This window comes from Enhydra lutris, unplaced genomic scaffold (assembly GCF_002288905.1).
Source record: "Enhydra lutris kenyoni isolate GAN:26980312 unplaced genomic scaffold, ASM228890v2 scaffoldscaffold16, whole genome shotgun sequence".
Lineage (NCBI taxonomy): Eukaryota > Metazoa > Chordata > Mammalia > Carnivora > Mustelidae > Enhydra > Enhydra lutris.
In genome coordinates this window covers 29,811,766-29,883,347 of record NW_019154100.1, presented here as the reverse complement: position 1 = coordinate 29,883,347, position 71,582 = coordinate 29,811,766, and the positions used below count along the sequence as shown (strand labels likewise).

Here is a 71,582-nt window from a genome sequence, read left to right as displayed (position 1 = left end):
GGACACAGTGCAGATGTGGAAGTCTGGGGCCTGAGACAGGATGGGGGGCTGTTCGGAGGTATGGGTCGCACTCTGCCAGATGCTGATCGGATCCCCAGGGAGAGAAGGCCCTTGTGCTCTTCAGTACATTTGTTTTTGTGTGGTTTGTGATACTGGGGCCCTCGAAAACAAGGGTGGGCAAACCTTCTCCGTCTAGGGCCAGAGAGTAAATATTTTTGGCTTTGGTCTTTACTGAGATTACTCAAGTCTGCCATCGCAATACAAAAACAGCCAAAGAGAGTTCCTAAATGAATGAGGGCGACTGTGCTCTAATAAAACGTTTTTGACCCAAACAGGCTGGATTTGGTCCAGTTTGCAGGCCTTTCTAACTAACACACGGGACTCTGAGCAGGGCCTCTCTGGTCTGGATCTAAAGGCAGCCTGACTGGTCCAGTCCCAGAGTCTCAAGAATTTAAGCAGTCCTAAAGCAGGGGATTCCTTTTTTTTTTTTTTTTTTAATTATTTATTTATTTGACAGACAGAGATCACAAGTGGGCAGGCAGAGAGAGAGAGAAGAGGGAAGCAAGTTCCCCGCGGAGCAGAGAGCCCTACGCGGGGCTTGATCCCAGGACCCTGGGATCATGACCTGAGGCGAAGGCAGAGGTTTAACCCACTGAGCCACCCAGGCGCCCCAAGCAGGGGATTCTTAAGAAATATGAAACCTTTGTGATCATCAGCTAAAACCCACCTGGTTTTTTATAGCCCCATGAAAGTGCTGGCCATGTAGCCATGTGACCTTGGGCAGGTCATTAAACCCCTCCCTCTCAGCTTCGTTCCTTCAACCTTAAAGTGATCAACTTGCACCATTCACTCTCTCAGAGCGCCATTGAGAAGAAGGTCAAAACAACAGGGATGAGTAACACTTGGCAAAGTGTGTTGCAGTTTCCCAACTTTTTTTGACCCTTATAAGACTCTTAGGAGGTAGTCAGTCCCAACCCCATTTTTACACGTGTGGAAACTATGCGGCAAAGAGTATGTAAGTAACTTGCTAACGGACCCTTGAATAGAACCAGCAGAAACCAGGTCTCAAAACCAAACATCTTCATTCCCAAGGTAGGGCCACTTTTGCCCCAACTCTGTGGGATCTCCATGTAAATATTCAGTGCTATGTGAAACCAGTGCTGTTGGAAATATTTTTTTTTCATCTTAGACCATTGACCCTCTGGATTATAATTCTCCTAATATTTAAAACTTATTATAGACACTAGATGCTCTGTCACAATGTCCATGACACAGTTGAGTTATTACTGAACAAACACCATTTATACCTATATCTTGGGTTGTGCCAATAGGAACAGAAAACATGCCAATTTTATTTTCTCCCCATATGGGCTTTTTCACTGGGCTGCCAATGAGCGAGCTCATTGCCAATTCAGTGGTGATTATATAAGCCTTGCTTCCTCTATTAGCTTCCCCCCAAATGACTCTCACCTGCACAGGTGTCGTATGCCTGCAAGGACATTCACGAAGCTCCTCCCCCAAATGGGGTTCTCCATTAGGCCTGATGCTGCCTCATTTACTCACCGGGGCTGCTTCCTGAGTGGTACACGTTTTGGGATTCTTCATTCCAAGTTAAAGTCCAATCTCTTTCATTGGAATTACTGTTTGTCACATAGCTCTTGAAACTGGGCTGTTTGACTTCCGATGTCTGCAGATGTTTCATAGTTTACCTGTTTTTGTGCTAAGGGGCCATAATAAGATTTATGCCCATTCCTTATTAAACATTTACATTTAAATGTAATTTAAATTCTATTAAACAGAAACATTCTTTCTGACATTTTCAATCCCACGAGCTCTATGCTTCCTCGTACTCACATTTAACTGTTCCCTCACAATGGCTGCCCTTTCTCCTACAGACTTGACAATTTTCATCTTATGGAGCTCCGCTCCACAGTAGCCACAGATCACATATGGTCATGAAAGTTTAAATTAGTTCAATTTGAAAATTTACTTTCTCTAGCCAAATTTCATTGTGCCAATGGCTATACTATCCTGGGCAGCACAGATATAGGCCTTTTTAATTATTGTAGAATGTTCTACTGCAGAATGTTCTACTGAATGTTCTAGTGCTATATGATGGATTTAGAAACTAATTTGGACAAACTTCATAACTGGTACAGATTCATTTGAAAACTTCTCTTGACCCACCTACTTTCTTCTTTTAAACTGCCCAGACTAACACTAAGACCAAGACTCCGGGAATGTCAGGGACCGACTGCTGATGACATATCATGTACCGTGCGTTGATCAAAGCCCTCACTGTATTCTCTCTCATTGAATCTTTATAATACGTTCATGGTGTTATCAAGATTTATTAGGAACCTAAGGCCCAGGGCCACATAGTAAGAGGCAGATTGGAGAGCTGACCGATGTCTCTCTGGCTTTAGAGCTTGAGTTCTCAAATGCTCAGTGATATCAACTCCTCACCCTCATCTTCCTCTGCCCTCTACCCTGATGTGGACCTGGCTAGGCAACCCAGGGATGGGGCCAAGGCCAAACGTCATGCTGGAGGGGTGCCCCGCCAAAATCGAGGGCAGAGCAGGACATCAGCAGGCAGCATGGGGGTATCTGGTCTGGGGAGATGAGCCCAGGCTAATTTTATGCCAAAACGGAAGTAGTGTCTTTATGACACAAAGTACCGAGGCTTTTTACAACCTGGATACCTTTCCACTGGAGACACTCAAATAAGAAAAATCCCTAGTGGATCTTCTAGGATCAGTGAGTAAAATTTGACATTAACCAAAAGAACCGAATGAGTGGGGTGCTTCTTCTCATTACTCTTTTTCATTTTTTTCTTTAGGAAAACACTTATTTTCTTGCACGGGCCCCGGGTGCCAGCTATCACCACAGTCTGTGTTTCACACACTTTCTCTGGGCCAGCGCTAGGAGACGACTGGCCACGGCCACCCGTTCCAAACAGTCCATATGTCTGCCCTGAATGCTGACTTCCTACTTTGAGGCTTACATTTCATTTTGGTTTTAATGCAAACCAATATGCAGATTAGAGAGCCAGAAATTGTGTCTCTGGGAGGCAGCCTGGAGGTTTTCTTGAGCTCACTGTGAAAACCGTGTTTCACAACAGTCATGAATTTCTTATTAGCCTTTCTTTCCCAGCATTCCTTTCTTCCCTTATACTTTTTCTTTCTTTCACATGATTCTTTGAAATTTGGCAGGCTAGCTATCAGGATTACTTATGCTATTACTTTTTTTTTTTAATAGGTCATAACTTTGCCGGAGTGAGCAAATCCAAATTGGGATAAGTTACAAAGAGTGTCCTCCCAAATAAGGCCCAGGATGCAAAGCACTTTTTCTTACAATCAGTGTTACATGATCTCCAGGATTGGATGTGGCCTCCTCAAGCCTACTCTAGAAGGAAGGGTCCTAGATGACAGAATGGAGAACTGCAGAAACCTGCCTCCCAGAACCGTGGTCTCTTGGACCTAAATATGGTGTTCCAGCTCCAGTAATGAGACCATTCATTAAGCATCCACCTGGCAAATCAGACACATTGGGTAATTAGCAGTAATGAGTAAGAACACAAGAGCAGACCAGTTTAAAAACCCTCTGCCTATTAGTCACATTTGCAAGTTACCAATTACCAAATGCCAGCCAAATTTTGTCCATATTCAAGAATTCAAAAAAGATCTATTGAGAAGGCAGACTTTTGAGATCATGATGTCAGAGCTGGGCTGAACTGCATGAGTGAGTCAGAATGGAAATTAGTCACTAGGTCAACAGACAGAGTGAATAATATAAGATAATAAGACTTGGAAGAGTCAGAACCAATGGGCTGAGACATAGAAGAGTCATATGGCCAAAGCTAAATTTCAAGATTTCAAGACTTGGACAAAATGGTTACTAGACTTAATAATGCTGAGTGAGCTGTAGGTTCTGAGAATCACGGACCATGCCTCTTTCTACTTCCTGCTGTATCCCCAGCACCAAATAGGACCCAGCATATTCAGTAAGTTTTTGTAAATGAATGAAGCAATCAATCAATCAAGTGAGATTTGTCTTCTATCTTTTGTCACCGTACACCTCTCTTGGTCAAATATCTCCAGGGTATCCTGAGAAGTTGGTAGCATCCCAGGTACCCCAGATAGGCAGACCTCAGTAAACTGTGGTCTATTCTTCAAGCATTCCTGTTTTTTGTCTCATCTTTCTGCTCGCCCTCAAACCTCAAAGTATGTTGGAACCCTCCCTCTCAGAGCTAGTTCATTTCATTAACTCCTTTGTACTGGGTCAATGAGTGAAAATAAATATATGGCAATAAGTGTGCCCATCCCCTCCTTATAGCACATTTTAATTTTAATGTTATGGTGAAGAGTGAGGACTTTGGAATCACACCTGGACTGGAATCGTCCACTCAATAGCTTTAAGACCTTGAGCAAGTTATTTAGATTCTCTAAGCCTTCATTTCCTCATCTATAAATAGGGGTTATAAATAGCACAATCCCTACCTCACAGCCTACTTAGGAGCGGGAAGTAAAACTACGCAAGTAAAGTGCCTAGCACAGTGCCTGTCCCATGGAAAGTGCACATGAAATCAGTGGGTTCTCCAAGCGTTGTCCCCAGATTCCAGCATCAGCATCCCTAGGAGCTGGTCACAACTGCAAATTCTCAGTCCCACCCCAAAACAACGGAGTCAGAAACTCTGGGTGTGGGGCCCAATAACCTCTGTTTTAACAAGATTTCCAGGTGATTCTGACACAAGCTGACGTTTGAGAACCACTGTGGTAAATGTCAGCAATAAATAATAATAATAATGTATTATATAACATTTAGCATTTATATTATAATGCATTGACATGATTAGTACTTTGACAGGGGCCATGTAAAATACTGCAGAGCAGTCATTTTCAAACCAAGTCCCGGAAAGCTTAGGGAGATATGTGGGAGGCCGCCTCCGAGTCTCCAGGGACAGGTCACGGGCAAAGATCTAGGCTGTCCCCAGCCCTGCTCTGGCAAGGAACTCCACTTAATCAGCTTCATATACTTCGGTTCCATCCCACATTAAGTTTGCCAGACAAAAGGGTTCTGTTCTGAAATAAATCTGGAAAATCACCACCTCGCCCCAAGTACCAATGGAAATCTGGCCAGCTATGGGGGAGATTGAGGGGACTAGGAGATTTTCCCCAGGCCTGTCACCCCATGGGGCTGAGACATTAAGCAAACACGTCCGAGGTCACCCAGCTAGTGCGGCTGGGACTAGAAGCCAGATCACCTGATACTGAGATTTATTCTCAATCTCCAAGAATGGCTGCTGGTCACGCTTGAGCAGATGACCTCACCATGCAGGGCAATCACCCACGGGGGTGCCGGGTAACCTCTGCAGGGACATTCAGATGAGTTTCGGGCTCCCCAGCAGAAGGCAGCTCGCCTGTACTCCACCACATGCTGAGCACCAAGCCTAGGCCAACTGATCCGTTTCTTTCTAAATGAGTCACAGTCACAACAAATCAGAAAGTCCCCATTCAGAGGGGCTTTTCCCTTTTTGCTAAATCAGACAGGCAGGGAAGATGAAGTCAGCATACCTGGCATGCAGGAGTGGTGAGCTGAGAGTTTGAAGCTGAGTCCCAGTCTACTCCTTTAGACCTTGGTCAGCTGCCTAAGTGGCCATACTTGCTACTTATTCTCCAAGGCGGACTTTGAAACTGAACTGGACGATATTGAGAGATCTTCGTGCTCCCTGGAAGGGTAAACTAGATAAATATTTTGTCCCTAACTGCAGTATTACTTACTCATTTATTACCCCATCCTACAAACGTTTAAGAAGCCCTTACTAGGTGCCAGGTATCCTGCTAGGTATTGAGGCCACAGCTGTAAAGACAACAGACCTGGTTCCCACCATCACGGAGCCTACAGTTGGGTGGGGACGGGAAGTTGCTGCTCATGGTACTGCACTGATCCCACAGAAGTACTTTTGTTAAGTATTTATGAGGTGCTCGGCACAGTACTAAGTGCTACACACCAATTATCTCACTGAATTCTCCCAACAGTCCTACGAGGTAAGAAGAATGATCTCCACATTACCAAAGAGGAAACTGGGGCTCAGAAATTTAAGGAGCTTGCCAAAGTGGAGGCCATGGCCACTGAGTGGCAGGATCTGATTTATAAGCCACACCCTTAGCCTCTATATCATAGGTATGCGTGTATGTATGTCCACATACAAAGAATATCTTTTGTTCGAGTGCCTGGAAGAATATCCATGTATAGTGAGTTCTTTTTCTTTCTTTCCTTTTTTTTTTTTTTTTTTTTTAAAGTGCTCTCTATGCCCAACATGTGGCTCAGACTCATGACTCCAAGATCAAGAGCTACATGCTCTCCCCACCAGGCCAGCCAGGAGTGAGTTCTTATAAAAGAACTTAGAGCCTTATAGTGAGTTCTTAATAAAGTGTTATTAATTAAATATACCCATCTAGGTCAAACTAGAGACAGATGGTCCCAGATGAGGAGATGAATAGGGGTGGTGGAAACCAAGTGACCCATTCTAGGGGGCGGCGGCAATGGCGAGAGAGCCCCACCCAGCAGCAGCTTTAGAAGTAGGTGTGGGAGCAGAGGAGTGTGTGACTGTCATACCGGCTGCCAAGGAGCCACTGTGCTGCACACTGTCCCTGTTGGAAGTTTTCAGGGAAATACGGTATTGGTGGGGGAGCTGGGCAGAGAGGGCAGACACTAACCATCTCTCTCAGCTGTCACCACTGAGACCATGCTTGTCCTTTGGGGGCTGGCTCATCACCCAGACCGAAACCTGTGTGCACCAAGTGGCTTGGAAGAAGACGGCTCACAGAGAAGGCTGAGGATACAGGGCATACAGAGATTGTTTACCAGTGGTCTGCGGGTTCAGGACTGGTTTGGAAGGGACCAACAGTTGGATCAGCTGTCTTTATAAGAGGGCACCACGTGCTCCTCTCTGCACGCCTTAAGCTACTCAGCTTTAAATTACACTTGGTTTCCGATAAGTATATTGATTTGAAACTCCCATTTCTCACTTGTTAAAATCAGGTTACGCAGTATCACTGGCTGAGAGTTTCTAGTTGATGGAGTCACATGCGCAAAGGGATGTTAGCATGACCTTTTTGTTCAGACCATAGCAGGGAACAACCGTGAGGATCCAGGCGTGAGAGGAAGAAGAACTCAAACATTGGGGGTTCACAGATCTGAGCTGCAACCTCAGGTGCTACTTCCTGTGGCGGCCTGACTCACATGTTCCCCAGCGATCCCCTTCCTGCCATGCTCCCTCCCCTTGGGTGTGGGCTGGCCTAGCAACTTTCTTCTTGGCAAGAGAAGAGAGCAAAGGCGATGGGATGCCACTTCTGAGGAGAGGTTAGAAGAGATGACAGGCTCTGTCCTGCTAGCAGCTTCATCGTGCCTGATGAAGGAAGCAGCCACATCGTACAGGCTCCCACCATAAGGAGCAGACTAGCCTCCAGCCCACAGCCAGCAAGGAGGCCCTCAGACCAACAGCTTTAAGGGAACTGAATTCTGTCAACAACCACTGAGGATCTTGGAAGCAGATGCTTGCCCCCTCGAGCTTTCGGGTAGAACCCCAGCCCTGGCTGATACTGATTGTAGCACAGGAGACCCCCTGAAGCAGAGGACCCCATGAGGACGCACCCAGGTTCTGGAAGCACGGGAACTGTGAAATAGTCCACATATGCTGTTTAAGTTGCTAAGTCTGTGGCAATTTGTCACACAGCAATAGAATGTTAAGACACTTCTCTGGGTGGATTTGGACAGGTTATTTCCCCTCTTTAAACTTCAAATTTTTTTTTCTCATCTGTCAAGATGGCTGGGATAATAATAATAAAATGATGATGATGATGATGATATGGCTGCCTTGATGATATGGCTGCCTTTGGGGAATTAAAGGAGAAACTGCAAAAAAAAAAAGTGCAAATCAATGTTGACATCTGAGAGGGAAAAGTGTCTGGGCTCTGCCTCAGCTGGATCTGGAGGACAGAGGTAAGAGCTGCGGGGGGAGTTTCTCAGTGGGAAGAGTGGGTGGGAAGGGCTTCCCTGCGCTATGAAGCTTGGAGCTTGGGGAGCTAGAGCAGGATGTCAAGCGAAGGCAAAGTTGGAGACTCCAGAGACCAGCAAAAGAGTTCAGCCAGACAGAGCCGGAGGTTTGAAGGAAAAGCAGGAAGCAGGGCTAACTTTAAGACAGAGGGAGCCTTTCATAAGATGCCCATGATGCCAGTGAGTGGGAAGAAGTAGTTAAGACATGGCAAGTGTTTAAATGCATAGCTGAAGTCAACTTGTGCCAAGGACACTGGACTCCAGGGCTTGGGTGCCCATTACCGTTGGGTCTGAGTGCCACCCCCTTATTGATGGAACTCCTCTTCACACCGCCCATAAATGCCAGGGGACTCCTCCTCGAATGTGATTCCCAAGCCCCACATCAGACTCCTCTAGCTGACTGCCTGCTCAGCGTCTCCCCTGGGATACGCTCAAATGAGGGCATCTGAGATTTCCCGTGCCCAGATCTGAACTCCTGATTTCCAGCTCTTCCTCAGAGCTCTGCTACACTGCTGCACGCCCATTTCAGTCCTGCTCTCACCACTCTCTAGTGAACAGCGATGACCTCACATTGCATATTATAAAAGAGGCAAAAATCTAGATTTAACTAAAAAAAGTGAAAATTGGACATCTTCCTCCCTCCATCCTGCTGTCCTCGCTCCTCTCTCACCACATACATTCAAACTCTTTCTGGATCAGAACCTACAGGGCAACCTGTGGTCCCCTGCCCGTGGCTTACTACCTTTCTGCGGCTGCCCAGCTAGACCATTTCCTTCCCTTTTTAAAAAGAGAACATTGCAAGCAAACCATCGTGAACATCTATATCCACGCGCACAAGTATTTCCTCAGGACAGATTTCTTGAAGTGGGACTGCAAAGTCAAAGGGTTTGCACAGAGAACATTTGGTGGAGACTGACAAACGATCCTTTAATGTGGTTGACATTCCCGCCACTGGTGAATGACAGGGACTCTGTGTCCAATGCTGGACATTATCAACCATTCGAAGACTTTCCAAGAAGGAGCTCTTGTCTTAACTTACAGTTTCCTGATAACCAGAGCCTGAATACATTTTCACGTGTTTATTGGCCATTTGTATTCATTCTTCGGGGCATGGCCTCTCTACCATCCTCGGCTTGTTTTTCTATGGATTATTTATCCCAAATTACTAATGAAAGACCCGAGGACTGGAGAAAGTAAGTAGGTCGGCTTTAAGTCTCACAACTAGTAAGTGGCTGGGCTGGACTTGAGCTTGGCTCTGTCTCTCAAAAGGGCACATTCTCAACCACCAGGTCGGTTAGTCTGCTTCTCGGCTATGGTCAAGGTTAACGGATGAGTGAAAGCCTGAAGGCTGCATGAGGACAGGAGTGTCACTCACTTGCAGACGGGTGGCCCTTCCTGCTTCTGCCCGAAACTGGCCCGCTGTACGTGGCAGCTCCCGGGAGGTCCCCCGGGGAGGCTGTGGGGCTGTCTGGCTGACCACTGTGCCCGCCAGACCAATATGGCCCTAGCCGCCCACTCTGCCACATTTAGCAATTACATTGCCCCTAAAGACACAGGCGGCCAGAAATAACAACCGCTGGCTTACTGCCATTTCCTCACTTAAGCCAACTGGAGCTAGACCATCCTTGGCTTTGGGTGCAATTCATTCTCCAAAACCCAAATCCAAGATGACTCTGGACCTGGCAGGGGCTCAGATGCAAACGCGGAGAGCGAATGCATCAGCAGCTGCTGTCAAGTCCCCTGACACCACGCCAGGGCCACCCGGCCATTGTTTGTGGCAGAACAACGCCTTCCTTTGGCGGAGGAGGTTTGAAGCCCTGCCTTCTGGTATCTCAGCCGACTTCTCAGCGGGCCGGGAGCACCTCGGTGCCAGAGGAATGCCTTCCCTAGAAACAGAAGTCCTCTGCAGGGTTGCCACAGGCTGGCACCCTTAACAGGGTCCACACCATGTTTATCCGTCCTGCACAGGACCAGCTGCAGGCGTGGTGGGAAAGATAAGCTAGGCAGAGGTGGGGCAGAGGACCCCAGAGCCTGTGGCTGTCACCTACCAGAACCCGGGCGACCCCTCCTGAAGTGGGCTGCTATTACTATCACGGGGAAACCAGGCAGCTTAGGAGTTTTTTTGACTGGCCTGTCCGTGAACCGGATTTTTGAATCACTCTAGACTCACTGATTCTCTTAAACTGGGATTCCAGGTGTGTCTTTGCAAACACATTACAGCGACTTTGGTGTTCCTTGGAGTCAACACAGATACTGCTGGACGATAACAACGGGTGGAACCTGGTCCCAATGAGAACTCTGTTCTGCCACCCAGTGGCCGGGCTTTGAGAAAGTGTCAGAGCTCGAATGCAGCCCTCTCAAGGCAAAATCCCCGTTCCCATCTTTGAAAAGAGCAGGGAAACGGACACTCAGTCTTTTGTGGGGTCTGAAGCAGAAGGCTCAGGTCTGTAGCCCGCTTGAAGGGCCCATGAGAGAGCAAGGCAGGCCTGTCATGGAAAGAATGTCAGTGCGGTCATGAGAAGGGAGATGGAAGGAGTAGGAAAGGCACCGGATGGAATTAAGCAATGGGAAAAGAAAAATGGAAGCGAGAAACAAGGTACAAGGACACTGAGTCTCAAAGGCTGTTTGTGCCAATGGCTTTCCTAGAATCAGTGGCCCGGCCCCGGTGGACAGGTCCTGTGAGGCCTTCACGGACCCACCCCATCTCCTTGGCGATTATGAAATTGTGGGGTCTAAGGGACGGTGGTGAGTACTTCTGGAAGATTTTTTTTTTTTTTTTTTTAAAGACAGTGTTGGAAAAAGAAACCCTAGAGTTCCAGGGTTCCTGTGATTCTGAGAACAGGCGATGGGGGGGATTCCACGTGCATTATTCTAGATGCAGAAACGTAGGTGACTTTATTCTATAAACTGAGTGGGCTCTCCTGAGACTCGTATGGAGAGACTTCATCTCTAACGTGATGGTATTTGGAGGTGAGGTCTTTGGAACGGATTAGGTCGTGAGAGCAGAGCCCTCCTGAATGGGATTGGTGTGCTTACAGAAGACTCCAGAGAGCTCCCTCAACGCTTCTGCCATGTGAGGACACAAGAACCCAGAATCAGATCCTCACTAGACACTGAAACTGCTGGTGCCTTGATCTTGGATCTCCAGAACTGTGAGAAAGAAATCTCCATTTTTTATAAGCCGCTTGGTCTATGGTATTCTGTCACAGAAGCCCAAATTCATTAAGACATTATGTTCTTTCCAGATTTTTTCTTCTGATTCATTTCTAGTTTCATACCATTGTGGCTGGAAAAGTTACACGGTATGATTTCAACCTTCTCGAATATGATGATTGAGACTCTTTGGGGCGCCTGGGTGGCTCAGTGCCTTCGGCTCAGGTCATGATCTCAGGATCCTGGGATGGAGTCCCGCATCAGGCTCTCTGCTCAGCAGGGAGCCTGCCTCGCCTCTCTCTCTCTCTCTCTCTCTCTCTCTGCCTGCCTCTCTGCCTACTTGTGATCTCTCTGCCAAATAAATAAATAAAATCTTTTTTAAAAAAAAGTCTCTTTGACAGAGCAATGTCCTACTGATTTCTCACCATAGGAGGTCCATAGGGCATTTTTCTACTCCCAGGTTATCCTGCCGGAATGGGACAGTTTCTGAGTCTTCTTGGAGATGGTGTATAGGCATGCAGCCTTGGAAAGCACCAGAAAGTGGGTATCTTGCATCTTGAGCAGCCTCTATCCTTGGTTAGAAATCGTGCAGAAAGCTTATGTTCTTGCTTTCCCACCAGGATGTGTCTATGGTTGCATCTGCTTTCTGACTTTCCTGTCTACTGATAACACTTCCTTGAAGGTCATCCAGGGATCATGGGGTTAGGGGCTCAGACACCTGAGACATCCACCCACTCCTGTTTCCATTCTCCAGGAAAATGCAGAGGTTTTTGAGATTTACCAACAACATTTCCAACTCTTGAACACAAATTGTTTCCCTGAGATGTAGGGACAAAGGCAGTTCCCCAAGGCTCCTGTCTTGGGGGTTGTGTACCTCCATGCTTGCCACTTAATATATGAACAACTAAGAGCAGGTTAATCTCAGGGCAAAGCAGTCTCCCAATGTTCCTGAAAGGGTAGCATTTCTTTCTTCTCCCCATACCTAATTCATCCATTCATTCATTCATTCCACAAAGGTTTCATGAGAGCTTTCTACATGCCAGGACTGTGCTGAGCACAGGGAATGTAATGGAGAGCAGGACAGACAAGAGCTTTGCCCTCATGTAGCTTATCGCCCAATGGGGCTGATAGGCAATAAATAAGTAAACTAAGAAATGAGAAGATAATGTCATACTTAGACAATGAAGTCTCCTGCCTTCTGTCCTCTCCTGAGAAGGATTACCTTCAGTTGACCAGCCTTATGGTACATTTATATCATGGAAAGTGTAGTTGAACTTCAAGGTGGGGGGCGGGGCTCTGATTCTTAACCATACTTGTCTCTTTACAATACTCCCATTTCTTTGCTGTGGGGCTGACAGCTGTGCGGAGGGCAGTGTAATCGTTTTTATCTGTAATAAAGCACTGTTGCCAAATACAACTTGGCCTCTGCCCATTATTGTTCCCCAAATGCCACAGAAGCAGCATGACGCCTTGTGACAAGAGACGAAGGCTTTGCAATCAGACAGAACTGGCTTCTATTCTTGGCTCCGCCACCACGTGAGCTTAGAGGAGTGGCTTTTTCCTCCAAGTCATGAGATTTTAATGGAGACAAAACTGTGGCATCTCTGTTCAGATTTTCTCTTTGTAGAATAAGATGTATTAGGACCACGAAAGGATTTTGCCCAGCACCTGGCAGCTAGGAACCGCCTGGTGGATCCTGGCTCCGTCTTCATACAGTGAATGATTCCTAACCTGGAGGCCAGCTCAACCTCAGGGTTTCTCAAAGTGCGGGCCATGGACTCCCTGAGACAGCACCACCTGGAGTATTTGTCAACACACTCCTGTGTGTGTCCATCAGAACCTGCACGTTTCACAGACTTCCCACTTAAGAGCCTGAAGTTGGAAACTGGCTCATCTATAGCTCTGACTGGTGGCCCAGGCTTTTGTTACTTTGAGAGTCAAGAAATCACTTTTTAATGGTCAACTCCAAGCATAATAGCTTTTACAATGTGGAGGCACCTGACACACACGTCTTCAGTGAGGTACTTTCTGGATGGGAAAGGAGACTTCAGATCCCCCAGGACCGTGAGCCTTCCTGCTCTGGCCAAATCACCCCCACTCAGCACCATGCGGGTCACCCCAGGGAGCCACCCACCACATTTCAGGAAGATGGCAAGTTCCAGCCTTTGCCATTTCTGGACAGATGGGTATGACAGGTAGACCCTCCTGAAGCCTGTTCCAGAAGGGGCTGACAAGCCTCTCTGGGCTGAACGCACGGGAAGCATGTCAGGCTCACAAACGGGGTTGGAGGGTGACCTTGGGGAAGACTGGATGAAAGGTTATTCTGAGCCTGTCACACACAGGAACATCTAACTTTTTGGACTCGAGCTCCTCGGGTGAGTGGCTGGATTAAAAGATAAATAAAAACTGAAGGCCAGCTGTCACCAGGGCAGCTCCCCCACACCCTGGCCTCAGCACCTCGTACTGGGAGCCTCAGGGCCAACGGTGGCAGACATGGGCACAAAAATGGCCACCTTCATGGACACCAACTGGGCCTGTCCCCAGGGAGCGGCAACCCAGCAAGTACTTTGGAGCTCTGCAGGCTTAGCAGGAATGGCTGGGAGTTACAGCCAGAAAGGAGAACAGCGGGCGCCACTGAAGACAGGCTCTGGAAACATACAGGAGGCATTCCAAGGAACAGCCCAGAATAAGTGGGAGGAACCTCAGAAGGGCTGGGAATCCCCGAAGTCAGCATCAGCGCCGGAGAAAAGAGAATTTGTCTGTAGTCGTGATTCTCTGCTCAGCCCAGGCTGGTGCAGTTTGGGGAAAATGGGTGACATCAGTACATGTGCAGAGGTTGGGAAACAAGATTAGTCACCCTGCCCAAGAGGATGAATTCCCTCGTTTCTGCCTCCTTGTGACATCACTGCTCCAGAGGGCAGCACACTGTGGTGTCAGATGAAAAGTTCGATTTCGAGCGTGTTCACAAAAGTGCCATTGTCTTAAGACAGACCCAGAGACAGCGGTCATTGTGTTTCCCAGCAGCTGCTCGGCCCCGCTCCACATCTGGAACCCTCTCCCTCAGCCACAGGCAGGACCCTCCGCCCTGGGGCGGGTTGGGGGGGGGCGGAGACGGACTCCCGGCAGCCCCAGCATACCTGATACAGCGTCTGTTTTGTCAAAATCCTACCCGGACTCACCCATCCTAGCTTCCGAACGTGATATTCACAAGCACGTGGCCAATTTTGTGTGTGTTCCTCCAGAGCTGAGGAGGACGGGGTCAGAGCAGGGTTTGAAGGGCAGCTCGGGCAGTAGGCTTTCAGCATCCTGCAGAGGGCTGGCCCCAGCTCTGAAGCCAGCGGACTCTGTGGATGGATTTGACGAGTTCGTTAGCACTGAGTTAGAGGATGTCGTTGGCTTGCATTTGGATGAGATGATTTTTCAAAAGCTTGAAGGCTACTTACGAAGATGCTTCCCACCCACCCTGAGGAGAGCCCTGGTGTTTGTTTCCAGCATGGCGAGGGCTTTACCCCAAACCAGTCCTGTCGTCACCGTTAGCCCTTCTTCTACCCAGTTATGAGAGTGCGTTAGGAGCTGGCTGGAGTCAGAAAGAGTCTTCAAAAGAAGGGGAAATCAAGAGATCAGGACAGTTTAGCTCCATCACAAATTATAGCCCAACTTGTCAGCCAAGGCACCTGTTTGAACAACACCGTACAAGCGAGCAGGTGAATGGCACAGGCTACACAGTGGTCATGTTTCATACACAGGTTGTCCTCTGAGTACAGTTTGAAAGCTAAGGCCACTTGCAAGTACAAAGGACGTGCTTCTGAAGACAGTGTTGCCTAGTAAGAACATGATCATACCCCCATATTAAATGTAGATGGACTGCAAATTACCAAGAGCTCAATGTCAGGCGAGGTGGGGGAGGAGTGAATGGAGGGGGGTGGGTGGGGGCAGAGGCGGACCCCCACACAGCCCTCACTGGGTTGCACCCAATGAAGGGTGCATTCCACTTGAAATCCTATCGCAGTGTGAGATTTGGGGTGCAGCTGTCACTCACATCCTCTCTAGTTATTAGATTTATGTTTCTGATAATAAGGAACACTGGAGTCAGAAACTGGGTTGACTCGGACAGTTCCCAGACCCGTTTTAAAGTTGATTCTCCACAACAGTTTGTATTTTTATCGCCCCTCACAACCCAAGGCTCAAAGTGGCCCCTAACAATTCTGAGCAGAAGAAAGTACAGATTTAAAAGACCAAGGCCATATGGGAAGGAAGAGCCAGATCCAGAAAACCAGCTTGTCTTCATTACCCTGTGACACAGTGCCCCTCTCTTTCCAAACCCGTGCAGCCTCGTGTGCCTTGGTGAATTGATATGTTTTAAGGATTTTTAAAAAATTTATTTATTTGAGTGAGAGGGAGGAGCAAGTACAAACAAGGCAGGGGCAGAGGGAGAGAAAGAGAGAATCTCCAGCAGACTCGACACTGAGCACAGAGCCGGACGCAGGTCTAGATCCCGATCCTGAGATCACGACCTGAGCCAAAACCGAGAGCTGGACACTTAACCAACTGAGCCAACCAGATGTCCCTAAAGAGACCCACCTTTTCTGCTTTCCTTCATCTGTGCATCATCTGGAAAATGCAGAAGCACTCCTCCTGGGGTATAGCATGCTCTTCCTGCAGCCACTCACCCACGAGGCCACACTGGCATGCTAAGACCACAGGGTCCCCATCATGAGGGATCTCTATGATGACACCTGGGATCTCAGAGCCAGGGAAAGCAGAGTTGGGGCACCAGCATTTCTTATGGGTTCTGACCTGGCCGACTCTTCTCTTCCCATGTCAGTGGAGGAAACTATGGCAGAGGTCATCTCAACAAGCCAACGAGCTTCAAAGCAAATTGATTTTGCCTTTGAAACATGTTCTTTGATTGCCAGGCATTCCTTCTGCGCAAAACTGGGCTAAGACAAGCAGCAGTGGCAGGTGTGGAATTGGCGTATGCTGCAGGCTTGGTGCGGAGGCTAGGGCTGGAGGGTGGGCTGGAAGCGTCCTGAGATGGCTTCAGGAGATACACAGAAGCTCGTGTCTCCAGTGCGTGATGGTGACTCGACTGACCAGTGTCAGATAGGAGGGAATGAGAGGAACTTTCTCCCTGCTCTCAGGTCCTGGCCTGACTACGGAGTGAATTGCACTCCTGGCTATTTCAGGGTAAGCTTGGGTGGAAGGCTCTTCATGACCAGGAGTCTGTCATAGCCTCTTTTCTTAGTAGAGAAGTCTGTAATGGCCTCTAAAGGGCTGTTCGGGGGCAAGACCTAGGAAGAAGGGCACGGAAAGGGGGGGCCCACGGGTTGTTTCCACAGCCTTGCCCCTGCCTGGAGACTCTCTCATTTTACCAATCACTAAATGATTCCAACAAACCTGTTGCTCCAGTTCTTCCGATCACCTTCAGATCTTTGCAAGGACATGGATACTGGAAAAAACGTATCAGTTATCATCCGAATCTGCTCGGCGTGCCCAATCAGATCCTGGGCAAGGCAGAGACCTGCTGAACCATTTTCTTGAATCTGTCCCGCGCACAGCAACCAGGCAGACGAATCGCCTTCACTGCACAGAGTTCAAGGGCAGGGCCCTGTTGTGCAGACAAAAAGAGCCAGAGGCTTCACTGAAAGGAAGACCAACTCCGAGGATCCTATTCCCAGCAGAGTCGTTTACAAGGGCTCTGAAGCCAAAGCACTCGGTTCGAATCCCAGCTCCCACACCGACTAGCTGTGGCATCTCCTGAATGCTGCTTAGCTTCTGTGTGCCTCAGTTTCCTCATCTGGAAAGGGGGCTATCAATCGTAACATTCACCTCATGTTGGAAGATGTAAGGAGTTAAAAGGAACTTAGTATCATGCCGGGTACTTAAAAGGGGCTTTACGAAAATTTGTTAAAATAGAGTTTGTAGGTAATGGCATACACCCCGGGACATACTCAGCACAGTGGGCTTCGTGATGAGATGGCTGAAGGAGGAGTCATCAGGCCATTCCACACTTGGACAGAGTATCACCGATCCTGGGGAGCAGGGTCCCTTGGGCCGGGTCCACACCTATCAGGATCAAAAAGTGTCATTTTGAAATCTAATGGTAGGCAGTGAGAAAGCTGTTCCGTGGCTAAGTGTTCAGATGTTCTTCAGGGGAGTCTGGGTTTCCATTGCGCTTGTGACATATGGCTTGCCCTTTCCACCAATGTCCCTTTTCAGCGAGTGGGTCCCAGCTCTGTCAAGTCACCCAGCAAAGTACGGTTGTCAACGCTGTCTGTCAGGTGGCTTAGGCTGAGCTCAATAGACAGGAACGATAAAACCCCTGAGCAGGAGAGACAGAGGGGAGGAAAGGCTTTCCCGTTCCTTGCTAGGCTAAAGAGAAACCCAAGGGCATCTCAGGGAGCCCCTGGCCTGCAGCAGTCGGTGCAGCCTGAGCCGCTGCCGCGGACTCCCACCGCTTCTCACGCACTGGGGCACCCCAGCCCCAGGAGGGTCCCACCAGTTTTTAGGGGCTCCCAACAACCTCAGTTATGGCTGGATCTCCTACATATACTCAAATCCTTCCCTATCCAGCCCTGATCTGGGAGCCTCAGGACATCTGATGTGGGTGCCAAGTAGAAACCTGGGATCCCGGCACCGCCCACGGCATCCTGAAGTTTGATCGGAAGCTGCAGGGCTTGGCAGAGCCTGCTGGCTGGTAATGCGAAAGGCCCAGGCTGCCTGGGAACAGAGGGGCCTCTCCTCTTGCTCGAAGCAAAATGCAACGTGCCGTCCATCTCCTCTCTGGCATCTCCCCAGCCTTTCTCCAGGGAAGCTAAATGCTAGGCTTCATCGATCGGTCAATAAGTTGTGTTTATTGAGCTGACAGTGTGTGCATACTAGGGTGTGGGAGCGGTAGAGAAAGATGGATGAGAAGGGGGGGAACCCAGAAACCCAAGACAAATGTTAGGATTTTCTATAAAGGTTAAGGACCCTACGCCTTCTCTCTCATGCACAGCCGGGCAGCTCACCCTCCTTCCTTCCTTCCTCTTGCTGGAGGCCTGCTGGCCCTCCTCTCCCAAAGGTTGCACCAAGAAATGGGCACTGGGATGACCCAGAACTAGAAAGCCCTTCTTTATGCAGTGCTGACCTCTAGAGGCTTCCAATTAAAAAGCATCCCAAAGGACCAACTTATTTTTACTGCCGGTTTCTCCATCTGTGCAGTTACCACATTTTCCTAGAAAACAAGGAGAAAATGTCTCTGGCTCCCTTAAATGTTACCTAATAGGAAATGCCTATCTCATTCTTAGGCTGCCTAACTACAGCTCGCCCAGATTTTTTAATAAATGTCAATGTTTTCTGATCCCAGAGGGGAAAAAAGGTGGGTCAGAGATAGGCAAAGTATTTCAAAGTTACTTTCCTACTGTGGCTCTAAGAGGAAAAGTACCCTGCCAGCTACTTCGGGAGGCATTTTTTAAGTTTCCAAAGTAACAGATGGCCAGGCCTGCCGCAGGGAAAGAATGTTCGCTCACCCCAATTAGGCAGGGCATCGGGCAAAACTATGTGCCAGTCCCCCAAGACCCCCCTGCATACAGGCACAAACCCACTCGCCCCAGCCCCGGCACAGGGTCCCAGCACTGGGTAGCGGCTTTAATTTCGTTTACTCTGTTTGACTTCAACCCATTCATGCCCACGATGAACACTAGAAACAATGAAGCATCCCGCCTGAACTGACTTTCCTATGGAAACAAAATTCATTTCTAAAGGAGATGAGATTGGTTGTAATATTCCTAAGCAAAACACCCCAGAGCTTCCTATTTTGTTATAGCTCTTTCTTCCGTAACACTGATCACATAGAGAAGTATAGGAAGTACAAAGAGAGGAAACTATGCGGCAAAGAGTATGTAAGTAACTTGCTAACGGACCCTTGAATAGAACCAGCAGAAACCAGGTCTCAAAACCAAACATCTTCATTCCCAAGGTAGGGCCACTTTTGCCCCAACTCTGTGGGATCTCCATGTAAATATTCAGTGCTATGTGAAACCAGTGCTGTTGGAAATATTTTTTTTTCATCTTAGACCATTGACCCTCTGGATTATAATTCTCCTAATATTTAAAACTTATTATAGACACTAGATGCTCTGTCACAATGTCCATGACACAGTTGAGTTATTACTGAACAAACACCATTTATACCTATATCTTGGGTTGTGCCAATAGGAACAGAAAACATGCCAATTTTATTTTCTCCCCATATGGGCTTTTTCACTGGGCTGCCAATGAGCGAGCTCATTGCCAATTCAGTGGTGATTATATAAGCCTTGCTTCCTCTATTAGCTTCCCCCCAAATGACTCTCACCTGCACAGGTGTCGTATGCCTGCAAGGACATTCACGAAGCTCCTCCCCCAAATGGGGTTCTCCATTAGGCCTGATGCTGCCTCATTTACTCACCGGGGCTGCTTCCTGAGTGGTACACGTTTTGGGATTCTTCATTCCAAGTTAAAGTCCAATCTCTTTCATTGGAATTACTGTTTGTCACATAGCTCTTGAAACTGGGCTGTTTGACTTCCGATGTCTGCAGATGTTTCATAGTTTACCTGTTTTTGTGCTAAGGGGCCATAATAAGATTTATGCCCATTCCTTATTAAACATTTACATTTAAATGTAATTTAAATTCTATTAAACAGAAACATTCTTTCTGACATTTTCAATCCCACGAGCTCTATGCTTCCTCGTACTCACATTTAACTGTTCCCTCACAATGGCTGCCCTTTCTCCTACAGACTTGACAATTTTCATCTTATGGAGCTCCGCTCCACAGTAGCCACAGATCACATATGGTCATGAAAGTTTAAATTAGTTCAATTTGAAAATTTACTTTCTCTAGCCAAATTTCATTGTGCCAATGGCTATACTATCCTGGGCAGCACAGATATAGGCCTTTTTAATTATTGTAGAATGTTCTACTGCAGAATGTTCTACTGAATGTTCTAGTGCTATATGATGGATTTAGAAACTAATTTGGACAAACTTCATAACTGGTACAGATTCATTTGAAAACTTCTCTTGACCCACCTACTTTCTTCTTTTAAACTGCCCAGACTAACACTAAGACCAAGACTCCGGGAATGTCAGGGACCGACTGCTGATGACATATCATGTACCGTGCGTTGATCAAAGCCCTCACTGTATTCTCTCTCATTGAATCTTTATAATACGTTCATGGTGTTATCAAGATTTATTAGGAACCTAAGGCCCAGGGCCACATAGTAAGAGGCAGATTGGAGAGCTGACCGATGTCTCTCTGGCTTTAGAGCTTGAGTTCTCAAATGCTCAGTGATATCAACTCCTCACCCTCATCTTCCTCTGCCCTCTACCCTGATGTGGACCTGGCTAGGCAACCCAGGGATGGGGCCAAGGCCAAACGTCATGCTGGAGGGGTGCCCCGCCAAAATCGAGGGCAGAGCAGGACATCAGCAGGCAGCATGGGGGTATCTGGTCTGGGGAGATGAGCCCAGGCTAATTTTATGCCAAAACGGAAGTAGTGTCTTTATGACACAAAGTACCGAGGCTTTTTACAACCTGGATACCTTTCCACTGGAGACACTCAAATAAGAAAAATCCCTAGTGGATCTTCTAGGATCAGTGAGTAAAATTTGACATTAACCAAAAGAACCGAATGAGTGGGGTGCTTCTTCTCATTACTCTTTTTCATTTTTTTCTTTAGGAAAACACTTATTTTCTTGCACGGGCCCCGGGTGCCAGCTATCACCACAGTCTGTGTTTCACACACTTTCTCTGGGCCAGCGCTAGGAGACGACTGGCCACGGCCACCCGTTCCAAACAGTCCATATGTCTGCCCTGAATGCTGACTTCCTACTTTGAGGCTTACATTTCATTTTGGTTTTAATGCAAACCAATATGCAGATTAGAGAGCCAGAAATTGTGTCTCTGGGAGGCAGCCTGGAGGTTTTCTTGAGCTCACTGTGAAAACCGTGTTTCACAACAGTCATGAATTTCTTATTAGCCTTTCTTTCCCAGCATTCCTTTCTTCCCTTATACTTTTTCTTTCTTTCACATGATTCTTTGAAATTTGGCAGGCTAGCTATCAGGATTACTTATGCTATTACTTTTTTTTTTTAATAGGTCATAACTTTGCCGGAGTGAGCAAATCCAAATTGGGATAAGTTACAAAGAGTGTCCTCCCAAATAAGGCCCAGGATGCAAAGCACTTTTTCTTACAATCAGTGTTACATGATCTCCAGGATTGGATGTGGCCTCCTCAAGCCTACTCTAGAAGGAAGGGTCCTAGATGACAGAATGGAGAACTGCAGAAACCTGCCTCCCAGAACCGTGGTCTCTTGGACCTAAATATGGTGTTCCAGCTCCAGTAATGAGACCATTCATTAAGCATCCACCTGGCAAATCAGACACATTGGGTAATTAGCAGTAATGAGTAAGAACACAAGAGCAGACCAGTTTAAAAACCCTCTGCCTATTAGTCACATTTGCAAGTTACCAATTACCAAATGCCAGCCAAATTTTGTCCATATTCAAGAATTCAAAAAAGATCTATTGAGAAGGCAGACTTTTGAGATCATGATGTCAGAGCTGGGCTGAACTGCATGAGTGAGTCAGAATGGAAATTAGTCACTAGGTCAACAGACAGAGTGAATAATATAAGATAATAAGACTTGGAAGAGTCAGAACCAATGGGCTGAGACATAGAAGAGTCATATGGCCAAAGCTAAATTTCAAGATTTCAAGACTTGGACAAAATGGTTACTAGACTTAATAATGCTGAGTGAGCTGTAGGTTCTGAGAATCACGGACCATGCCTCTTTCTACTTCCTGCTGTATCCCCAGCACCAAATAGGACCCAGCATATTCAGTAAGTTTTTGTAAATGAATGAAGCAATCAATCAATCAAGTGAGATTTGTCTTCTATCTTTTGTCACCGTACACCTCTCTTGGTCAAATATCTCCAGGGTATCCTGAGAAGTTGGTAGCATCCCAGGTACCCCAGATAGGCAGACCTCAGTAAACTGTGGTCTATTCTTCAAGCATTCCTGTTTTTTGTCTCATCTTTCTGCTCGCCCTCAAACCTCAAAGTATGTTGGAACCCTCCCTCTCAGAGCTAGTTCATTTCATTAACTCCTTTGTACTGGGTCAATGAGTGAAAATAAATATATGGCAATAAGTGTGCCCATCCCCTCCTTATAGCACATTTTAATTTTAATGTTATGGTGAAGAGTGAGGACTTTGGAATCACACCTGGACTGGAATCGTCCACTCAATAGCTTTAAGACCTTGAGCAAGTTATTTAGATTCTCTAAGCCTTCATTTCCTCATCTATAAATAGGGGTTATAAATAGCACAATCCCTACCTCACAGCCTACTTAGGAGCGGGAAGTAAAACTACGCAAGTAAAGTGCCTAGCACAGTGCCTGTCCCATGGAAAGTGCACATGAAATCAGTGGGTTCTCCAAGCGTTGTCCCCAGATTCCAGCATCAGCATCCCTAGGAGCTGGTCACAACTGCAAATTCTCAGTCCCACCCCAAAACAACGGAGTCAGAAACTCTGGGTGTGGGGCCCAATAACCTCTGTTTTAACAAGATTTCCAGGTGATTCTGACACAAGCTGACGTTTGAGAACCACTGTGGTAAATGTCAGCAATAAATAATAATAATAATGTATTATATAACATTTAGCATTTATATTATAATGCATTGACATGATTAGTACTTTGACAGGGGCCATGTAAAATACTGCAGAGCAGTCATTTTCAAACCAAGTCCCGGAAAGCTTAGGGAGATATGTGGGAGGCCGCCTCCGAGTCTCCAGGGACAGGTCACGGGCAAAGATCTAGGCTGTCCCCAGCCCTGCTCTGGCAAGGAACTCCACTTAATCAGCTTCATATACTTCGGTTCCATCCCACATTAAGTTTGCCAGACAAAAGGGTTCTGTTCTGAAATAAATCTGGAAAATCACCACCTCGCCCCAAGTACCAATGGAAATCTGGCCAGCTATGGGGGAGATTGAGGGGACTAGGAGATTTTCCCCAGGCCTGTCACCCCATGGGGCTGAGACATTAAGCAAACACGTCCGAGGTCACCCAGCTAGTGCGGCTGGGACTAGAAGCCAGATCACCTGATACTGAGATTTATTCTCAATCTCCAAGAATGGCTGCTGGTCACGCTTGAGCAGATGACCTCACCATGCAGGGCAATCACCCACGGGGGTGCCGGGTAACCTCTGCAGGGACATTCAGATGAGTTTCGGGCTCCCCAGCAGAAGGCAGCTCGCCTGTACTCCACCACATGCTGAGCACCAAGCCTAGGCCAACTGATCCGTTTCTTTCTAAATGAGTCACAGTCACAACAAATCAGAAAGTCCCCATTCAGAGGGGCTTTTCCCTTTTTGCTAAATCAGACAGGCAGGGAAGATGAAGTCAGCATACCTGGCATGCAGGAGTGGTGAGCTGAGAGTTTGAAGCTGAGTCCCAGTCTACTCCTTTAGACCTTGGTCAGCTGCCTAAGTGGCCATACTTGCTACTTATTCTCCAAGGCGGACTTTGAAACTGAACTGGACGATATTGAGAGATCTTCGTGCTCCCTGGAAGGGTAAACTAGATAAATATTTTGTCCCTAACTGCAGTATTACTTACTCATTTATTACCCCATCCTACAAACGTTTAAGAAGCCCTTACTAGGTGCCAGGTATCCTGCTAGGTATTGAGGCCACAGCTGTAAAGACAACAGACCTGGTTCCCACCATCACGGAGCCTACAGTTGGGTGGGGACGGGAAGTTGCTGCTCATGGTACTGCACTGATCCCACAGAAGTACTTTTGTTAAGTATTTATGAGGTGCTCGGCACAGTACTAAGTGCTACACACCAATTATCTCACTGAATTCTCCCAACAGTCCTACGAGGTAAGAAGAATGATCTCCACATTACCAAAGAGGAAACTGGGGCTCAGAAATTTAAGGAGCTTGCCAAAGTGGAGGCCATGGCCACTGAGTGGCAGGATCTGATTTATAAGCCACACCCTTAGCCTCTATATCATAGGTATGCGTGTATGTATGTCCACATACAAAGAATATCTTTTGTTCGAGTGCCTGGAAGAATATCCATGTATAGTGAGTTCTTTTTCTTTCTTTCCTTTTTTTTTTTTTTTTTTTTTAAAGTGCTCTCTATGCCCAACATGTGGCTCAGACTCATGACTCCAAGATCAAGAGCTACATGCTCTCCCCACCAGGCCAGCCAGGAGTGAGTTCTTATAAAAGAACTTAGAGCCTTATAGTGAGTTCTTAATAAAGTGTTATTAATTAAATATACCCATCTAGGTCAAACTAGAGACAGATGGTCCCAGATGAGGAGATGAATAGGGGTGGTGGAAACCAAGTGACCCATTCTAGGGGGCGGCGGCAATGGCGAGAGAGCCCCACCCAGCAGCAGCTTTAGAAGTAGGTGTGGGAGCAGAGGAGTGTGTGACTGTCATACCGGCTGCCAAGGAGCCACTGTGCTGCACACTGTCCCTGTTGGAAGTTTTCAGGGAAATACGGTATTGGTGGGGGAGCTGGGCAGAGAGGGCAGACACTAACCATCTCTCTCAGCTGTCACCACTGAGACCATGCTTGTCCTTTGGGGGCTGGCTCATCACCCAGACCGAAACCTGTGTGCACCAAGTGGCTTGGAAGAAGACGGCTCACAGAGAAGGCTGAGGATACAGGGCATACAGAGATTGTTTACCAGTGGTCTGCGGGTTCAGGACTGGTTTGGAAGGGACCAACAGTTGGATCAGCTGTCTTTATAAGAGGGCACCACGTGCTCCTCTCTGCACGCCTTAAGCTACTCAGCTTTAAATTACACTTGGTTTCCGATAAGTATATTGATTTGAAACTCCCATTTCTCACTTGTTAAAATCAGGTTACGCAGTATCACTGGCTGAGAGTTTCTAGTTGATGGAGTCACATGCGCAAAGGGATGTTAGCATGACCTTTTTGTTCAGACCATAGCAGGGAACAACCGTGAGGATCCAGGCGTGAGAGGAAGAAGAACTCAAACATTGGGGGTTCACAGATCTGAGCTGCAACCTCAGGTGCTACTTCCTGTGGCGGCCTGACTCACATGTTCCCCAGCGATCCCCTTCCTGCCATGCTCCCTCCCCTTGGGTGTGGGCTGGCCTAGCAACTTTCTTCTTGGCAAGAGAAGAGAGCAAAGGCGATGGGATGCCACTTCTGAGGAGAGGTTAGAAGAGATGACAGGCTCTGTCCTGCTAGCAGCTTCATCGTGCCTGATGAAGGAAGCAGCCACATCGTACAGGCTCCCACCATAAGGAGCAGACTAGCCTCCAGCCCACAGCCAGCAAGGAGGCCCTCAGACCAACAGCTTTAAGGGAACTGAATTCTGTCAACAACCACTGAGGATCTTGGAAGCAGATGCTTGCCCCCTCGAGCTTTCGGGTAGAACCCCAGCCCTGGCTGATACTGATTGTAGCACAGGAGACCCCCTGAAGCAGAGGACCCCATGAGGACGCACCCAGGTTCTGGAAGCACGGGAACTGTGAAATAGTCCACATATGCTGTTTAAGTTGCTAAGTCTGTGGCAATTTGTCACACAGCAATAGAATGTTAAGACACTTCTCTGGGTGGATTTGGACAGGTTATTTCCCCTCTTTAAACTTCAAATTTTTTTTTCTCATCTGTCAAGATGGCTGGGATAATAATAATAAAATGATGATGATGATGATGATATGGCTGCCTTGATGATATGGCTGCCTTTGGGGAATTAAAGGAGAAACTGCAAAAAAAAAAAGTGCAAATCAATGTTGACATCTGAGAGGGAAAAGTGTCTGGGCTCTGCCTCAGCTGGATCTGGAGGACAGAGGTAAGAGCTGCGGGGGGAGTTTCTCAGTGGGAAGAGTGGGTGGGAAGGGCTTCCCTGCGCTATGAAGCTTGGAGCTTGGGGAGCTAGAGCAGGATGTCAAGCGAAGGCAAAGTTGGAGACTCCAGAGACCAGCAAAAGAGTTCAGCCAGACAGAGCCGGAGGTTTGAAGGAAAAGCAGGAAGCAGGGCTAACTTTAAGACAGAGGGAGCCTTTCATAAGATGCCCATGATGCCAGTGAGTGGGAAGAAGTAGTTAAGACATGGCAAGTGTTTAAATGCATAGCTGAAGTCAACTTGTGCCAAGGACACTGGACTCCAGGGCTTGGGTGCCCATTACCGTTGGGTCTGAGTGCCACCCCCTTATTGATGGAACTCCTCTTCACACCGCCCATAAATGCCAGGGGACTCCTCCTCGAATGTGATTCCCAAGCCCCACATCAGACTCCTCTAGCTGACTGCCTGCTCAGCGTCTCCCCTGGGATACGCTCAAATGAGGGCATCTGAGATTTCCCGTGCCCAGATCTGAACTCCTGATTTCCAGCTCTTCCTCAGAGCTCTGCTACACTGCTGCACGCCCATTTCAGTCCTGCTCTCACCACTCTCTAGTGAACAGCGATGACCTCACATTGCATATTATAAAAGAGGCAAAAATCTAGATTTAACTAAAAAAAGTGAAAATTGGACATCTTCCTCCCTCCATCCTGCTGTCCTCGCTCCTCTCTCACCACATACATTCAAACTCTTTCTGGATCAGAACCTACAGGGCAACCTGTGGTCCCCTGCCCGTGGCTTACTACCTTTCTGCGGCTGCCCAGCTAGACCATTTCCTTCCCTTTTTAAAAAGAGAACATTGCAAGCAAACCATCGTGAACATCTATATCCACGCGCACAAGTATTTCCTCAGGACAGATTTCTTGAAGTGGGACTGCAAAGTCAAAGGGTTTGCACAGAGAACATTTGGTGGAGACTGACAAACGATCCTTTAATGTGGTTGACATTCCCGCCACTGGTGAATGACAGGGACTCTGTGTCCAATGCTGGACATTATCAACCATTCGAAGACTTTCCAAGAAGGAGCTCTTGTCTTAACTTACAGTTTCCTGATAACCAGAGCCTGAATACATTTTCACGTGTTTATTGGCCATTTGTATTCATTCTTCGGGGCATGGCCTCTCTACCATCCTCGGCTTGTTTTTCTATGGATTATTTATCCCAAATTACTAATGAAAGACCTGAGGACTGGAGAAAGTAAGTAGGTCGGCTTTAAGTCTCACAACTAGTAAGTGGCTGGGCTGGACTTGAGCTTGGCTCTGTCTCTCAAAAGGGCACATTCTCAACCACCAGGTCGGTTAGTCTGCTTCTCGGCTATGGTCAAGGTTAACGGATGAGTGAAAGCCTGAAGGCTGCATGAGGACAGGAGTGTCACTCACTTGCAGACGGGTGGCCCTTCCTGCTTCTGCCCGAAACTGGCCCGCTGTACGTGGCAGCTCCCGGGAGGTCCCCCGGGGAGGCTGTGGGGCTGTCTGGCTGACCACTGTGCCCGCCAGACCAATATGGCCCTAGCCGCCCACTCTGCCACATTTAGCAATTACATTGCCCCTAAAGACACAGGCGGCCAGAAATAACAACCGCTGGCTTACTGCCATTTCCTCACTTAAGCCAACTGGAGCTAGACCATCCTTGGCTTTGGGTGCAATTCATTCTCCAAAACCCAAATCCAAGATGACTCTGGACCTGGCAGGGGCTCAGATGCAAACGCGGAGAGCGAATGCATCAGCAGCTGCTGTCAAGTCCCCTGACACCACGCCAGGGCCACCCGGCCATTGTTTGTGGCAGAACAACGCCTTCCTTTGGCGGAGGAGGTTTGAAGCCCTGCCTTCTGGTATCTCAGCCGACTTCTCAGCGGGCCGGGAGCACCTCGGTGCCAGAGGAATGCCTTCCCTAGAAACAGAAGTCCTCTGCAGGGTTGCCACAGGCTGGCACCCTTAACAGGGTCCACACCATGTTTATCCGTCCTGCACAGGACCAGCTGCAGGCGTGGTGGGAAAGATAAGCTAGGCAGAGGTGGGGCAGAGGACCCCAGAGCCTGTGGCTGTCACCTACCAGAACCCGGGCGACCCCTCCTGAAGTGGGCTGCTATTACTATCACGGGGAAACCAGGCAGCTTAGGAGTTTTTTTGACTGGCCTGTCCGTGAACCGGATTTTTGAATCACTCTAGACTCACTGATTCTCTTAAACTGGGATTCCAGGTGTGTCTTTGCAAACACATTACAGCGACTTTGGTGTTCCTTGGAGTCAACACAGATACTGCTGGACGATAACAACGGGTGGAACCTGGTCCCAATGAGAACTCTGTTCTGCCACCCAGTGGCCGGGCTTTGAGAAAGTGTCAGAGCTCGAATGCAGCCCTCTCAAGGCAAAATCCCCGTTCCCATCTTTGAAAAGAGCAGGGAAACGGACACTCAGTCTTTTGTGGGGTCTGAAGCAGAAGGCTCAGGTCTGTAGCCCGCTTGAAGGGCCCATGAGAGAGCAAGGCAGGCCTGTCATGGAAAGAATGTCAGTGCGGTCATGAGAAGGGAGATGGAAGGAGTAGGAAAGGCACCGGATGGAATTAAGCAATGGGAAAAGAAAAATGGAAGCGAGAAACAAGGTACAAGGACACTGAGTCTCAAAGGCTGTTTGTGCCAATGGCTTTCCTAGAATCAGTGGCCCGGCCCCGGTGGACAGGTCCTGTGAGGCCTTCACGGACCCACCCCATCTCCTTGGCGATTATGAAATTGTGGGGTCTAAGGGACGGTGGTGAGTACTTCTGGAAGATTTTTTTTTTTTTTTTTTTAAAGACAGTGTTGGAAAAAGAAACCCTAGAGTTCCAGGGTTCCTGTGATTCTGAGAACAGGCGATGGGGGGGATTCCACGTGCATTATTCTAGATGCAGAAACGTAGGTGACTTTATTCTATAAACTGAGTGGGCTCTCCTGAGACTCGTATGGAGAGACTTCATCTCTAACGTGATGGTATTTGGAGGTGAGGTCTTTGGAACGGATTAGGTCGTGAGAGCAGAGCCCTCCTGAATGGGATTGGTGTGCTTACAGAAGACTCCAGAGAGCTCCCTCAACGCTTCTGCCATGTGAGGACACAAGAACCCAGAATCAGATCCTCACTAGACACTGAAACTGCTGGTGCCTTGATCTTGGATCTCCAGAACTGTGAGAAAGAAATCTCCATTTTTTATAAGCCGCTTGGTCTATGGTATTCTGTCACAGAAGCCCAAATTCATTAAGACATTATGTTCTTTCCAGATTTTTTCTTCTGATTCATTTCTAGTTTCATACCATTGTGGCTGGAAAAGTTACACGGTATGATTTCAACCTTCTCGAATATGATGATTGAGACTCTTTGGGGCGCCTGGGTGGCTCAGTGCCTTCGGCTCAGGTCATGATCTCAGGATCCTGGGATGGAGTCCCGCATCAGGCTCTCTGCTCAGCAGGGAGCCTGCCTCGCCTCTCTCTCTCTCTCTCTCTCTCTCTCTGCCTGCCTCTCTGCCTACTTGTGATCTCTCTGCCAAATAAATAAATAAAATCTTTTTTAAAAAAAAGTCTCTTTGACAGAGCAATGTCCTACTGATTTCTCACCATAGGAGGTCCATAGGGCATTTTTCTACTCCCAGGTTATCCTGCCGGAATGGGACAGTTTCTGAGTCTTCTTGGAGATGGTGTATAGGCATGCAGCCTTGGAAAGCACCAGAAAGTGGGTATCTTGCATCTTGAGCAGCCTCTATCCTTGGTTAGAAATCGTGCAGAAAGCTTATGTTCTTGCTTTCCCACCAGGATGTGTCTATGGTTGCATCTGCTTTCTGACTTTCCTGTCTACTGATAACACTTCCTTGAAGGTCATCCAGGGATCATGGGGTTAGGGGCTCAGACACCTGAGACATCCACCCACTCCTGTTTCCATTCTCCAGGAAAATGCAGAGGTTTTTGAGATTTACCAACAACATTTCCAACTCTTGAACACAAATTGTTTCCCTGAGATGTAGGGACAAAGGCAGTTCCCCAAGGCTCCTGTCTTGGGGGTTGTGTACCTCCATGCTTGCCACTTAATATATGAACAACTAAGAGCAGGTTAATCTCAGGGCAAAGCAGTCTCCCAATGTTCCTGAAAGGGTAGCATTTCTTTCTTCTCCCCATACCTAATTCATCCATTCATTCATTCATTCCACAAAGGTTTCATGAGAGCTTTCTACATGCCAGGACTGTGCTGAGCACAGGGAATGTAATGGAGAGCAGGACAGACAAGAGCTTTGCCCTCATGTAGCTTATCGCCCAATGGGGCTGATAGGCAATAAATAAGTAAACTAAGAAATGAGAAGATAATGTCATACTTAGACAATGAAGTCTCCTGCCTTCTGTCCTCTCCTGAGAAGGATTACCTTCAGTTGACCAGCCTTATGGTACATTTATATCATGGAAAGTGTAGTTGAACTTCAAGGTGGGGGGCGGGGCTCTGATTCTTAACCATACTTGTCTCTTTACAATACTCCCATTTCTTTGCTGTGGGGCTGACAGCTGTGCGGAGGGCAGTGTAATCGTTTTTATCTGTAATAAAGCACTGTTGCCAAATACAACTTGGCCTCTGCCCATTATTGTTCCCCAAATGCCACAGAAGCAGCATGACGCCTTGTGACAAGAGACGAAGGCTTTGCAATCAGACAGAACTGGCTTCTATTCTTGGCTCCGCCACCACGTGAGCTTAGAGGAGTGGCTTTTTCCTCCAAGTCATGAGATTTTAATGGAGACAAAACTGTGGCATCTCTGTTCAGATTTTCTCTTTGTAGAATAAGATGTATTAGGACCACGAAAGGATTTTGCCCAGCACCTGGCAGCTAGGAACCGCCTGGTGGATCCTGGCTCCGTCTTCATACAGTGAATGATTCCTAACCTGGAGGCCAGCTCAACCTCAGGGTTTCTCAAAGTGCGGGCCATGGACTCCCTGAGACAGCACCACCTGGAGTATTTGTCAACACACTCCTGTGTGTGTCCATCAGAACCTGCACGTTTCACAGACTTCCCACTTAAGAGCCTGAAGTTGGAAACTGGCTCATCTATAGCTCTGACTGGTGGCCCAGGCTTTTGTTACTTTGAGAGTCAAGAAATCACTTTTTAATGGTCAACTCCAAGCATAATAGCTTTTACAATGTGGAGGCACCTGACACACACGTCTTCAGTGAGGTACTTTCTGGATGGGAAAGGAGACTTCAGATCCCCCAGGACCGTGAGCCTTCCTGCTCTGGCCAAATCACCCCCACTCAGCACCATGCGGGTCACCCCAGGGAGCCACCCACCACATTTCAGGAAGATGGCAAGTTCCAGCCTTTGCCATTTCTGGACAGATGGGTATGACAGGTAGACCCTCCTGAAGCCTGTTCCAGAAGGGGCTGACAAGCCTCTCTGGGCTGAACGCACGGGAAGCATGTCAGGCTCACAAACGGGGTTGGAGGGTGACCTTGGGGAAGACTGGATGAAAGGTTATTCTGAGCCTGTCACACACAGGAACATCTAACTTTTTGGACTCGAGCTCCTCGGGTGAGTGGCTGGATTAAAAGATAAATAAAAACTGAAGGCCAGCTGTCACCAGGGCAGCTCCCCCACACCCTGGCCTCAGCACCTCGTACTGGGAGCCTCAGGGCCAACGGTGGCAGACATGGGCACAAAAATGGCCACCTTCATGGACACCAACTGGGCCTGTCCCCAGGGAGCGGCAACCCAGCAAGTACTTTGGAGCTCTGCAGGCTTAGCAGGAATGGCTGGGAGTTACAGCCAGAAAGGAGAACAGCGGGCGCCACTGAAGACAGGCTCTGGAAACATACAGGAGGCATTCCAAGGAACAGCCCAGAATAAGTGGGAGGAACCTCAGAAGGGCTGGGAATCCCCGAAGTCAGCATCAGCGCCGGAGAAAAGAGAATTTGTCTGTAGTCGTGATTCTCTGCTCAGCCCAGGCTGGTGCAGTTTGGGGAAAATGGGTGACATCAGTACATGTGCAGAGGTTGGGAAACAAGATTAGTCACCCTGCCCAAGAGGATGAATTCCCTCGTTTCTGCCTCCTTGTGACATCACTGCTCCAGAGGGCAGCACACTGTGGTGTCAGATGAAAAGTTCGATTTCGAGCGTGTTCACAAAAGTGCCATTGTCTTAAGACAGACCCAGAGACAGCGGTCATTGTGTTTCCCAGCAGCTGCTCGGCCCCGCTCCACATCTGGAACCCTCTCCCTCAGCCACAGGCAGGACCCTCCGCCCTGGGGCGGGTTGGGGGGGGGCGGAGACGGACTCCCGGCAGCCCCAGCATACCTGATACAGCGTCTGTTTTGTCAAAATCCTACCCGGACTCACCCATCCTAGCTTCCGAACGTGATATTCACAAGCACGTGGCCAATTTTGTGTGTGTTCCTCCAGAGCTGAGGAGGACGGGGTCAGAGCAGGGTTTGAAGGGCAGCTCGGGCAGTAGGCTTTCAGCATCCTGCAGAGGGCTGGCCCCAGCTCTGAAGCCAGCGGACTCTGTGGATGGATTTGACGAGTTCGTTAGCACTGAGTTAGAGGATGTCGTTGGCTTGCATTTGGATGAGATGATTTTTCAAAAGCTTGAAGGCTACTTACGAAGATGCTTCCCACCCACCCTGAGGAGAGCCCTGGTGTTTGTTTCCAGCATGGCGAGGGCTTTACCCCAAACCAGTCCTGTCGTCACCGTTAGCCCTTCTTCTACCCAGTTATGAGAGTGCGTTAGGAGCTGGCTGGAGTCAGAAAGAGTCTTCAAAAGAAGGGGAAATCAAGAGATCAGGACAGTTTAGCTCCATCACAAATTATAGCCCAACTTGTCAGCCAAGGCACCTGTTTGAACAACACCGTACAAGCGAGCAGGTGAATGGCACAGGCTACACAGTGGTCATGTTTCATACACAGGTTGTCCTCTGAGTACAGTTTGAAAGCTAAGGCCACTTGCAAGTACAAAGGACGTGCTTCTGAAGACAGTGTTGCCTAGTAAGAACATGATCATACCCCCATATTAAATGTAGATGGACTGCAAATTACCAAGAGCTCAATGTCAGGCGAGGTGGGGGAGGAGTGAATGGAGGGGGGTGGGTGGGGGCAGAGGCGGACCCCCACACAGCCCTCACTGGGTTGCACCCAATGAAGGGTGCATTCCACTTGAAATCCTATCGCAGTGTGAGATTTGGGGTGCAGCTGTCACTCACATCCTCTCTAGTTATTAGATTTATGTTTCTGATAATAAGGAACACTGGAGTCAGAAACTGGGTTGACTCGGACAGTTCCCAGACCCGTTTTAAAGTTGATTCTCCACAACAGTTTGTATTTTTATCGCCCCTCACAACCCAAGGCTCAAAGTGGCCCCTAACAATTCTGAGCAGAAGAAAGTACAGATTTAAAAGACCAAGGCCATATGGGAAGGAAGAGCCAGATCCAGAAAACCAGCTTGTCTTCATTACCCTGTGACACAGTGCCCCTCTCTTTCCAAACCCGTGCAGCCTCGTGTGCCTTGGTGAATTGATATGTTTTAAGGATTTTTAAAAAATTTATTTATTTGAGTGAGAGGGAGGAGCAAGTACAAACAAGGCAGGGGCAGAGGGAGAGAAAGAGAGAATCTCCAGCAGACTCGACACTGAGCACAGAGCCGGACGCAGGTCTAGATCCCGATCCTGAGATCACGACCTGAGCCAAAACCGAGAGCTGGACACTTAACCAACTGAGCCAACCAGATGTCCCTAAAGAGACCCACCTTTTCTGCTTTCCTTCATCTGTGCATCATCTGGAAAATGCAGAAGCACTCCTCCTGGGGTATAGCATGCTCTTCCTGCAGCCACTCACCCACGAGGCCACACTGGCATGCTAAGACCACAGGGTCCCCATCATGAGGGATCTATATGATGACACCTGGGATCTCAGAGCCAGGGAAAGCAGAGTTGGGGCACCAGCATTTCTTATGGGTTCTGACCTGGCCGACTCTTCTCTTCCCATGTCAGTGGAGGAAACTATGGCAGAGGTCATCTCAACAAGCCAACGAGCTTCAAAGCAAATTGATTTTGCCTTTGAAACATGTTCTTTGATTGCCAGGCATTCCTTCTGCGCAAAACTGGGCTAAGACAAGCAGCAGTGGCAGGTGTGGAATTGGCGTATGCTGCAGGCTTGGTGCGGAGGCTAGGGCTGGAGGGTGGGCTGGAAGCGTCCTGAGATGGCTTCAGGAGATACACAGAAGCTCGTGTCTCCAGTGCGTGATGGTGACTCGACTGACCAGTGTCAGATAGGAGGGAATGAGAGGAACTTTCTCCCTGCTCTCAGGTCCTGGCCTGACTACGGAGTGAATTGCACTCCTGGCTATTTCAGGGTAAGCTTGGGTGGAAGGCTCTTCATGACCAGGAGTCTGTCATAGCCTCTTTTCTTAGTAGAGAAGTCTGTAATGGCCTCTAAAGGGCTGTTCGGGGGCAAGACCTAGGAAGAAGGGCACGGAAAGGGGGGGCCCACGGGTTGTTTCCACAGCCTTGCCCCTGCCTGGAGACTCTCTCATTTTACCAATCACTAAATGATTCCAACAAACCTGTTGCTCCAGTTCTTCCGATCACCTTCAGATCTTTGCAAGGACATGGATACTGGAAAAAACGTATCAGTTATCATCCGAATCTGCTCGGCGTGCCCAATCAGATCCTGGGCAAGGCAGAGACCTGCTGAACCATTTTCTTGAATCTGTCCCGCGCACAGCAACCAGGCAGACGAATCGCCTTCACTGCACAGAGTTCAAGGGCAGGGCCCTGTTGTGCAGACAAAAAGAGCCAGAGGCTTCACTGAAAGGAAGACCAACTCCGAGGATCCTATTCCCAGCAGAGTCGTTTACAAGGGCTCTGAAGCCAAAGCACTCGGTTCGAATCCCAGCTCCCACACCGACTAGCTGTGGCATCTCCTGAATGCTGCTTAGCTTCTGTGTGCCTCAGTTTCCTCATCTGGAAAGGGGGCTATCAATCGTAACATTCACCTCATGTTGGAAGATGTAAGGAGTTAAAAGGAACTTAGTATCATGCCGGGTACTTAAAAGGGGCTTTACGAAAATTTGTTAAAATAGAGTTTGTAGGTAATGGCATACACCCCGGGACATACTCAGCACAGTGGGCTTCGTGATGAGATGGCTGAAGGAGGAGTCATCAGGCCATTCCACACTTGGACAGAGTATCACCGATCCTGGGGAGCAGGGTCCCTTGGGCCGGGTCCACACCTATCAGGATCAAAAAGTGTCATTTTGAAATCTAATGGTAGGCAGTGAGAAAGCTGTTCCGTGGCTAAGTGTTCAGATGTTCTTCAGGGGAGTCTGGGTTTCCATTGCGCTTGTGACATATGGCTTGCCCTTTCCACCAATGTCCCTTTTCAGCGAGTGGGTCCCAGCTCTGTCAAGTCACCCAGCAAAGTACGGTTGTCAACGCTGTCTGTCAGGTGGCTTAGGCTGAGCTCAATAGACAGGAACGATAAAACCCCTGAGCAGGAGAGACAGAGGGGAGGAAAGGCTTTCCCGTTCCTTGCTAGGCTAAAGAGAAACCCAAGGGCATCTCAGGGAGCCCCTGGCCTGCAGCAGTCGGTGCAGCCTGAGCCGCTGCCGCGGACTCCCACCGCTTCTCACGCACTGGGGCACCCCAGCCCCAGGAGGGTCCCACCAGTTTTTAGGGGCTCCCAACAACCTCAGTTATGGCTGGATCTCCTACATATACTCAAATCCTTCCCTATCCAGCCCTGATCTGGGAGCCTCAGGACATCTGATGTGGGTGCCAAGTAGAAACCTGGGATCCCGGCACCGCCCACGGCATCCTGAAGTTTGATCGGAAGCTGCAGGGCTTGGCAGAGCCTGCTGGCTGGTAATGCGAAAGGCCCAGGCTGCCTGGGAACAGAGGGGCCTCTCCTCTTGCTCGAAGCAAAATGCAACGTGCCGTCCATCTCCTCTCTGGCATCTCCCCAGCCTTTCTCCAGGGAAGCTAAATGCTAGGCTTCATCGATCGGTCAATAAGTTGTGTTTATTGAGCTGACAGTGTGTGCATACTAGGGTGTGGGAGCGGTAGAGAAAGATGGATGAGAAGGGGGGGAACCCAGAAACCCAAGACAAATGTTAGGATTTTCTATAAAGGTTAAGGACCCTACGCCTTCTCTCTCATGCACAGCCGGGCAGCTCACCCTCCTTCCTTCCTTCCTCTTGCTGGAGGCCTGCTGGCCCTCCTCTCCCAAAGGTTGCACCAAGAAATGGGCACTGGGATGACCCAGAACTAGAAAGCCCTTCTTTATGCAGTGCTGACCTCTAGAGGCTTCCAATTAAAAAGCATCCCAAAGGACCAACTTATTTTTACTGCCGGTTTCTCCATCTGTGCAGTTACCACATTTTCCTAGAAAACAAGGAGAAAATGTCTCTGGCTCCCTTAAATGTTACCTAATAGGAAATGCCTATCTCATTCTTAGGCTGCCTAACTACAGCTCGCCCAGATTTTTTAATAAATGTCAATGTTTTCTGATCCCAGAGGGGAAAAAAGGTGGGTCAGAGATAGGCAAAGTATTTCAAAGTTACTTTCCTACTGTGGCTCTAAGAGGAAAAGTACCCTGCCAGCTACTTCGGGAGGCATTTTTTAAGTTTCCAAAGTAACAGATGGCCAGGCCTGCCGCAGGGAAAGAATGTTCGCTCACCCCAATTAGGCAGGGCATCGGGCAAAACTATGTGCCAGTCCCCCAAGACCCCCCTGCATACAGGCACAAACCCACTCGCCCCAGCCCCGGCACAGGGTCCCAGCACTGGGTAGCGGCTTTAATTTCGTTTACTCTGTTTGACTTCAACCCATTCATGCCCACGATGAACACTAGAAACAATGAAGCATCCCGCCTGAACTGACTTTCCTATGGAAACAAAATTCATTTCTAAAGGAGATGAGATTGGTTGTAATATTCCTAAGCAAAACACCCCAGAGCTTCCTATTTTGTTATAGCTCTTTCTTCCGTAACACTGATCACATAGAGAAGTATAGGAAGTACAAAGAGAAGTATAGGAGAAAGTACTCTGGGATATCAGCATTTGGCCCAATATCCACCCACTATTTTGTCTGGGGCTTTTATTTCTAAAAGGGATCCGAGGGAAGATGGGATCAAAATCAGAAATAGTTTTGCCAGTGTCAGGTGCCTAGCCCTGGTTTCGTGAGACAGCATTTTCCTTATAAACTTTGTTTTCCACCCTCTCTAACCCCACTAGCCAAGACAAGATACATTCCCACAATGCTAGTGCCTCATTCTTAGGCAATATAGTATAGGAGAAAGTACTCTGGGATATCAGCATTTGGCCCAATATCCACCCACTATTTTGTCTGGGGCTTTTATTTCTAAAAGGGATCCGAGGGAAGATGGGATCAAAATCAGAAATAGTTTTGCCAATGTCAGCTGCCTAGCCCTGGTTTCGTGAGACAGCATTTTCCTTATAAACTTTGTTTTCCACCCTCTCTAACCCCACTAGCCAAGACAAGATACATTCCCACAATGCTAGTGCCTGGAGGGGACTTGGAAATGAGAGTGTACTCTGATTTTTACAGATGAGCGAACAAAGGTCGGGGGTGGGGAGAGCTGACATGCCAACGGCCACACAGTGGTCAGGGAGGACACTGGCTAGAATCATTTTCCCCAGCCAACAGATTCCAGAGTGATTCACTGCAAACTGGAAAATGTGGGTCTTTCTAACACCAGCAGCACTTAGATAAAGGAGCCAAGCTACATTTTATGAAGGTTATCTGTGCAAGGGATCAAATAACAGTAACAAAGAAATTCCCCCAGAAGAATGGCTTTTTCTGTGGAAGACCACGTCCCCACCCCACTGAAGCCAGAATCTTTGATGAGGGCTCAGAAGCCTTGCACACAGCCCAACACTCAGGTCCAATCTCTGATGAGAGCCTTGTCCTGAACCAAGAACCACCAATGAAGTTAGTGAGCGCACGCACGCACACACCACACCCCCCCCCCACATGTCTGCTAAGGCAAACTCAAATCTCATCTCACAATCTCTGGAGACCTATTCATTTGGGGAAAGAAGCTTGTTCTTAATCAAATAATGGGATTTACCACCAACTCCTGATTTAGCCTTCAGATGCACTGTTTACTGAAGAACAATCACCGGGAGGACAGTCATGTGGAAACAGTGTCCTGTTGTCACAGAGCAACCACAGCTTTCTAATTGCCTGTGGTGTCTCACCATGAGAGAAAAATCAAGGTCCTCGTATATCCCCCTCAAGTACTGGCTTGAAGGAAGGCTGGAAAATCCCTCACTACCAGTCACATCAACAGATACATGCATATCTTAAATTACTAACACCTGAACCATGCCAGTGGTTTCCGTAATGACCTCCGCCCTCCCTCCCACCCCAGCTGCCCCCCCCGCCACCCCCCACAACCCCAGCCCCAAGATCGCCAACCACAGACCTGGCTGGCGATCCTCATTCTCTGTCCCTCCTTTCCCATGGACGAAACACCGTGGAGGGAGTAAAAAAGAGGCAAACATCACCAGATTTGGAAGGCTCTTTAATAGCAAGCGTATGGTAATTACATTGGTGGATGAGATCCTCACTCCCCGGGGAGGGAGGACGGAGCAGATGAGGAGGACAGGGTTCACTTTCGGGCTTACACTGCTCGAGGCATCTAAAACAAAGGGTAACAAGTCTTTTTGGCAACCCATTTCACAGTTTTGTCATTTACAAGAGATTTCTTGGAAAGGAAATATAAAGGCGAAGAAAACATACACACCCTGCATGAAACATTTTTGCCTAAGGAAAAAAGAACCCCCAAACTGTTCCTTGATTTTGCTTCTCATGTAGATGGCTAAACTCTGCTCTCCTAGCCAAACGAAGACTGGCTCACAGATCGTTCCCGATCTTCCCCGAGAACGGACAATTTGCTTTCTCCTCTAAAAAGGTGACAGGACTGCTGTATCTTTACCCGCCTTACTATCAGAAGGTACTCAGAGTGAAAAAACGACTCTTAAGAAACAAAAGCGAAACAGAAGAATGAACCAGGGAAAGGCAGCTGTACAAAGAACAGACTATCTGCTTTCTCGGTGGGACTGAGTAACTTGAATACAGTTCTCAGTAAATGAAGTGTTTATTTTTACGTGGCCTGGCACACACTTTCGACAGCTTGGGTCTACTCAGCCACACGGTGCTGTAAAGGTTTCTAACGTGTGATGCTCACAGTCCTCTATTTTTGTAATACAAATTTAAATAAAAATATCAACGACACCATCTTATGTAACAATTTACCCAGGGGAACGTGAGCTATAGACATTTACCATGGACCCCACGTTGCCATGGACACCAGAGGCTACGGGCAGCCTGGCAAGTTTTAGATATTCTGAATAACATCTAAAAGGCTTCAGCCTTTCAGGTCATTCCTGGTGTCACAAAACCAAGATAACTAGTTGGGTCTTTGTGGAAGAGGATTCATGTTTCATACCAAAAAAAAAAAAAAAAAAAAAAAAAAAAAAAAAAATTGGGCTTCTCTGGTAATCTGAAGACTAAGTAATAGGCAGTGGCCCCTCTTTGGGGTTGACAGTCCTTCTAGGGAAGAAGGATCTGTGATGCACTTGAGTTTTAATTGTGCTCTTTCTTCAACCCTGAAAAGTGGAGTGGGCGGGCTCTGCCCTCCAGCCCCTGGGGGCATTCCTGACCCATGGCCTCCTCCACACTGAGAGCAAGATCAAGTCCGGTTCACCTGCTGCCTGCCAGGTGACTGGAGCCTGCACATGTGGTTGCACTCTGAAAAGACAGGGTTCTCTGGCTAACAGCTGGTTTGTTGAGGAAAACTCCAGCACCTTTGTGGGACACCTGCTGTCTCCTTGGCTGCCGGGCATTTGTAAAGCCGCAAATCCATCCCCAACACAGGCCTTGCCTCTCAACACGCAGGCGGTCCCTTCGAGGAAAGCCAGCTCCTAGTGGGATAGCCCTGAAAACAGTTTTTCTGTACCGTGCACAATACCTGTCTTCCAGCTTTTTCTTTATTATTATTATTTTTTAAAGAATTAGACACTAACTCCCCCATCCTTTCTCATCTCCTCCCACTGCAGATTAAGTCCTGCCTATTCCTCTGTGCCTCTTGAACCATGGAAAATCAGGTTTGTTCATATCTGTTTCCCAACTTGTGAATTTTAATATGCAAGGGAGATTTCTAAAATATAAATTCCAATGATGCTGGGAAGCGCAGCTCCCCGAGGTCCATACACTTTGTGCTCTTATGAGACAGACACAATCTTTAGAGATGTCATTGTGCTGAAGGAAAGGTTTCTATTTGTATGTGAAAAATGACAGTAGCTATGAGAGGAAAGAAATTTTTCACTTAAGGACCCTGGAAACCTAAATCTGGCACCAAGACGGGAGGATTCCTAAATAAGAGACTCTCATGTTCTAGTCATATAAAAAAAATCCAAAACACACAAAAAACCCCAAAGTCCTATATGCTGCTATGAGCCTGTGAGGCATGAGTGTAACTGAGCCAGAGTGTGGCAGGCGTCGTGTAGGGGGTCCTACCTCCCTGCCTGGCTCCCTAACTCATTCTCTGGTTTCCCAAAGTGTGCTCAGTGTGACTGTCAGGCAGAGCCAGTGACTAGGTGGCCATAAGAAAAATATCTCTGTGATTCACTCAAACCCAGCATCAAGGTTTGGTAAGGTTATCACAGGCAGGATTTCATAGCTGGCCCACAGTGATCAATAAGCCATCCATCATCCTCTCCCCCCAAAGCTCACACACACTCACACGCTCACACACACACAGTCTCTCTTTTCTTTCTCTCTCCTGGACAACATGGCAAAAAGTCAAAGTACTTCTCTTTCACCCTCTCCCTGCTCTTCTTCATGAAAAATTTCCTCTCTCAGTTAAGTTAAACTCATTCCACTTCCAAAGCCGCAGTCTGTCAGGGCACAAGGGAAAGCCACGCCTTCAGCCGACAGAGCCTGCACATCTGGGACAAGTACGTTTCTGTATCTCTGGGCCTGTGTCCTCCGTCTAAGGGACTGGAAGTCATCAGCCCCTCAGGATCAGGCTCGGAGGGTCCCGACACTCATAGAACACAGAAACCCATTCCAAGGTAGTCCTTGGCCAGCATGCTCAGGACAGCATCTTCGCAAGATCCAAAATGTATTTCTTTCTCCTTTCCCTAAAAGTGTCCTTGACCATTGCTCTTAGCACACATACATACCATAAGGCAGTTAGGGAATGACAGTCGTGAAAGCAGAAGGGCAAACAGCCCTTGTTTCAGGCGAGTCAGGGGTCTTGCCCAAGGTTACGCGGTCCCTGGCAGAGCCAGGGCTAGAATCCAGGTCTCCCTCCTAACTCCCGGGTCTATGCTCTTCCCACCACACCAAACTAACTCTTCTTAAGTGTTTATCTGTTTGTGAAAGTCAGGAATTCGTCTAACCACAGAACCTCTTCCTTAGCAAAGACGGCTGCCTGCCTTGCTGGCCGTCGGGGGGCGCTCTGCACCGGGCAAGCTCTGACGCCACACGCACACCCCGGACTGTGGACCCGCAGCCGGTGGGAGCCAGCGCAGGCACATGCAGCAGCAAGGGCAGCTGGGGAGGGGCACAGTCAGAAAAAGGGAAGTTTTGGAGGAAACAGTTCCATCTGCTAATGCCTTCTGGGGTTTTGCCATGAAAATAAGCGACACACAGTACTGTTATCCTCAATTCCTGGGGCAGAACAAAGAGGAGATCTCTCCTCAGCCCACTGAATGGCTGACTTGATCTCAGTTTAGTGTCTATAAATAGAACATTAACATAATAATACCAAAATGCATTTGGTCAAAGCCTAAACGCTTTTTCATAAAATACATTTTATATTAATGTCCATTCCATTCGCAAACATATGTAAATTAAGCTGCTAAACCTCTATGTGTAAAATTCCAGTTTACCTTCCAATGGAGCAAGCTAGTCAAACTTCTTCACCTCAGTCAGTGGCAGAAGTCATTCCTCCAGCCTACTGTGTTAAAACAGAGGGTTACCAAACCCCAGCGCTATCTACAGAACGCAGCTCATAACTGCCTGCGCCCAGGTACTCAGTCAATGGGAAGACAGGCAAAGCAGCAGAGCACAGAACATGCTCACCCGCTGCAGGAAACATCAAGGTTTGTGGTGGGAATAGGCTACTCGGAAGGAAATTCATTTCACGTGAAATTAACCTTCCATACGCTTTTCCAAAAAAAGAAAAAATGTGGGTACTGAACCATGGAGGGAAACCGCTGTACTGTTCTCCCCATGACTTAAAACTGCAGTACCCTGTTCTACCACTAGCAGCCGCACTCTTCATGGCACCAGTCAATCAAACAGAAAATGGTGATAGAATCAGGTTAATACTGACAGGCCTGGAAGATATAGAAGACTCCCGGAAGATATAGAAGACTCCCGGAAGCTCTGTGCTCGCTGCTGCTGCTTTTTTGTTTTTGTTTTTTAAGTCCCAAACTATGACAACCTAACAGCCATGTGTATGCATGTTAATAACATTTCCACCCCAGATGCTATGTTTGGTCAAGGGTTGTGAAAGAGGCATTCTGCTTTGAGAGATCCAGAAGGGTCCAAGAAAATGAATACTTTAAATAATTCCATGTAAGCATTACAAAGGATTTCCCCTGTAAGTATTTGTTGGCTAACTGACGGCAGTGTTTCCAATTATTAAGTAGCTGTTTCTGGGAGTTGTCTTAGTATTTTGATCATTGAAACTTCCCATCTGAACCAAGCTAACCCACGACCGAAAGAGTCCCAATTTGATATCGCTTTAAAAATTCACTTCTGTTAGGTTCTTCCAAGGACTTGATTACAGTTTTTTAAATAAATTATACAGTGGGATCCTTTTCTTGATCTTTTCTTTTTTAAGGAATAAAAGACAAATTAAGAAAGTAAAGAAAGATTCCATTATAAGTTTAAAAAAACTGTTTATCCTGGTTTATTTCCCCCATTAAATTTATCTATGGCTTCAAAGTTTAAGTGGCACTTGGATTCTGAATGTTTTCATGATTTAACAAGTTGCCATCTGGTTATAAAGAGAGAATGTGAATGTTTCATTTCATATGTGGGACGGTTTATAGATATTTTAAAGAAATCAATCATTTATGTCACCCCATTGATATTTTCCACTATTAGATTTTAAAAGTGGCTTTGGAATTAGCATGTTTTAAAATAACTGAACTTGCAAGTAATGCTTATACCAACCATGAACCCGTTGCTATCTATCCAGGTAACTTAGTAATGGCAGAACGCTTCAGCAAAGGCTTCTCTGCCTCTCTTCCCTTCTTCGTCCAAAGCTAAGTGATTATCCTTTTCTGCTCTTGTATTTGCATTTGTGCATTTTAATGACTAGATATTAAAATTCATGCTTTATAAGCAAATTCCTTCACTTATGGACACTTAAAAAGTACATAAAAAGTGCAGACTGCATTTCTTCTCTGTCATGCTTTCCCTCAATAATGTCACCTGTGAGGACTCGAAACATATCCTTAATACATTCAGAGTTCTCTACATTCGAGTCAGCGAATGGTAGTTCTCCAACACAAACTCAAGAGAGAACAGTCAGCCACAAAATGGACTCTAAATTCAAAATGGCAAAGGCTACCGAGACAACCCCATAAAAACCCACTGAAACGGGAGTAAAATTCAGGTCACTTCTGAGCAAAGCTCATCCCAGATATTTTGCGGTCAATAAAAAGGTACTTAGTTTGAATTTGGATGCTGGGAGTCAGACGTCCTGTTTCGAAGTGCTAATGCAAAAGATGCTAACTCAGGAGCACGCGACCCCACCTCAGGTACCAGGGGGTCCACACTCCTTCTCAGGTGGGAGCCCTCGGAAGGTTACTGCTGACTGACCCCCATTTGGGGGTGGTCCGCCTCTGGCTCCTCCTCTTCCACATCTGCACTGTACTCTTCAAACGCATCATCGTCAGCATCCGGAAGCCCCAGTAACTAGAGGAGAGAGGAGAGTACAGTGTGAGTGCCAAATGGCCCAGGGGGAGGAAGAGAACCAAAGACAGCCTATCCAAATTCATCAACATTTAACAGGACTCAGCACAGCAGCTACAGATTTCCCACTGGAGTCAACCATCCCTACAACCATGTTTATGAACATACTGGATGAAAATGTCAGTCCTTCAATGGACTGGTGCCCAAGGGGCTAGGTTTTATTGGGGATCCAGGAGACTCTCTACTTTTAAGTATCAAAACATGGCACCACACACCACCAATGGAGAATAACATCGTATACATACACACACACACACACACACACACACACACCCCGGGATGTCAGCCGTAATACAATGAACATGCTGACTGTTCCATTAAGACATCAAAAATCTACCCCTCTCTATATTTTCTTCCCAAAAACCAAGTGCTGCTGTTATTTATAAAGCACATGTAAAAATGTGAAAGCCACTGAAAAATTTAATTTTTTTGGTTAAATTATGGTGCATCTGTAAGATGGGATCTTATATACCTACTTAAAATAGTATTTTGAGTGACTTGATATAGGAACATGTACCTAAGTATAAAAAGAGCATGGTGAAAATTGCATTTTCATTATGATACAGATTTTATTAAAGTTTATCCACAACTCCATGGCAAAAAAGACTTTGAATGAAATACATCCAAATTTTAAGAATATTGCTTCAGGCAGTGTGGTTATGGGTAAATTTTTTCCTTTTTATCTTTTTGCATTTTCCAAAGGCTCTATCATTATCTTCGGGGATACTCACAATAAATACCCAGGAAACATCTTTTCAAAGTACTGAATGGTCTTTGCTTGAAAACTAAGTGTCGTTTGCTGGGCCTGATCAATATGAAAGAAAAGCCTTGGTGTTGGCAGAGAGCCGAGGCCTTGGCCACCCCTGGGTCCTGCCTGTGATCATCATGCTTCTGTCCCACAGCTCCTCCCTCTGATTTAGTCTCCCGTGGCCCTGACGTTCTCACACGGTGGCCCTGACATTCTCACACGGTGACCCTCTCGACTGGTCACTTTCAGGCAACTTCACTGAATGGTGCCGGGATCCCAGCTAACTGGATGAAGCCACTACAGTAAGATGGACCATTCTGTTTGCTTTGCCTCCCTAATGCCCTGCTACCCTTCCCCTTCTTCCCATCCCCCGCCCAAATGCTGACAGGAGGAAACCGTAAGTCCCAGTCGAAAAAATGCTTTTCCAGTGAAGTTCTCCAACCCCAACTCCTGAGGGTCTCACAGAGTCCTGTGAACACACTCTGGACAAGATCATCTGCCAGGCCCTTGGTCATATTCTATGTGGGGCCTGGCAAGCCGGACGTGACCAGCTGTAGACACACAAGCTTTCCCCTTCGAGCCCAGAGCACTGCAGCTGTCTCAACGGGCCACCATTGACTTGGAGGGGTGAGGTGAGAGAAGCACGTCTCCGCTAGCCTGGATACTGTGGAGCGATCTCGTGTATGCTTGGGGGAAGAGAGAAGCCTGTTTCTCCTCCTGCTGTCACCCTCTCACATAGCAGAACAAGCCCAAGATAACATTCGCCTCTAAAGAGAGAAAAGATGGCTACAGTGAACACAGATGGCAAGTATTTTGATGTCCCATTTTTTAGTTGAAGAGCTGCTTGGTGACAAAGCGAGGTGAAAGTGTCAAATGAATGACGATATTTCAATTGCTGATAAAACAGAAATATCACAGGGTGCCTGGGTGGCTCAGTGGGTTAAAGCCTCTGCCTTCAGCTCAGGTCATGATCCCGGGGTCCTGCGATCGAGCCCCGCATCGGACTCTCTCAGCGAGGAGCCTGCTTCCTCCTCTCTCTGCCTGCCTTTCTGCCTACTTGTGATCTCTGTCTGTCAAATAAATAAGAATCTTAAAAAAAAAATAAAAGGCAACAGAAATATCATTGCCCCTACCAAGAACCTTAGAATTACCTAGATGCCAACAAAGGACGCATTAATTCAACAATAAATGTGACTCCTCACTGCACTAAGGGATACCCCTTAAAAGAGGAACAGCCAGTGGGTTCTCTCTCATTTAACAGATCTGACTGGTAGCCACTGCCTGGATCCCTGGGTTGAGGATTCCAAGGCTCAGTGGGAAAGACTGTGGTCAATTCGCCATGTGTCCATGGGTAAAGAAGGCACAGTCGAGGCACACATCTACACGTTTGCCATCTTGTCCTAAAGACACACACCACTGGTTATTCTTTTTCATAATACACTTGAGTAATTCACACAGGCCCCAACCATAGGTACCCCTCAACACCCTTCCTCTCCTTGGCTTAGGGTGGTCTGTAGAAGAGGTTCCGGTGAGCCAAGTACGAAACCATGACCACTTCTCTTCCCCTTTCTCCTCTGCCTAGCTCCCTGCCTTCCCTTTGACGTGAATCCAAAGCACATAGTTTTAGGTCTAGAGCATCTGCACACGTAAGGCCTTTCCCTGGGATGCGACTTGTAGAACTGCTCACTCCCGACCCTTCCAGGAGGAAGAAAGAACAGAAGCAGTTCTGACAGGCCTTCCCGACTTCCCAGGCACCCTTAATGCCGGGTCTACAGAGTCACTGAGAGGCTGTGTAGAAAAGGCACTGGACCCAGCATCCAGAAGCCAGGGCTCTAGTTGGGGACCTTGGCCAAGGCACTCCTTTTGCTGAGCCTCAGCATCCCTCTCTATAAACTGGGGATCACGACACCTGCTCTATGTCCAGAGAAACTATGGAGATGAAATGAGAAATCGGGGCACCTGGGTGGCTCAGTTGTTAGGCGTCTGCCTTTGGCTCAGGTCACGATCCCAGGGTCCTGGGATCGAGCCCCACATTGGGCTCCCTGCTCAGCAGGAAGCTTGCTTCTCCCTCTCCCACTCCCCCTGCTTGTGTTCCCTCTCTCGCTGTGTCTCTCCCTGTCAAATAAATAAATAAAATCTTTAAAAAAAAATGAGAACGTGAATGTTCCATGGGCAGCAAGTTGCAGAGCCTTATGTGAATTCGTGAGGTTAGGTCCTGTTACCTTGGCTTCTCATTTTAAAACCCAGCAGTTCAGTTATTCAAGGGGACATGGCCTCCAGCCCCTGCTTCTCCCTCTCCCTTCAGCTGTGCTTGCTGTCGGACCAGCTCACTGTTAATCAGTACGACAACAAGCAGGAAGAGAAGGAAGGAACTGAATTCCATTAGCCTCCTCACTTGATTCTCACACTCACAGTCAGCGTGCCATTCCACAAACCAATCTGGTCATACTTCAGATTTAATAATGATAGTTAATATTGGTTACATGACTATGTACTAGGCACGGAGTTGGGCAGCCTTACATATATGAATTCTGTTAGTCCTCATTATAGCCCTCTGGGGTAGGTATTATCCTCCTATTACAGATAAGAACTAGAGATGCTGAGTAAGTTGCACGGAGTCACCCAGTAAGTGTCAGAGCCAGAATTCAAACCCAGGCCATCAGATCGCAGACTACAACATAACCTCCAGGCACCCAGGAGACTCCCTTCCAGCTGTCAATGCTGCTCCTACAATTGGAAGCTTCAATGTCTTCTACTGAGTAACACACCTTTTAAAAAATTCAACATGCAATGTTAATGTCTACATTTATGAGTATATACAATTGGAAAAAGCACAGAGGAGAACATGAAAAGCACTAGAACTATAATTTGCTTGGGATTGCAAAGAATACCATACAGACAAGTAATAGTCCAGCATTCCCACCTCTGTCTCTAGTCCCATCTATGGCAGGTTAAATCAACATTTAACTTCCAGATCTGTTTTTTGTTTGTTTTTGTTAAGTAGGCTCCACACCCAGTGTGGAGCCCAACATGGGGCTTGAACTCACAACCCTGAGATCAAAACCTGAACTGAGATCAAGAGTCGGATGCTTGGGGTGCCTGGGTGGCTCAGTGGGTTAAAGCCTCTGCCTTCAGCTCAGGTCATGATCCTAGGGTCCTGGGATTGAGCCCCGCATCGGGCTTTCTGCTCAGCGGGGAGCCTGCTTCCCCCCCGCCCCTCCTCTGCCAGCCTCTCTTCCTACTTGTGATCTCTGTCTGTCAAATAAATAAATAAAAATCTTAAAAAAAAAAAGAGACAGATGCTTAACTGACTGAGCCATCCAGGTTCCCCTGGATCCAAATTTTTAACAGTCAAGAAGACATGCCAAACACAGGAATACAAACAGACTGGTGAGGACCCTGGGGTTCTTGCTTTTACGGGTGTGTATACGTTCTCTTTTTTTTTTTTTTAATTTTATTTATTTATTTGACAGATCACAAGGAGGCAGAGAGGCAGGCAGAGGGGAGCAGGTTCCCTGCTGAGCAGAGAGCCCGATGCAGGGCTCAATCCCAGGACCCCAAGATCATGACCTGAGGCAAAGGCAGAGGCTTAACCCTCTGAGCCACTCAGGCGCCCTGTGTATACGTTCTTATAAAGAAAGGGATACAGGCCAAGAAATCCTATCTGATACATTTAAATTAAATTACTTTAACACTCATAATCATTAATTCTGTTCGGTAAAATTTTTTCATTTGACCGGAAAAAAATCTTTATGCTAACCCAGAACAATAGTGTTGGCATTTCTAGGGGTTTGCTGTGCCTCTGGGCAACCCACAGTTTCACATAGGAACCTCTGGGGCCCACCCACCTAAACAGGGTTATACTTGAAGGGTAGAAATGCCAACACTTAAGCTTTAAAGTTTCTTAGACCCAGGAGAGTATCAGTGATCTTCAGACTCAATCTAGGTCCTTTAGAAAGTGGGGTAAACTAGCTGAGGACACATTTGGTTGGGATTTCCCATCTGCTGTCTCCAAAGGTGGCCCTTGTTCAGCATAGGGGGCTAGACTGTGTCTATGGAAGAAAGGGAGAGGACATCTCTGCCTTGGAGGGCACAGTCAATTAGCTAGGGGGCTTTTAGCAAGTGTCTTGTGGCTTCAGAGGTCCCTGGAAGCTCCTTCCAAAGGACTCCTTGGAGCACTTTACTGTGGGCGTGAGTCACCCAGAGATCTACTTACAATGTGGATTCTGATTCAGCTGGTCTCGGGTGGGACCGGAGATTCTGCATTTCTTTCTTTCTTTTTTTTTGTTTTTAAGATTTTATTTCTTTATTTGACAGACAGAGATCACAAGCAGGCAGAGAAGCAGACAGAGAGAGAGCAGGAAGCAGGCTCCCTCCCAAACAGAGAGCCTGATGCGGGGCTCGATCCCAGGACCCTGGGATCATGACCTGAGCCAAAGGCATAGGCTTTAACCCACTGAGCCACCCAGGCACCCCAGATTCTGCATTTCTAAAAAGCTCCCCGGTGATGGAGATACTACTGGTCCAAAAACCATACTCTTGAGTATTAAGTATTACCCTAAAGCTTTGGGGAACTTGCCACTGTTTATCTTAATGATCAATGATGCTGGGGGTACCAACAAACCTACGAGATTCTGGCCAGTCTGAAAAAAAGGAGAAAAAAGAGGTAGGTGGCAAGACGGAGATAAGACCCAAATGGGCAAGAGGCATAGGTACTCTCTTACCTTTGGGGGCCAACGTATTTCCTAAAAAATACACACATTTGAAATTTCATACATGAGCAGAAAACAAAAGCTATGATAAGCTTGTCAACATTCAATGTCTTTTATTAAAACCCACAGGAGTGCACAATCTTTTCTTATCAGACTTTCTGACCCACTGGGGCAGCTTCCCACAGGTGGATTCTTTCTCCTCTCCCAGGGCCTTAACCAGACAATAAGAGTAGAACTGGACTTCTACTGGGTCACAAAGGCCTTTCCTGTGGGGTTTAATCCCTGGCTCCTCACCCATTAGCGGTAAACTGAAAATACTAATTTTGCTCAGGCCTGCAAGCTAGAGCTAGGGGAATTTTGCTGGTAGAAGCGTCTCTGCTTTTTGAAATAAAAAACACAGAGTTGGAACGGCAACCTCAGGGAGGGGACCAGGGTCAAAGAGAGCAAGAAAACCTGGGGAACCACGGGCTCTAACTCCAGGAAGGGCAATCAAAGCAACATCAACCCAACAGTACACAATGATCTCATAACAACAAATGCCTCGCGACCCTAATGTCCACAGCGCTGGTAAGAGGAGGAGGAGTAATAGCCCAGGATAAAATAAAATAAAATAAAGCTTTGAGAGAAGCTGAAAGGTCAACGATAAGGTTTGACTTAAACTGGAAACGGTGAGCTCTTTTCTTGTGAACTGTTGTTTTTTTTTTTTTTAACCAGAGGAAGCCTGTCAGCTGTCAGTAAATAAGATATGAAAACACGGAGGAAAAAAACAAACGGCACAATCACCATTATTTAGATCCATCAGCACTATTTTATTATCTACCTCAATCATCTGATGACCAGCAACTGTAAACCAAGGGCCACTGAAACAAGAGAAATAGAAGACTCCAGCGATTCTCCAATTCGCATTTATCAAGGCCCTTGATGGGTGTCTCTGAGGCCATGACTGGTTGCCGGACAGGGAGAAACCTGCCCGCTCACGGATGCCCATGACAGCTTGCTTGGCGCTATCATTTGCATATGGGTACTGTTTGGATAGGACGTTCCAGCAGGGAAGTGGCCCAAGCCAGGAGGCCCCTGGAAGAGGAGCCGAAGTTGTGTCCCTCTGGGAGGGATGCTCCCCGCTGCATCCAGAGTCATGAATTCACCCAGGGAGCCAGAAGCGGAGACAAACCTCAGCAGTGGGAACAGGCTTTGATGGTCCTCGGTGTTCTTAGTCTGCTTCTGAAGCTCCACGTGAACCCTCCAGACAGCAGAACAGGCATGACCCCCATTTTAAAGATGGGGACACTGAGGTCAAGCGACCTGCTAGAGGCCACAAAGGCAGGGGAGCCCGACAGCCCAGGGCAGGGCTGAGCCACCTCCCCCATCCCAGGGGGCATCTCTGAAGACTCGGAGCCACGGGGCCACAAGGAGCCCTTCTGGACTTCCTTCTTGGCCATTTCTCCTCCCCTCCTCGCCCGTCTGGATCCTGCCATGTCTCCAGGTCCCACCTTCTCAGGAAGCCACTGCCTGGCACTTCGTTCCTCAGTGAGCCCACTCTCATCTGATATCCCCAGCCCTTCTTACACACTGCGTACACAATATAGGTTTGAAAAAAAAATACAACACAGTTTCTGATGATGTCTTCTGTGACAACATTGAAAATCGAGGGACTACAGAAAAGAAAAAAGGTAAGAGCCATAACCCTATCGCCCAGAGGCTCTTTGCTCATAGGCCCCTCTAGGGGATGGGGGGTCCCGTCCTCCCTGCAGAACCAGCCTCTAACCAGTGAGGTGCATGGTTCCTGAAGGGATGTTTAGTATTTTGCCAAAACCAATGCTGATGAACTTATGCCTAGAATACCCCAATAAGACTTCCTCAAAAATCCCGTATCTTAGCTGGATGCTTCTGTTGAAATCATGTGTTGAAATCACATGTTGAAAGCACGTGTTGAAATCACTTAGCAATTGTTTTCTCTCTCCAACAAAAATCTAAGAGTCCTGCAAAGGTTTCACTGAATCCTGCTTAATTCTCAACAATATTTTGCCTCATGTCCTCATCCATCCATATCCCTGCCAGCATTTACTCAGTGCTCGTCCTGTGTAACGTGTTGTACTAAGTACCCCACAAGAACCATATCACTTAATCGTCATAGATCCCTGAGGTAACTATCATCATTAAGAAACAGAGAAGTAACTTGGCTAAGGTCACACAGCCAGCACGTGCCTCAGTGGCCTGCCCACAAAGCATGGGTTTCTCAACATGTAGTATCCTGAGCCTACATAACTGGGTAGAGTCCATAAATAACATTCCGCGGTACGTGGTCACTAACGTCCTCTTAGGAAATATTTCCCGAAAGTGGAGTAAGCACAGTGGGGAATGGAACTCCTTTGCTTGCTCTGCCCAGTATCTAGGAGACTGTCTGGATCGAAATAAGTGCTCTGCCTTGTGACACATACATTTTCATGGCTATCTCTCCTATCAGCAAGTCAGCTCCTCGAGGGCGAAAGCTGGACACTGTATCCTGCCCCTCACTCTCCAAAGTTGTGTTTGGCAAACAGCAAATGATCAATATATTTTGTTGAAAACGTGACGAAGAAAGAGAGAGAAAACAGGAGGAGTGAGATGGAGAAAAAGAAAAAAATTTTTTGCTTTTCAGATCCAGGAACAGATTTCTTTATGTGTTGGGGGAGGACTCTAGGATACTGCCGGTTTTGGTGGGGGGAGACACACACGAGAGAAGGGGGACAAGCACTGTGTGCAAAGTTGGGCCAGTCCTTGGACTGGGTCTTCTTCTTTTAAAAAAAAAATATTTTATTTATTTATTTGAGAAACAGAAAGAAAGCACAAGCAGGGGGAGTGGGAGAGGGAGAAGCAGGCTTCCCGTTGAGCAGGGAGCTGGATGCGGTACTCGATCCCAGGACCTGAGCCAAAGGCAGCCGCTTAATAGACCGAGCCACCCAGGTGCCCTGCTGTGTCTTATTTCTAAACGCAAAGCTCCTTTACAGGAAACTGACAGATAAATAGCAACAGTGGGAAGGACCACATCTGTGAGTGGAGGGGAGAAGAGAAAGTTTCCTGTGGACATCCAGTAGCCCCTCGGTGTAGTACATCACACTTCTCGAATCACCCAACCGGGGACACGTCCTGGCTGATGGAAACCCAAAGCCCTGAGTGTACTTCCTTTCCCCGACCCTGAGAAGGTACCTCCCACCTGCCTCTCCTCCAGGGGCAAAAAAGCCCAGGCACACATCAACTTTCCCACCAAAGGGGCGCTGTACCAGGGCTTCCTCTCCTTGGGAGCCCAGCCCTGCCTAGGATGTCAGGCTCTGCTTTAAAAGGGGAACCTGGAAGTCCGACATCAGATCAAGTCTGTGTGTCTCTGGGACACGCGGCAGCAAAATCAGAAAGAAAATGTTCAAATGACCCACTTGCATCCAGCTGCGCACCTGGATTTTCTTGGACCGCATTTGTTTCTTTCCCTTTACAAGTGGCTGCCTGGTTGCCGAGATGCGGCCAGGTCTTCCTGGTAAAGAAAAACAGTAAAACGAGTTCTGGCGGGAGCTCACCTTCTCCGGTGAAGCCAATTCTGCAGGAATTGTGTTTGTCATCCGGGAGAAGGGGCGCAGGAAGAAAATCAGGCAGCAGGCCACGAATGTAAGCCCTGTGAGGACACCAGCTGCATAGTGAATTTCACTGGAGAATAGATTTGTTTTTTTTTTTTAGCTAATACTTGAGGGGGTCAACATTTTTTTTTAATATTTTATTTATTTATTTGAGAGAGAGAGTGAGCAAGAGGGAGAAGGAGAGAGAATCTGAAGCCGAAACCCCTCTGAGCGCAGAGCCTGACCCCGCGGGGCTCCAACTCAACGACAACAAGATCATGACCTGAGCCAAAGTCAAGTGGGACGCTTCATCGACTAAGCCACTGAGGCACCCCTGTGGGGGTTTAATTTTTTTAAAAATTTGCCTACTTTGATATTTCTGCTTGGATGTCTAATAGGCATTTCTGACACTGGCATGCCCCAAACCAAGCTCCTGGTAGTATTGGTCATCTGCCCAATACAGCCTCCCCCTACTCAGTAAAGGACAGCGCCATTCCCTTCATTGCATGGGCAATGAACTCTGGATCATCCTTGCCTTCTTTTTCTCCCTCCCCACTTGTGGTCCACCAGCAAGCCCAGAAGCTGACCCCTTCATTCCACCATCACTGTGACCCTCATCCTCTCACCTGTGTGACCCAATGGCCTCTGCACTGGTCCTCCTGCTCCCAGGAGGAGGAGGTGTTAACTGGTCAGGGAGGAGCTTTTCAAAATGTGAAGTTAGATACATCTGTGTTTTGGGTTTTTTTTTTGTTTGTTTTTAGATTTTATTTCTTTATTTGAGAGGAAAGGGAGCAGAGGAAAGGGCAGAAGGAGAAAGAGAAGCAGACTCCCTGCTTGATCAAGGAGCCCGACGCGGGGCTCGATCCCAGGACCCTGAGATCATGATCTGAGGCAAAGGCAGAGGCTTAACCCACTGAGCCAACCAGGCTCCCCAAGTCAGATCCTTTTGCACTCAAACTCCTCCAACGGCTCCCCGTCACACCGGAGGAAAACCCAAACCCTTCTGTGCCCCACAAACTCTTGAAATTCCTTAGGTTCCTCTCTCGCTCCTCCCTACCACCCCTCCACTTGTGCCACATCTGCCCCTCCTTGCTCCCTGACACTGATATTCTTCTCCCCACCCCCTCCCACTCCCTTCCTGGCCTTTGTATTTGCTGTTGTCTCTACCTGGAAAGCTCTTCCCTGGATCTCCTCCTGATTCACACCTCAAGTTGTACTCAAATGTGAACTTAGTGAAGCTTCCTCTGGTCTCCTAACAAAAAATTCCGGTACCTCTGACACTTCTTACTTCCTTACCCTGACTTATCTATTTTTTTCTCCTTGGCACTTATCTCTAATACTTTATGTGCCGGACTTATCTACCTTGTCCCCACCCCCTCCACTGCCACTAGAATATAAGGATAAGATTTCCATCTGTTTGAATTAAGTGTTAGGAAAAGCGTAGTTGGGTACTCGTAATATATACAGAATGAATGAGGGAGAGATCAGTACTTTGCAGTCATGAGTCTGTTCTGAATGAGCCAAGCAGGCTTAGAAAATTAAGTAGGAAAAAACGAATTGGCTGGACAAATGAAACAGATCAGAGTGAGAAAAGCTACTGAAATTCTATTCCTTGTAATGGTGGATTGAGTGACTGGGACCAACTCTTCCTCAGAGAACTAAAAAAGCTGGATTAAACGTGAAAAATGCCTTCTTAAATATACTGAAGATTAAGAATCTTGAGAGGTAAACATAAAAAGCTACTTTTGTCCTGAGGGCATCTGTTGACCTAGAAAGAAACAGCTAGAAACTTTATTGTGTTCCTGGCCTACTCTAAGAGCTCGGGGGACCAAAGTCAAACCCGGCGTCTTCCAAAGGAGCAAGACCGTGATAAGCTATCCCCACTTGAAACTGAGATCCCAAAGACCTCTTATTGTCTGAGTGTTTGTATCCCTCCAAAATTCACATATTAAAATCCTAACCCTTGAGGGGACAGTATTAGGAGGTGGGGTCTTTGGGAGGTGATTAGGTCATGAATGTGGAGCCCACATGAATGGGATTGGTGCTCTTATAAAACAAGCCCCAGAGACATCTCCTTCTCCTTCCACCAAGTGAGGTTACAGCGATAAAAGAGCTGTCTGTCCATGAAGTGGGCCCTTCCTAGACACCGAATCTACTGTCACCTTGATCTTGGACTTCCTAGCCTCCGCACCTGTGAGAAATCAATGTCTGTTGTTTAGAAGCCACTCAGTCTCTGATATTTTGTTACAGCAGCCTGAATGGACTAAGACAGCTCTCAGGATGAGGGTGAACGAGACGAGAGCAGATGGGCAGGCTGGCTTTTCATGATCTGGAGAGTTCTAAGAACCATCAGTCTTAAATTGTTTGCAGGTGGTGTCAGGCTGATAGGCCCTCTGGAGCCCCAGCAGAAACAGATCAAAAATCCTCTCTGGAAGAAGTTACCATCATCTCAGGCCTCGATTCACTCCTAAATACCCATTTTCAAATACTGTAACCAGCACACAGAGATAATCCAACACACAAAGAGACCAGATACCAAGAGTGAGAGCCGGTTGAAACAAAAGATGACAAACAAGACTGACACACCTTAAAATATGGGAACGTCAGACATAGTCTCTCACACAACCATGCAATCATGCCCACTTTGCTCAGAGCCCTGAAGGGCGAGCTTGAAAACAACAACAGAAAAGTAGATACTCTTTTAAAAGATCTGAAAAAAAGTTCTAGAGCAAATATCATTGACGGTGTAGAGAATTTATGGTGGGCAGGGAACAGAACTCGGTGTGGGGGAGTGTCCTGACACCGGCCATGTGACTTCACCTTCCAGTAAAGATAAAGGGAACCTTCAAAATAGGGGTGAGAAATTACTTTTCCTGTTTTTAGCTAGAATGAAGACGAACTGCCAGCTAGCCCCAGATGGACAGATTCCTAAATCCTACATTGGGGCGTCAGAGGTGGTGAGGTGGGGGGTGGTGGGCAGAAAGCAAGCTCTCTAACAGAGAGTTTTTAAAAGAGAAAAGAATACAACCAGTATCCAATTTCATCCCTCTCCGTACCCACAGACATGGACGCCTGTCCTGCGTATAGCCTTCCAACAGCTCCCCAGATACAGGCCTCACTACGGTAAGAGAACCCCCACGGTGCTTCCAAGCATTCTGGCCTTAAGTCTACTGGACAAAAGCAGGAATACTCAGAAGTCTCGTCAAGGCTCTGTCTGTTCCCCACCCTGTCAGAGATTCTCAACTCAAGTGATGCTAGAAATAACCATCATTCCTCCAACAAACAGCTGTGTCACATCCCGTTTCCCCCCTCCTTCCCCGCCCGCTCCCTCCTTCCACTAGCTGCTATCTTTAAGCCACAAAGCAGACAAGAGAAAAACAATTAGTCATCCCAGGTTTTGCCCACTTTCCCCAGCATCCCTGTCATCCCCAGCACAATCACAGCAGAAAACAAGGTGGCTTTGCAAGCCAGGCGGGCACCTACAGGTCTGAAAGACTTGAAGACTTTTTCCAAGACTTCGTGAAGCGTCTTCTTGCCGCAGGAGGAGATGTAATCCTGGGCTAGCTGCAAGAAAGGCAGGCAGTCCTCGCTCTCGCTCCACACGTGCTACGTGCCCACAGCCGGGGCGGGGCGGGGGAAGGAGAAAACAAAGACACACAGTCATTACCCTCAGTGTGAAATTCAAAAAGCCCAAAAGATTTTTTATTTTTAACGACATAAATTTGAAGGCCTCTGTTTCCAAGTAAAATTCTGACATTCATTCTCGATTTGTTTGTGTTGAAGGGGATGAGAAAATGCCTACCCCATAGAAAATCCCTGGACTTTCCCTCCATAATCTCACCTGCTTGGTGTGCCAGTGGATCTGTTCAGCCATAGCAAAAAAAAAAAAAAAAAAAAAAAAAGGCAGTGGAATCGCTAGTCCCCCACCCACGATTTCCACAGTCCTCCTTCTCAAGAGCTGGGTAAGGAGGGTTTTAAAGCAGCAAGGAGGAAAACCCGAGAGCCTGCCTGATCCTTAGCTTTGCCTTCAGCTGTAACTGAAGGATTAATTAAGCATAGTTTGTAACCATTAACTCGCAATGAGATATTCTTTACCCAGATGAGCCTGTGAGCAGGGGTGATGGTATATTTACTTCAAGACGAAATGAATTAAAACAGAATCAAACAAAAATGAAATGAATTTAGAAGAAGACCTAGAAGAGCCATCGCCAGGTCACTGGGAAGCAAAGGCTTTCTGAAAGCTACAAATGCCCCAAGAGGACATTGCTTCCCAATGGTGACATGCACCGGGAGGAGGCCGGTTTCAGGGTTTATTTTTTTCTCAAGGCTAGACAAGGTTTGGTGGGGTTTTTGTTTTGTTTTGTTTTCCTGTGTGAGGATATCTGTTTTAGCACCTCTTGAAGACTAGGCGAGACTCTCCCATACATGTTCAAGGACCTGGAATAAGCCCAAGAAACAGGCTTGAGGGATCCAAGTGCAGAAGCCCCCTGCTCTGTGTACCTGAGCTCAGGAGAGGCACTGGGCTACCAGGGTAACATCAGGGTACCTGACCAAGAGTCCCTGTTTAGAGGGGACAGATCCATGGCAGTTCCCCATTGGTGGAAAAGCACAGGGATGTGGGAGAGAGGAAGACATCTGGCCAATTAAAGCAAGAAGCAACAACCAGGCAGCAGGAGACAAGATGTTTTTGGAGAAATACTCCACATCAAGAACAGCTTTGCTTCCTTCCATTAATACAATAATTAGGGCATCACCCCAGAAAGTTCTATGTCAATCACTCAAGAAACACATTTCACCTCCTTCCTTCTCATTGCAGCATTTCTAAGAATGGGACCTAAACAGACTTTACATACCGCTCAGATCCAAGAGACTTAACTAGGTGCTAATGGGCCCTCTTTGCACCCGAATTATCTGTGTTTTGTTGATGTAAAGGTCCATTTCTGACACCCACCGCTCTAATTCCAGCAGACTTCTGGAAGAACTTCTGCCCCAATGTAACGAAGATAACTTCTAAATTCTCTAACTTTAGACAATAGCTCAAACACAATTCCCTATTAATTAGAGACCCTTATAGTTGTTGAGCCATTGAAATGCCATTTAAGGAATAGTCTCTTACATTGTACAAAAGTGTAATAGTTCAAAGTGCTTTTAGATCTGTTATCACACTTGATTCTCAAGCAGCAGGGATTCGGCAAGAACAATATAGCCCTACTTTAACATAAGTCTGCTCAGCACCCGTTTTCAGGCTCACATTTTTAAAAGTTCCAGCATGTTTCAAATTCTTATCCAACTGAAAGATGGGATTAATATCTATTACTGCACAAGAGAAAACTTCAATCCTGCCTTTCTTAGACTTGTAGAGATTAGAGAAAAAGTAAAAAGTTTCTTAAGGACCCGGCATAGTGCTGGGATTTCCACCTGCCCTGAGCTGAAGGGTATGCTCTCAGCAAATGAGACCCCCATGGTGACTTCACAGAGTAGAGTACCCAAGGCAACCTGAGTTCTAGTTCATTCAGAAGTAGGGGTATCTACAAGAACCTTGGGCATCTACTTTTGAAAGCACATTTGGGCTTTAAATTACAAAGTAAACTAAGGAAAGTTTATCACTCAGGCAACAGACGAGCATCGTATCCAATACTGCGGAAATGAGACAGGTGCTCCACGTGTTTCTAGGGCATTCCTAACCTTGTGAGGAGAGTGTTTAGGCCACACTTTTCATTACTCCACTTCTGGAGTTGTTGATTTATGAATATATTTTAGAGCAGGAAGACTTACCACCTGCTAAAGGACCTTCTGTTCAGTCTGCCTGAGTCTCCTTCAGTTGGTTGTCTAACTCTCGGTCACGTTGGTTTTGTGGGACAGGAATGCCTGCCCCGGTGATAACATGAGGGTGCGTGGGGTTTGGAATCAGACCCACTCGGGTGCCCGTGGCCACTTAAAGGACCTCCCCGATTTAATGCTAATTGTTTCATACCCACCGTAGCTCATCACAGAAAGTATTCCGGTTTATTTCTTGAAATTGTTTCCTTCCAAAACGAATCAAGGCAGTCATTAAAGATCCATAAAAGACAAGGTAAGGGTCCATAGTTGAGAAAATAAGGACAGAGGGAAAACAATGGAAGGAAAAGAATATAAAACCAAGAAATGAGGACCAACGGTGCCAGGTAAACGGGCTTGGCCACTTGCTGCGGATGAGGACACAGACAGCCTCTCCAGCCTTCCACAGGCCTGTACAGAGAAGGAAGTTTGATCAGCAGCCCGAGGCAGTGTCCCAGGATAACACAGATGAGTTCTTCAGAACCAACAGGCAACGGGCTGAGGGTATGATGGTAATCTCTTAGGAAAAATACAGGGGCCCATTCTAAAACCAGGATAGGGCAGACAGAATGTCTGGTGGCCAGGCTGATGCTCTTGAAAGCAGATTCTGGGGTCTAGTCTTAAAACAATGATAAATGGGTGATTGAAGAGCCACAGTCCTGCACCACCAGGCGTGTCCATAATGACTCTGGCTTGGAAATTCAACCAAACAGCCACTTTGGCCATGAAAAAACAGTAGCAGGGGCCACAGAACCTGTGGCTTTGAACAATGTAAGTCTCCAGCAAATAAAAACCCTGGTACAGAACGTACTGACATTCCCACCATGCAGTGAGGGCTAAGGCACCTTGTAATAGGAGGAATGCCAAAGGAAGGATTCTGAAGGAGAGGACAAGCAGTGGTCCATAAGCTTCCACAAGCACCACAACACCTCCCCTTCTCATCCCCCAACTTATGCAGATACAAATGCTGGGGGTAGGGCTAAGAATCTGCATTTCCAAAAGGCTTCCAGGTGATACTCATGCTGCTGGCTTTGGGCCCACACTTTGAGAACCACAACAAGAAATGAACTTTGACGAATCATATTTAGGGGCAGGGGATGAAAATTCCTGGCAAGAGTTTTTTGTTTTTTGTTTTTTTTTTTTTGAGAGTTTTGATTTTAAAACAGGCCATCTGCAGCTCTTCTTTCTGTCATTAAGTTGGACCACAGCTTATCATCAAAGTTTGTCCAGCCAAAGATATTGAGAACCATAGCATCTGCACACAGGAAAATGAGCACCTTTCTGTTTCCTATAGTAAAGATGAGAACATCCAGCTCATCCCAAAACGGTCTTAGACCAGTATGGTAATTCTATCCTACAAATATCTTTTTGACCACAGTCTGGGTGCTCTGACCGTTCTAATGCTTGTGGGCAGGGCGCTTGGCTTCCTGGTGCTTAGGCAGATTGGCGGCGGGGGGACCTGGGGAGCAAAGAACACAGCTGCTTCTCCTCCCTGGACTCAGTTACTTGAGTCAAAGGTCATTGCCAGGGGCCTCCCTCCCATTATAGTACTGCTGTGTGGGGTTTCTGCCATCATTAGTACCGGGGAGTCTATTTTGAGTTAGTGTGGCTTACCCCCAATCCGACTGCTGTCCCTCGAAGAGATGCTACAAGAGAAAAGCTACATGCCATCTCACACCACCCAACATACTTCTGCACAGGGAAGAAGAGTGGGGCTGGCCATACTTATGACCTGCTCTTTGTGCCAACCACAGATACGTTTTAGCAAGAAGGAAACTGAGGCTCAGAGAGGTTGGGCAACTTGTCTGTGGTCACACAGAGAGCAAGGGGCAAAGCCAAGATATCCATGGAGGTGACCACATCTTCGACCTGAGCCTCAGCTCCTTCATGAGTCATGGAAAATAATAATATAGTATGGTTATCTACCAAGATTATAGGGGATCACCTGTAGACAGCCTCTCATTTAGCAGGAGCCCAGAGTGCTTCTGTCATCTGTCAAAATTCCTATTAGCATAACTTCACTCTTCTCAGGGTGACCACTTCACAAATATGCTAAGGACATACCCTTTCCCCTAAAGAATCTCTGTATGAATAATGCACAGCCATTGTGGAAAGCCTTACAGTTACCATGACCCCTCATTTAGCCCCCACAATAATAATACAGGTATGATTATCCCCACTTGACATAGGAGGAAATGGAGGGTAGAGTTTAAATTGGACAAGAAGGTGCTTTTTCTCCACTGTCCCATCACACGAGGTGATGCGATCTCATTTAGACAAGCTCTATTAGGTTGTTACTTGGTCACGTGGTTAAGAACAGAAACACGCCTAGAACAAAAATGGGGAAAATATATAGAGCTATAAGTATACACACGTGTATAAAATTAAATCACATGGTCCTTCTATAAATAGAGCCTTTTTTTCTTTAATAGTGTAACAACTGCTATCTTTGTGTTCATATTGAGGAGGGAATAAACTGCACAAAATCTTAGATCCAAACATGTTTTTGATGGGTTGGCAGGGAAAAAATTAGGACAATAAGGCAGCCCTCCCTTTCTCCAATCATGAGCACCCAGGCGCCAGGGAGCCGTGGGCCAGTACTCTTGGTTTAGAGCTGCTTTCTCCTGGCCTAGGACAAGGAGGGGAAGCAACTGAGTTTGCCATGCCCAGGAGAGCATGCACACGAGCCCCTCTGTCTGGCTGGTCCCTTAGTGGACGCCAGCACCCCTCTCCTCCAGCCTGATGAAGCCCTCAGGACCTTCTGTGCTGGCAGAAGTGAGCGCGTGCCACCTGTCTGCGAGCTCTCGGCCCCTCCCTGTCGGACCTGTAGAGCCAGGCAGGGTTGGCTCTGTCCCTGATCACCCAATAAAGAGGGCAAAGGCAGCTTCATTTTCTCTCAGGAGCTGACCTTGCGCACTGTCCACAGAGACAGGCCCGAATCAGGGCAGCAGTGTGGAAGGGGATGGTATGAACGGGATGGCCTGTGAGATGAGAAGGGGAAACAGTGCACAAGGGACCCAGGAGCTGCCAAAGTGGAAGGAAAATAAAGGGAAGCCCTGTTCCCCAGACCCTCTGGAGCTCTTGGCTTGACACTCTTCATGGTGCAAATGACAGGCCTCTGGGCTTGAGCTCAAGTCCTGGCTATCATTTCTCAGTGGCATAGTCCTGGACAGACTTCCTTCAACGGAGACTCAGTTTCCTCACCTAAAAAATGGATATCATACCTAACTCATAGACTTTTTGTGATAAGAAGCTGCCCTTGAACCCACGGTCTGAATTGGATCTCTGGCTGTCACTCCTGGGATGCCATGTTTTCAGTATAGGGCTAGGGTTCAAGTGGCTCTACTATTTATTAGCTGTGGAAAAGTCAGTACACCTTGCTGTGTGTCAGTTTCTTCCTCTGTAAAATGGAAAAAATCCCAGAGAGGACCTTGCAGTATTACTAAGATAAAATAAGCACATATACACAAAGTACCTACTGCATACATAAAGTAGAATGGTGTCTGACACATAGTAAATTGCACATAAGTGGTAATTACTGTTCTTTGAAGCTGTCATTCTTAAAATTTAACATCTGCCTTCTTCACTATCATTCATTCTTACACACATTCATTCTGAGCACCTATCATGGGTCTGACACTACACCAAGTTCTGGGATACAGTGACAAATAAGACAGATAAGGCCATTACTCTTAAGAACCTTACAGCCTCATGGGGCAGGCAGAAAATAAATAAGAGAGTATCAAGTATTAATGAGTGCTAGGACTTGAATAAAAGAGGGTGAGATGAAAGAATATGTGGTCAGGAAGGCTTTTCCCAGGCCTGAAAGGCATAAAGGAGCTAGCCACACAAAGATGTGGAGGAAGAATGTTCCAGGCAGAGTGGACAGCAAATGCAAAGGTCCTGAGGCAGGAATGAGTGTAGCATGTCTGAGACCCAGAAAAGTCAGTGTGGCACAAACACAGTAAGCAAGGAGGAAGAATGGTCTAATAGTTGATCAGAGAGGTGGCAGGAGACAGATTGTGTGGGGGTTTGAAGCCATGGCAAGGGCTCAGGTTTTATGGTCAAAGTTATAGGAAGTCAGTTTAGGTGAGATGGAGGGTCATAGGTCATGACCTGGATTATATCTTAAATAGACCCAGACTGATTTCTATGTCGAGACGGCTAGAGACCCCTATTTGAGGCACTGTTCTAAACAAGCCTGCTGGGAACTAATGTCATCATTCCCCCGTTTAAAGATGTGGAAGTCATGGCATGGAGGGATTAAAGAACTCTCCCCAATACACACAGTAAGACATGGGGGCTGGTGGGGGGATTGACCCAGGAGCCTGAGCACCCCGACCAATGTGTCACACTGCCTCTTAGATGGGGAGAATGGCCCCAAGAAAGTGAGGGCAGAAATACTATTTATATTCTAGGTAGCCCTGGCCTGATTCAAAGTAAGCCTCAATAAATGTTTGATGAATAAATGAATGAGCGAATGAGTCACGTGAAAACACTTTGTAAATTGAGAAATGCTATGTAAATATTCTTCTTGTTAATAAATCCTTTGGGTTACAGGAGTTCCATTCATCTCAAATTTCTTCTAATGCTTAAAAGGATTTTCCTGGGGAAACGAAAAGGACGGAGGTAGGACACTCACTTCGTGCCTGAGTCCCTTTAACTAGAGGCAAAGGGCAGCCTGACAAACCTGGCCTGCGAAAGATCTGAGGAAAGATCTGGGCCAAGGAAACTCTGGTGGTTGGCATGTTGTCCATCATAGCCTCCAGAAACTTTAAGAATGTTCCAGTCTACCCAAGAAATTACTTTTTCCTTCCATCCACTTTCTTCCTTACCTATTTGATTTAATTGTTAGAGAGTGAACATGTTTAAGCATTTTACTCACACAGGTGGGAAAACATTTAATATTATAAATGGCCTTGAAAAATTGTGATATACATAATGTTTCTCAACAATGATTCTCCATGGAGTAATTCCTTTGGGGATGTCTCCTGCAGTTCTAGCAAGAAGGCTGTGTGGAGCTCTCCCCCATAAAATCCAGAACCTTGGGTGATCTTGCTCTCTCACACAGTAAGGAGCTGGAAAGGCCACTGGCAGACTAGGGTTAGAAGGGATTCCCAAACTCTTAACGAGGCAGTCAGTTGGACACTGGTGCCCTTTCCAGTAGAACCCTGGGGTTTTCTCACATGTTTGCAATGGAGTAAATCCCTTTTTAATGATCTCCCATTTCCCCCAACAACAAATAACACTATTTTAACTGCAGTTAGCAGTGTTCTTACCTATATTTAGAGTTTACTTGCTCTTCACAAGTCCCCATGATGGAGGTGTTCTGATTAATCTCATTTTACAGGTGAAAAAATTGAGGCTCTTAAAAAAGAAAGACAAGCTCTAAACTTGGGGGACGCCCAGGTCTCTGAAGGGCCTTTGCTGTTGCAAAGAGATGATTAGGTGTTTGATCTGTGGATCCCCTGGGTGCTGGTATCATACCCACTTTTTTGATGTGTAAACTGAGCTGCCTAGAAGGCATCTGACCAGAGTCACATAGGCAGAACTCAAATCTGGCTGTCACCCAAGGCCATCTCTCTTCTAGTGTCGCACTTTGGGGCCCAGGTGTGTTCTTCTCCGCGGGGATACGGGGCGTGGGGGCGGGGAGGGGCAGGGGCACGCCTTCCCGGCAAGCCGCACACAAGCCTTCGCCTCTCAGGTGCCAAAGAAGGGGATCGGGCTGTCTCTCTAACTCCTCCACGAACTTGCCGCGGGGTGCAGGGGGCACCTTTGTCTCGCCCCACCTGAGGAGCCAGCGCCAGGCCGCGCCTCAGCGCCGCCCCACCTCCGTCCGCAGGGGTGGCGGCAGCGCCAGCTCCAGGCTCCAGCCGGCGACCACACGGTAACCCGAGCCCACAGCCGCCTCCATCTTACATTTGGGGACCATTATTTTTTCCCCCGCCCTTACAAACACTTCTTGGAGCGCCATCCTCGCCCATCCTCCGCACTTCCCACCCCAACTCCCCTGTCCACCACATCTTCTTCCTAAACTGCCAGCCCCAAGATCCCAAGTGGGCGCAGGATACAAAGTGGAAGATGTGGACACCGCAGTTCCAGGTCCCGGTCCCTTCCAGCTCGGGGCGGGAGTGGGCTGGGATAGGGGGGATTTCCCCTCATCTGGAAAAGCCTGGGGGGTGGAGGTGCTCCCCCTAGGGCCTCGGCCGCCGCCTCCACCGGACGGAACCCGCTCGGGGCCCGCACACCTCGCTGGAAGCTCACACAGGAGCAATGGAAGCACAGGAGCAGTGTTGGGAGGGATAGGCGTGCCCGCGCGCGCGCGAGTGTGTGTGTGTGTGTGTGTGTGTACGCGCGCGCGCACGCGCGTGTGCGTTTTTAAGATCCGGGGTGTAATTCCGCAAAGAAGGTCCAGAAGATGGGGCATCGCTAGCGTGGACAGAGGCTTTGTGTCCAAACCCGCAGCGCAGGGGATCACACGGGGGCGGGGGCTCTCCCGGGCCGGCGCGGTGACTCGAGGAGGTGTGTCTGCGCATCGGGAGGAGAACGGGATCCCTCACCCCGACGGGACGCCAGGGTTGCGGCCGCTCAAGAGCCCGGGCCGGGGCGCACGGACTGTCCCGCAGGGCCCGGAGTCTTGAGCTTCCTCCACCCGGGCGTCCCGTCGGGGTGAGGAATCCCGTTCTCCTCCCGATGCGCAGACACAACTCCTCGAGTCACCGCGCCGGCCCGGGAGAACGGGATTCCTCAAGCCGACGGGGTGCCCGGGTGGAGGAAGCTCAAGGCTCCGGGCCCTGCGGGACAGTCCGTGCGCCCCGGCCCGGGCTGGTGAGCGGCGGGAACGCTCGGCAGAAGCTCCCAGCCGAGCACCAAGCACGGGCCGCAGGGTCGCGTCCCCGAAACAGCCCAACCCAGTCCGGCTCCCTGGTCCTAAGGGCGCCCCTGCCCGCCGCCCGCCGCCCGCCGCCCCTCCCTCCCCTGCAGCGCTGACACCGCCGCGCGGGGCCGGTTACGCCCCCACCCCGCGCCCACAGCCTCCCCCGCGTGCGGCAGCTCGGGCGCAGGGAGGCGGCCGCGCGTCCACTCCCGAGCGCTGCAGCCGTCCCTCCCCCCCGGCACTCACAAAATTGTCCCCGCAGCCGTTGTCCGGACACAGCACGTAAAAGGAGACGCCGGGGTCGGCGTAGAAATCCATCCTGCGCTCGGTCTCCTCTGTGGCGATGAGCTCGAAGGGCGTGTTGGAGCACCATTTCTCCGCAACGTCAGCCAGCTGCTGGAAATCCATCCTGGCCCGCCGCGCCCGCCGCTCGCTCAGCCTCCTCGCGCGCTGCCCGCCTCCCGCTCCCTCCGCCGCCCGCCCGCCCTCCTCTCTCCTCGGGCGCCCTCCTTCCGGGCGGCCAGCGCGCGGCTCCGCGGGCTCTCGGGCAGGCGGCGGGGCCGGGCGGCGCGGCTCCCTCCGGTCCCGGGGCTCCTCCCGGCGGGGACTGTTTACATGCTGTGTGTACGGGGTGGGCGGCGGCCTGGACCGCGCGGCGCCGCGCCCGGCTCCTCCCCCGCCCCGCCTCCCAGCCCGCCCCTCTCGGGCGGCGCGGTTTGCGGCGGGCGGAGGGGCGGGGCGGGGCGGACTCCTCGGTTCGCCCCCACCACCCTTTTTATTATCTATCTATCTCTTTCTTTCTTTCTTTCTTTCTTTCTTTCTTTCTTCCTTTCTTTCTTTCTTCCTTCCTTCCTTCCTTCCTTCCTTCCTTCCTTCCTTTCTTTCTTCCTTTCTTTCTTCCTTTCCTTCTTTCTTTCCTTCTTTCCTTCTTTCTTTCTTTCCTCCTTCCTTCCTTCCTCCCTCCCTCCCTTCCTCCTTCCTCCCTCCCTTCCTTCCTTCCTTTTTAATAAGCGAACCGAGAGCATCGGAGCATCCCGGAGTCCTCCGGAGCCCGGGACCACCCCGTCCCATGACGTCACGCGCCCCAGCCAATCACCGGAGGCTGAGACCGGCGCCGTGGTCCGCCAGCCGGGTGACGTCACAGCGCGGACCCGAAATCCGCGACTTTCCAGTTTACAGTGAAGTGGGCAGAGCTCGTAGTCCTGTCTAGCGTTTATTCGTAGTTAGAAGGCCTCGTTGGGAAATGTGTTTTTCCGAATGCCATTTAAGTGCAGGGGACGCCCACAGAATTGCAGATAACTTGTACCTTGTCTGAGGCTAGAGATGGAGGAGTTGAGAAAATCTAAGGGAAACGGAGCTTTTCTTTTTCAGAAATCAAAGCTCTCTCCTCCGATTGATGTAAAAAAAAGTTTATCCTAAATACATTTACTAGCCACTGATATGAGTATCCATTTGAAAGGAAGATGAAAGGTTTGGGGGGGTGTGTTCTTTTTTCACTCTTTTTTTTGTGCGTGACCGTAAAGCTGAATTTCTTAGAAATAAGTCTCATAAGACTACTAGCTTGAATATTATTCACATTCAGATCATACTGTATAACTTAAAATGACCAACTACAGTTTGGAAAGGAGAAAGTACATTTTAAAACAAGTGTACACAACCCAATGATTGCACCTGTTGAATGCTCACTGGTTGCCAGGAATGGGACAGGCATTGCCGGATTGCAAAAAATGCATTGGAAGAGCCCTCGCCCATAGGAACTGAATGCCTACTAGCAGAGACACGTTAAATAGCATTCATTCTACAAATATTCGATCAGCTTTTGTCTTTAAAGTTGATCTTTTGAACCGGGCACTGTGCTAGCCCTAGGGTTATAAATATGAACAAAGTGTAGTTCCACCCTGAAAGGGATGACAGGCTAGCCAAGGGAAGCTCAGGACACCATCAAGCCTCTGAACACACCCTTTACTCAATAGAATGGGTGTGATTCTAGAAAATTGGTCTATTGCACATTTCAGGGATAGGGATTCTTTTCCCCTTGATTTACCTTACTAAATCACAGCTGCGCAATGTCCACAACAGCCAACTATGGAAAGAGCCCAGATGTCCATTAACAGATAACAGATGAATGAATAAAGAAGATGTGGTGTGCATATATATATATATATATAGATATATAGTAGAATATTATGCGGCCATGAAAAAATGAAATCTTGCCATTTGCACAAATGTGGACGGAACTAAAGGGTGTTATGTTAAGTGAAGTAAGTCGCTCAGAGAAACACAGTTACCATATGATCTCACTGATATGTGGAATTTGAGAAACAAGACAGAGGAGCATAGGGGAAGAAAGGAAAAAATGAAACAAAACCAGAAAGGGAGACAAACCATAAGAGACTCTTAATCTCAGGAAATAAAATGAGGGTTGCTGAAATGGAGTGGGTGGGAGAGATGGGGTGGCTGGGTGATGGACATTGGGGAGGGTATGTACTATGGTGAGGGCTGTGAATTGTGTAAGACTGATGATTCACAGACCTGTACCCCTGAAACAAGTAATACATTATATAAAATAAATAAAAATTTTAAAAATGAAAATAAATAAATCACAGCTACATTCCCATACTGAAAGTAGAAACTCCCCTTGATCTTTTGGTAGAGGCAGAGGTCAGGATGGTGATCAGCGCAAAGGCATTCTCAGCACTACCTATTATCTTTTCCCTGTTGGGAGCTCGTCTTCACCTGTAAGTTAATGCTCCCATGTAACCATTTCCTGACTTCAGAATTTCCCAATTCCTTTAAAACAATTTAGTTTAATGAACATTTATGGATCATCTATTGGGTACCACACATACGAGCCCCAATTTTTGCCACCAAGGAACTTATAGACTATAAACTAGGCAGGGTTCTAAGTTGATCCCCAAGCTCCATGCCTGCTTAATATACACGTACCTTCTCCCAATTATTCAAACACTAATCTAGGTATTGCTGTGAGGGATTTTACAGATGTAAATAAGATTTCAAATCAATTGACCTTAAGATAGGGAGATTGTCCTTAGTGGGCCTGGCCTAATCAGGGGAAACATTAAAAGGGACTGGGCTTTTCCTGAAGAGAGATTCGAAGCATAAGGTAGATTCATCATCAGGGAGATTCTCCACTAATGACGCTGGAGAAGGAAGGGGCCATCTGGCAAGGACAGGCAGCCAAATCCAGGAGCTGAGAGCAAACCCTTACCAACAGTCAGCAAGGAAATGAGACTTCAGTCTTATGACTTCAAGGAACTGAATTCTGCCAATAACCTCAATGAGTTTGAAAGTGGGGTTCCTGCAGTCTCCAGAGGAGAAGTCAGCCTGACTGACACCATGATGTAAGCCTTGAGAGGCCCTGAGCAGAGAATTCAGTTAGGTAGTGGCTTTGCCCGAAGTCCTGACTTAACAGACTTGTAAGCTAATAAATGACAGCTTCTTAAATTGTTTAATTTGCTATGTAGCATTAGAAAACAAATACACAAGACAATGGAGGAGGCACGTAAATAAAAAAAAATTCAATATGCTCTTGTAAATGTTACAGAGTGTTGCTTGTTTTCCTTCATGTTTCTTAATACGGGCACCTCAGGATAGAGCAAGCTTCTGGTTCTGCCATTGAAAGCATTATATGCATTAGTCTGAAAGTTCCAAAAATGAAAAGATTCCTTAAATTTGAGTCTAAAATATAGAGACGACAGGGCACCTGGGTGGCTCAGTCCGTTAAGCATCTGCCTTCAGATCATTGATGGTCATGATCCCAGGGTCCAGGGATCGAGCCTGGTGTGGTTCTCCCTGCTCATCTGGGAATCTGCTTCCCTCTCTGCCACTCCCCCTGCTCATGCTCTCATGTGGTCTCTCTCTCTCTCTCTCTCTCTCTCTCACACACACACACACAAATAAATAGATAAAATCTTTTTTTAAAAGATTTTATTTATTTATTTGACACACAGAGAGAGAGACAGCGAGAACAGGAACACAAGCAGGGGGAGTGGGAGAGGGAAAGCAGGGAGCCCGATGCAGGACTCAATCCCAGGACCCCAGGATCATGACCGGAGCCAAAGGCAGACACTTAATGACTGAGCCACCCAGGCACCCCTAAATAAATAAAGTCTTAAAAAACGTGTATATAAAGTACATAGCTTTTCATGGAAAGGAGGGAATTTAAAAAATGTGTTTTTAAATCTATCTATAAAGTTTGTTCTAAGTGATGGAAGACCATAATTACAAAGTCATATTTATGTAACAAATATTTCTTGTCAGAAGATGAAAAATTCTCATGATGAAAAATAGAATTCTGAGTATAAAGCAATTGCTTAATGAATTGAACACTGTTGGTTTCCTTAGAAAGTCATTGAGTGAGGGCACCTGGCTGGCTCGATCGGTGGAGCATGTGACTCGATCTTGCGGTTGTGAGTTCAAGCTCCACAGTGTGCATAGAGCTTATTTTAAAAAGAAAGAAAGAGAGAGAAAGAAAGAGAGAAAGAGAAAGGCACTGAGTTAAAGAGCAGAAACTTTGGAATTCTGGATTGATTCCCTCTGAGATTTTAAGTTTTATGGACATTTGCAACCTACTTAATTGCCTGGAGCCTCAATTTTCTCTTCTGAAAAATGGGGAATAGTGACAAAAGTATGTAAACCCCTTGTTCCAGAACGTGGCACACAGGAAGAACTCAGTAAATGCCATTATTACTTTTACTCTGCTTCTGGAAGAGGATTTGTAGGAAGATTGCTTGATGAATTTTTTAAAAGATTTTATATATTTATTTGAGAGAGATAGAGCATGAGCATGCAGAGGGGTAGAAGGAGAGGAAGAAGCAGACTTCCCGCCGAACAGGGAGCCTGATATAGGACTTGAACTCACAACCCTGAGATCGTACTGAGCCAAAATCAAGAGTCTGATGTTTAACCAAGCCACCCAGGTGCCTCTGGCTGATGAATTTTCAAAGTAAAATTCAGGAGTGACATGAGAGTGAGAAGCTAGTGAATACTGGTCATAGATGAAGGAAAACCTTATTCTTTCCAAGCACTTAGAACAGAATTTCTCAATAGCATCACTACGGGTATTTGGAGCTGGATAATTCTTTCTCGTGGGCAGTGGCCTTCTGTGTCATACAATATTCAGCAGCATCCATGGCCTCTATCCAGAGATGCCAGCAACTTCTCCCCCCAGTCCACCCCACCCCCAGCCTATGATAACCGGAAATGCCTCCAGACATCAACAAATGTTTCCTGGAGGGCAAAACTGCCCCTTTTTGAGAACTACAGATTTAGAGAGGAACGTTTTGCACAAGGCTGAAGCAAGCATTATTATTAACTAACAGAAGGGGTGTGCACATAAAGCAGTGGAAATCAGTTCTGGAAGGTGCATCTACACAAGTCGCTTAAACCTCAGTTTCCCTCAATGCAACTCGGAAAGTCAGTTGTTGGACAGGAAGATGATAAATCACTCTGCTCCCTCCCATCTGGACAGAGTCCTGGGAGGCCTCCCACGTGGGGGTGTATTCAAGCTCCAGGTATAGGACCGTGGTCTTTCCAGAACTCCAGCCAGATCTTTCATTAGGGCCTCGTGAAGCCCCCTCATTGTTCTGCCTCTAGAAACAGAAGGAAGGTGAAAACATATCCCCATCGGTGGGTGGAGAGTTGTGTAGCGCTCACTGCATGCAGAGAAATGTTTCTCTT

The 71,582-nt window shown here is 47.6% G+C and overlaps 1 protein-coding gene across 2 annotated transcripts; it reads right to left on the bottom strand.

The window, feature by feature from the left end:
* Window positions 1-38,652: 38,652 nt before the first annotated feature.
* LOC111147423 (maturin, neural progenitor differentiation regulator homolog) lies at window positions 38,653-66,321 on the bottom strand. 2 transcript variants are annotated; one of them, XR_002640624.1, is made up of 4 exons: window positions 66,129-66,321; window positions 56,672-56,794; window positions 43,926-44,087; window positions 38,653-38,787 (listed from the first exon to the last, which is right to left on the bottom strand). XR_002640624.1 is itself a non-coding variant. In XM_022503430.1 (3 exons), the coding sequence occupies exons 1-3, from the start codon at window positions 66,288-66,290 to the stop codon at window positions 43,977-43,979; spliced, it is 396 nt and encodes a 131-aa protein (XP_022359138.1). In that variant the 5' UTR covers window positions 66,291-66,321; the 3' UTR covers window positions 39,641-43,976. The 2 variants fall into 2 exon arrangements, 1 of the variants encoding a protein (XP_022359138.1); XM_022503430.1 differs by lacking the exon at window positions 38,653-38,787 and having other exon boundaries at window positions 39,641-44,087.
* Window positions 66,322-71,582: the final 5,261 nt, after the last annotated feature.

Coding starts and splice junctions, on each gene's coding strand:
- LOC111147423 (XM_022503430.1), bottom strand. CDS start 66,290: ATGGATTTCCAGCAGCTGGCTGACGTTGCGGAGAAATGGTGCTCCAAC. Junction 56,795..66,128: donor ACGGCTGCGGGGACAATTTT/GTGAGTGCCGGG, acceptor GTGGGCACGTAG/CACGTGTGGAGCGAGAGCGA. Junction 44,088..56,671: donor TCTTCAAGTCTTTCAGACCT/GTAGGTGCCCGC, acceptor TCTCTCCTCTAG/TTACTGGGGCTTCCGGATGC.